This window comes from Saccopteryx leptura, chromosome 12 (assembly GCF_036850995.1).
Source record: "Saccopteryx leptura isolate mSacLep1 chromosome 12, mSacLep1_pri_phased_curated, whole genome shotgun sequence".
Classification (NCBI taxonomy): Eukaryota; Metazoa; Chordata; class Mammalia; order Chiroptera; family Emballonuridae; genus Saccopteryx; species Saccopteryx leptura.
In genome coordinates, this window is record NC_089514.1 from 30,190,564 (window position 1) to 30,262,652 (window position 72,089).

Genomic DNA, 72,089 nt, shown 5'->3' on the forward strand with positions numbered 1-72,089 from the left:
TGGATGTGGAAGTGAGATGCAGTGTGGACACCAAGGAGGGCTGAGTCCAGGACTCCTGAGTGCCTGCCGCTGTGTGTCCTGGGCCTGAGTCAACGCTGTTGTTGAGACCAACTCCACCTGCTTGTCACATCTTGTCCTCTAGGAACATGGCACAGTCAAGGTGCCATGGAATTTCTTGGCGGTGACAGCCACAGATACACACACACACACACACACACACACACACACACACACACACAAAACAAAAAAGCAGGACTCTATGTCTACTCGTCAACCCATTACATAGCTTTAGGGCAGATGGAGTTATTGGTTACTCCTGGGCTGTAATTTAGGGAAACCAAAAAAAACAAACAAACAAGAAAACCCCACCATTAGCAACACCTCCTCTGGCTCACATGTCTCTCCTAACTGCCTTTTTACATATATTGACCTTAGAGGAAGAGGAAGGAAGAGAGAAAGAGACTGATTTGTTGTTCCACTTATTTATGCATTCATTGGTTGATTCTTTTCTTCTTTTAACTTTGCCATTGATCTGAGAGAGGAAGGAGAGAGCAAAAGAAGCATCAACTTGTTATACTTAGTTGTTCCATTTAATTGTGTACACATTGATTGCTGCCTCTATGGGGATCGAACCTGTGGCCTCAAAACACGGGAATGACACTCCAGCCACCGAGTCACCTGGCCAGGGCCTGGTGGATTCTTGTTCTGTGCCCTGACCCGCGATCAAACCCACAGTCTTGGGTATGGGGACAACACTACCCCCTGAGCTACCTGACCAGAGCCTCTCCGAGCTGTCTTTTACGGCTTGTCAAAGATTCACTTATGTGGATTATAGCTCCTATAAATGTCTGTGGAGGAATGGTGGGGAGCTATAACTTTCCATTAGTACTTTAAGAGGAGGTGAATTTCCACTGTGCAAACTGAATGAGTCCTTGTGGAGGAGACACGGAACCAGTGGGTTTGATGGTGGTGGAGAAGGGAAGGACAGACAGGTTCTGGGTATTAAGAACTGCTCAGTGGGAGCTAGGCCAGGTGGGCAGAGCTGTAGTAATTCATTTCAGCAAAGGCATAGTGAGGACACAGGGGTACAGGAGTCACTGGCTAAGAGAAGAGGGACAGCAAAGGGAGGTCAGTGATGGAAGTGTCAGTGACATACTAAGACCTGCCTTGTTAATTACCCTAAACCTCTCAGGATCCCAACCATTGACTAGGTTCTTTTCAGTTGTTGAGCTTCATTTTGAAATGTTTTTCTCCACTAACGTTTTAAAAAGTATTTTAAATTCTTATTTTTTAAGTTCTAAGTTATCCCAACTTTCTCTGTGCACATTGGAGGTGGCAACATCGCATCGTTTGAGTAACTAGGACCGAAAATTTTTCTGTAAAATGTCCTTGCCAATTTTTTGAGAATACATACTTTTTAAAAAGCCTCAATGTCCTTTGGCAGTAATGGAGGAGAACTTTGCAGCAAAAAACTTCTTAAAGATGATATATTGTGGCGTCATTTCACTAATTGCTAGTTCAGCTTTGGACACCGTGCACAGGGAGCACGGGAAAATAGTTCCAGTGGTGGCAGTAAAACTCGGGGCATTTTTGCACGTAAGCATTAAACACAGAGTTGTAGATATTTAAGCAGAATATCAAATGGGACAGCCAGCTGTGCACACGAACAAGGACTGTTCAAGAAAACCAGCCGCGCTGCAGTCACCATCTGAGCTTTAGTAATGAGAACATTCAGTAAATGCCCGTGCTGGGAGAAATGTTTTATTAATGCCCTCTGACTGGTCGTTTTAAAAATGTCTTTTGAAAAATGGCTCCTTGAAGCATTTTATGAAATTGAGATGTACCGGAGACAAGTGCGAGTAGCCACAGCCAGGCTGGCAGAGGCCAGGCTGGAAGGAGGCCGCTGTGGAGTGGGGGTGCGGGCAGAGGGCAGGGACCAGGCCGGAAGGAGGCCGCTGTGGAGTGGGGGGTGCGGGCAGAGGGCAGAGGCCAGGCCGGAAGGAGGCCGCTGTGGAGTGGGGGTGCGGGCAGAGGGCAGAGGCCAGGCCGGAAGGAGGCCGCTGTGGAGTGGGGGTGCGGGCAGAGGGCAGAGGCCAGGCCGGAAGGAGGCCGCTGTGGAGTGGGGGTGCGGGCAGAGGGCAGAGGCCAGGCTGGCAGGAGGCCGCTGTGGAGTGGGGGTGCGGGCAGAGGGCAGGGACCGCGAGGGGGTGGTCTATTTTAGGTACTCCTTAAAAAAGAATTCTCAACCTTTAATTAAACTAATTATAAAATATTTCAGACATACACAAAAAGGTTTTAAGAGGCTAATGACCTCCTACATATGCATTGCTCAGTTTAAATACCACAATGGCCTGACCTGTGGTGGCACAGTGGATGAAAGCATTAACCTGGAATGCTGAGTTTGTGGGTTCAAAACCCTGGGCTTGCCTGGTCAAGGCACATATGGGAGTTGATGCTTCCTGCTCCTCCCCCCTTCTCTCTTTCTTTCTCACAAGTGAATAAATAAAATCCAAAAAAAAAAGAAATAATATGAGGTAGTTGACCATTGCACAAGGTGGGAACTAGGGGGTGGATGCCTTGAGCAGTAGAAAACCCACCTATAACAACCCCCTGCCCCTTCCCGGTGTAACTTCTGGTTCTGCAATCGGTCCTTCGGATCCTGGAGGGAACCTCCGTGGCTGAGAATCTGCAGTTGGGAAACCACAGTTTGGACTAGGAAAATACAACTTTTGATCTGCTGTTGGAATCTGCAGTTGGCAGTGTGAAATTACTGCTTTGAGTCTGCAGTTGGTTGAATTCCCGGATGTGAAACCTGCAGACCGGAAGGGTTCCCTGTATTTATTGAAAACAATATCTGCGTCTAAGTGGAGCCTGCAGTTCGAATCCGAGTTGTTCCGAGTCCACTGTACACATACCGCAGAGGCCCATCGCCGGAGGTGAGCCCTGTCCTGAATTTCCGTGTTCATCGTTGCTGCCAAGGCTGTCCTTTTTCTATGACCTATGCACGTGTTTATGCACAACACATTGTATTGTTTTTCATATTTTAAATTTGTAATAAAAGGATATGTACTTTCTCAACTTTTAAACATTTCTCAGTATTCTCTCCACATTGTGTTTTTGAGATTTAGCCATTTTAACTGTAGAGTATTCTGTAGAATAAATCTTTCACAATTCTTTATTCATCTTCCTGCTGATACCTATGCATGTGTATTTCTAGGGTAAATGCTTAAGAATGGGAATTTTAGACTGCATAATATGTGGGTCTAAAATGGTCCGAGGTAATTGTTGGGGGTGGGGCAGTCATTCTTATTAACTTTTAGGAGTTATTTATTTATTCTATACACTAATCCTTTATTAGGTATATGCTTACCAATCAGTGATTTATCTTTTATTTTTGTAATGTCTGTCAATAAACAGACATTTTTAATGTAGTTGAATTTATATTGTGTTTTTTTGTTGTTGTTATTTTTGCTTTTTACTTTGTGTAATAGATCCTTATATTTTTCAGGACATTCTTTTGAATTATCTTCTGGAGTTTTAAAGTTTTGATTTTCAAATGTTACCTTTGGTCCTCACTCAATCCATTTCAGATATATTTCTGTATATAATGTGAAGTACCAATCAACATTTATTCTTATTTTATTTTTTAAAAGATTTTATTTACTGACTTTACAGAGAGAAGAGAGGGGGCGGGGATCAATAATTATCTACTCATAGTTGCTTCACTCCAGTTGTTCACTGTTTGCCTGTCACATGTGCCTTGACCTGGCAAGACCAGAGCTTTGAACCAGCGACCTCAGTGTTCCAGGTCAACACTCTATGCACTGCGCCACCACAGGCCTGGCCGATGAATATTTTTTTATATGGATGAGTAATTGTTCCAACACAATTATTAAAAGATCCATTCTTTCCCCTCTAATTTTCAAAGGCAGCCTGTTTCTATATATGAGTAGGTATATCCCCAGAATCTCAGTTCTGTGCTATTAGTATATTTCTCTATCCCAATGCCAAAATTAAAATGTACTAACTACTATAGCTTTATAATAAATTTTGATATTGGAGATATTTTTGACCAGATTAGATTAAGCTAGGTTGGACAGTATTTAAAAATAAGTAAAGAAGGCACCAACTGATACATTGTATTTTCCTCCAAAAGTTCTTGTTTTATAAAGTTATCTTATTGTTATTATTAATTGCTTTTTACATTTCCATGTAAATTTGTGAGTTTTAAAATTCAAAGTCCTATTGTGAAGAGTTTGGCAAAGCTTATAGTCAGAATGTAATTACTTCTTCTGAAACAAAAATGTTTTGGGCTTAAAGCAACAATATAACACTATTCACCTATTAGAATGGTGAAAACTCAAAATACTGACAACATCAAATGCTGGTGAGGATGAAGAGCAACAGGAGCTCTCATTCACTGTTGATGGGAATACTAAGTAGTACAGCTGCTTTGGAAGACAGTTGATAATTTCTTATAAAGTTAAGTATACTCTTATCATATGTTCCAGCAGCAATGCTCCTTGGAATTAACCCAAATGAATTAAAAACTTATGTCCAAACGAAAACCTGCACACAGATGTTTATGGCAGCTTTATCTATAATTGCCAAAATTTGGAAGCAACCAAGATGTCCTTCCATAGGTGAATGGATAAACAAACTGTGGTATACCCAGACAATGGAATATTATTGAACAATAAAAAGAAATAGGTTATAAAGCCACAAAAAAGACACAGGGGAAACTGAAGTGCATATTGCTAAGTGGAAGAAACCAATCTGAGAAGGCTACATACCGTGTGGTTCTAACTATATGACATTCTGGAAAAAGCAAAACTCTGGAGACAATGAAAAGATCATGGTTTCCAGAGCTTCTGGGCGATGAGTGAATGAAGGAAAAACGCGTCACTGGAGAACTTTCAGAAGGAAGCAATGAGATTGGATTAAATTGAGTTGGATGTCTCTGTTACCTGCTTTTATAGCACCTTGTTCTCAATTCAGAATATGACATTTATCTCATTGTGTGGCTGTTGTCTGCTGCTTTCTATCAGGGTACAAGCTTCTTAAGGGGAATGCCCAGTTTTACTTACTGTTTTACTGTAAGTGGTAGCAGAGAAATTGACACTTGATTGGGGATCACTACCTTGCAGTGAAAATGAATCAGCTTCAGTATACACAACATGGATGATCTCAAAGCCATAAACTTGAGCAAAAGAAGCAAGTTATAGAAGACACGGTATTATTCTCTTATAAATGTTTAAACATAGAGATGCATACTTACCTGGCAGGGCAGATACCATCACCATGAACATAGGGATGCATAGGCTGTAAAAGCTGAAAGAAAATCTAGAGAATGACATTACAATTTCAGGGTAGTAGTTGCCACTGAGGGGTGGGGTGGGGGCAGGATTCAGTCAGGAAGGGCACAAAGTGGTTTCTAGGGATGGTAATATTCTAGTTCTTGAACTTCGCAGTGGGCAGATGAGTGTTTTATTCTTGCTCTTTAAACTGTACAGATGTTTTCTATATGCATTGCATATACATTATATTTTATAATTTTAACAAAAGGCACATCTATAGGTGGGGCAGTAACTCTCTCCAGATTTCAGGTCAGCTTAACTTAATCTTTTTTTTTTTTTTTTACAGAGACAGAGAGTCAGAGAGAGGGATAGACAGGGACAGACAGACAGGAATGGAGAGATGAGAAGCATCAATCATTAGTTTTTCTTTGCGCGTTGCAACACCTTAGTTGTTCATTGATTGCTTTCTCATATGTGCCTTGACCGCGGGCCTTCAGCAGACCGAGTAACCCCTTGCTCGAGCCAGCGACCTTGGGCTCAAGATGGTGAGCTTTTGCTCAAACCAGATGAGCCCTCGCTCAAGCTGGTGACCTCGGGGTCTCGAACCTGGGTCTTCCACATCCCAGTCCGATGCTCTATCCACTGCGCCACCACCCGGTCAGGCAGCTTAACTTAATCTTGATGCAGTTAATTTTGTTCTTTAATTTCAGCCCCCCCCCCCCCATTTCTACTCTGCAGGCTCCTGCTTCTTTACTGCTCTTTGCTGTTCTGTATTTTGCTCTGTCCCTTACTTTTTAGTACTCTGCTCCCATGCCACCGACCTGTGAATTTATTCCAATAGTGTCCCTCCTGGGTCCGGAAGAGTAGTAAAATGCAGAAAAGAAATACCTAGGCAGATATGTAACTTTAATGAATTGATTAATTATTTAAGTTCATTTTGATTAGCACTTTTGTGTGCTGAGCGGCTGCTATGTTTGGGCAGTCTAGCCTTTAGCCCAGGCGGAGGACCCACGGACTGTTTCCGTCTGGCAGGCGGTATCCCCTGGCGTGCCAGTGCGGACCAGCTGGTAGTGGCTGCTGCTGAAAGGGCTATTTTGGGAAGGATTTCTGTGTCTGCAGTTGGGGAAGAGGCAGTATTTTTGTAATCGATTTCCTGTCTTTGGTTCTAAAGCAGTGGTCCCCAACCCCCGGGCCGCGGACCGGTACCGGTCTGTGGGCCATTTGGTACCGGTCCGCAGAGAAAGAATAAATAACTTACATTATTTTCGTTTTATTTATATTTAAGTCTGAACGATGTTTTATTTTTAAAAAATGACCAGATTCCCTCTGTTACATCCGTCTAAGACTCACTCTTGACACTTGTCTAGTAAGTTCGACGATTATATTTAAAAATACCAGTTTTTACACCGGTCGCATAATTTTATTTTGTGCATTTATCCATCCCACCCTAAAGGCCAGTCCGTGAAAATATTTTCTGACATTAAACTAGTCTGTGGCCCAAAAAAGGTTGGGGACCACTGTTCTAAAGTCCAAGCACATGAAAGGAAGGTGAAGATGACCAGGATCACTTCTACAAATGTCTGAATACATCATCATATATTGTACATACATGTTAAAAATATAGCAGATACTTCAGTGCCACATGTAGGAAGAGAAAGTTTGCTCAACGAACCCTTGCAATGAGGTCTTTCTCCTGGGAGTTTTCATGGTGCTGTTTTATTTTATATTTATTTGGCATTAGTCATGAACTGCTCCTCTTTTCTTCTTGATATGTCTTTATTTTGTCTGTTCAATCCATGATTAGCTCTGCGAGGGACAGAGGACTGGCATTTGTATCTGGAAATTAATAGATGATCTTTCATTTTATATTGCTAAATAAGTATTTATTGATTGACTTGTCTAACATAGTTTAAGCACCAGAATTGTACCAAATATTTAGTACTATTTAACTATAACTGCTCATGCATGCTCTGGCCAGATGGCTCAGTGGATGAAGTGTTGTCCTGGTGCCCTGAGGTCGGTCACTGTTCCATCCCTGGTCACAGGGCATATAGGAGAAGCAATCAATGAGTGCACAACTAAATGGAGCAACTAACTGAAATAACGACTTGATGCTTCTCTCTCTCCCTCCCCTTCCCTCCACCTCTCAAATCAACGGAAAAATTTAAATAAGTAAATAAATATAACTGCTCACAGTGAACCGAATTCATCTTGCTGGCTTATTTTTATGAGGTGTGGCTTATATTTCTTGTAAATGAACAGTCTCAGACTCTGAGATTCTAACTTGTAAACTAATGATAAATTTAATAGCGTGTGGGAAACATGACAAGTACTTAGTATTTTGGTGGTTTTCTCCATAAAAAATCTTTTTTTAAAAGTATTAAAAATACTGTAACATTGTACATTGCACAAAGAGAAAAACATTTTTTATAGCATCCCACCTACATAGTATAATTTAAAAGAAGTGCTTTATAGCATATTTCAAATACAGGCTGTCATCTTAAATATATATCCTTTATTTTGTTGCTAGAAGTTGTTAGGAGTTTGTGTACTATGGAACAAACAACATAATAACATCTCTCTTCTGTTTCAAAAACATGTTCCTTGGAACAGAAATATGTGAACCGACTGGAAATAGGAACCAGCCTTGGTGAAAACATTTGAGAATAATATAGTTTAATTATATTATGCAACATTTCTGACTTTTCATGGAAGATGAAGTTGGGAAAGTCATGTATTTTAGAATCAAAGAGGCGGTGACAATAAAACTGTAAATAAAATAATATGTTTGGGAACTTGAACTACTGAAAATTTTAACCGAAGAAAAACGTGACTTATTTTCTGTGTTTAAAGAACAAGTTTGAATTCCAAAGGCCAAGTCTTTAAAAGGCTAGTCTCACAGGTTGCATGCGTTTTATCGTTATCATGCTTTACTAAACCTTTCCCCATCTGTTGGTTAATACTGTGAATGTCTATGACAGCGGACAAGCCCTTCATTCTACCTTTGGATTTGAGGTTTAACCCTTTGAGTAGTGAGGTTTTTTTTATACTCACTGACCCCTGGGAGTGAGGTTTTTTTTTTTTTTTTCCAAAAAATGAAATTAGTTCCAGTTCCAGTTTTATTAACTTAAAATCATGTTGTTTGATAACCAATTTATGGAAACAAAAAGAACATACATTTGCCTTTTTTTTAAATGTTGCCTTACACATGTACAATCGTACTCTGGATGGTCAGGAGGCACGAGGATGTACATGAACGTTCGCACTACTCAAAGGGTTAAAGTGGTTTCCCTGGGAGAACACAGTAATTTAAATGTAAACGAAGGCTTCCATTACCGATAACAGCTCCTTAATTAGAACAGGTTTGGTGGTAGACAAGGGAGGAGAATGTATAAAGGATTACATGGTAAGCATGAGAAGTCAAAACTGAAAACGTATGTTGTGATTTAATAAAATTCAAATGGCAGCTACTTCTTTTTCTTTAAATGTCAAGGTCATAAGTAAAAATTTTAGTGTGTGTGTGTGTGTGCATTAGTTTATCATGCCTGAAGTACTTAGGAAAGGCAGTTTTGTTTTTGACATCGGCTGTGTCCTTACCCCACGTTTGCTAGTGAATTGCTTATCACACAAATCCTGAGAATCGTGTTGGACACCCTGGAAGTGTTTAATAGACACTTTTTTTTTTTTTTTACAGAGACAGAGAGAGAGTCAGAGAGAGGGATAGACAGGAACAGACAGATAGGAACGGAGAGATGAGAAGCATCAATCATTAGTTTTTCATTGCGTGTTGCGACACCTTAGTTGTTCATTGATTGCTTTCTCATATGTGCCTTGACCGTGGGCCTTCAGCAGACCGAGTAACCCCTTGCTGGAGCCAGCGACCTTGGGCTCAAGATGGTGAGCTTTTGCTCAAACCAGATGAGCCCGTGCTCAGCTGGCGACCTCGGGGTCTCGAACCTGGTTCCTCTGCATCGCAGTCTGATGCTCTATCCACTGTGCCACTGCCTGGTCAGGCAATAGACACTCTTTGAAAGAGACAGGACACAGGTCTCCTCCTGCTGCAGAGGTAGAAATCTTCAGACAGCTGTGGTTTCTCTCTTGGAAGCCTGTTGAAGAGCAACTCAGTGTTGGCTATACCAATTTTATTATAATTGTGTATAAATATAGGAATTGGGATTGTATCATTTCCTCACTTTCGTATACTTATCATATAATTGGTATATAATATAGTTAATATATAATAAATGACAAATGGTTTAGTGTCTGTGTACATGGGCAGAGTTGGTATAAGAATGTTTCTTCCCTGGCCGGTTGGCTCAGTGGTAGAGTGTCGGCTTGGCGTGCAGAAGTCCTGGGTTCGATTCCTGGCCAGGGCACACAGGAGAAGCGCCCATCTGCTTCTCCACCCCTCCCCCTCTCCTTCCTCTCTGTCTCTCTCTTCCCCTCCTGCAGCCGATGCTCCATTGCAGCAAGGATGGCCTGGGCACTGGGGATGGCTCTGTGGCCTCTGCCTCAGGAGCTAGAGTGGCTCTGGTAGCAACAGAGTGACGCCCCGGAGGGGCAGAGCATCGCCCCCTGGTGGGCAGAGCGTCGCCCCCTGGTGGGCGTGCCGGGTGGATCCTGGTCGAGCGCATGCGGGAGTCTGTCTGACTCTCTCCCCGTTTCCAGCTTCAGAAAAATACAAAAAAAAAAAAAAAAAAAAAAAAGGTTTCTTAAACGCTGGATAAATACTGAGAATTTTGAAAATAAAACTTGAACTTTCTGTGGCAGACAGAAAAACAACCTAAACTTTGTCAAGCTTGTGGAAAGCCTGTCCTAGAATACAGGGTCCAGACGAAATCCATTTGTTGACTCGAATGCTGTTTAACTGCACTTTGTGATCAGACATTTTTCTTAGTTATATACTGTGTGTTTTGAGAGGAATTTCTCAAATATTATGTAAGCAATGGTTTGGCCACAGGAATAAAAGGAAATAGTATTGAATTTTCTGTTTAAATAGAATTAAAGTTGGACATTAATGACATCCTGAGGATTTGGAAAAGTACACGATTTAAAAACATCCTGACTACTAGGTTCGCTTGGAAGTCGCTACTCTATTCTAAGAACTAAAAAGCTGAACAGGCTGAAAAAAACAGACAACTGTTCTCTTTTCTTTTCTTTCTTTTTTTTTTTTTTTCCTTTTTCCTAAGTGAGAAGCGGGGAGGCTGAGAGACAGACTGCCGCATGTGCCCTGACCAGATTTACCCGGAATTCCCACTAGGGGGCGATGCTCTGCCCAGCGGAGGCTGTTGCTCCCTTTGCAACTGAGCTATTTTAGCACCTGAAGTGACGCTGTGGAGCCATCCTCAGAGCCTGGGCCAATTTGCTCCAACCGAGCTGTGGGAGGGGAAGAGAGAGATATAGAGAGAGAAGGGAAAGAGGAGGGGTGGAGAAGCAGATGGTCACTTCTCCTGTGTGCCCTGACCAGGAATCAAACCTGGGACTTCCATGAGCCCAGCCGACGCTCTACCACTGAGCCATTGGGACAGGGCCTTCCTTATTTTTCTTAAAAATAAAAAATAACAGTTATATTGTGATACCGTTTGTAACCATAAATCTCACCCTTTTAAAGTGTGCAATTCAGTGGTTTTGAGAATATTCACAGAATTGTACAACCATCATCACAATCAATTTTAGTACATTTTCATCCCCCCCCCAAAGAAACCTCTTACTTTTTAGCAGTCATTCCTTACTCCCCAACATCCTCAGTCTGGGAACCCATGACCTGCTTTCTGTCTCTATGGATTGGCCTATTGTTCTGAACATTGCATATTCTTGCATCAAGCAATATGTGATCTTTTTCTTTTTTTAATGCCAAGCAGTAAAATTTTATCTTTCTAAACATTTTTTATTAACTTTATTGGGGTGACACTACTTAATGACATTATATAGGTTTCAAGTGCACGATTCTATAATACATTGTGTGCCCACCACCCAAGTCAAGTCCCCTTCCATCACCACACACATTTGATCTCCTTTACTTTATACGACCTTCCTCCTCACCCTTTTTCCTCTGGTAGCCACCATATTGTTGTCTGTATCTTTGTTTGTTTGTCTTGTTCATTCATTTGTTGCTTTCAGTTTTGTATTTCAGATATGAGTGAAATCATATGGTTCTATACTTTTTCTGACTTATTTTGCTTAGTACGTTGTTCTCAAGGTCCATCCATGTTGTTGTAAATAGCAGTATTTCATCTTTTCTTATGGCTTAGTAATATTCCATTATATATATATGTACCATACCTTCTTTATCTAATCATCTATCAAAGGACATTTTAGTTGTTCACATGTCTTGGCCACTGTGAATAATGCTGCAGTGTACACAGGGGTGCATGTATCTTTACAAATAAAACAACTCTTCTTGATCTGAAAGAGAAGGGAAGAAACAGAGCAAACCATAGTCCCCAACACTGAAGAACCAGACCTGTGAATATGGGGAGTCCCAGCTTACCTGAGCAGAGAGGAAAAACCAGGGCAGGAACCAGGGCCGGGGTAGCAAAACCACAGCTGTAGTTGATGAGTTGCTGGAGGCTTAGTGAAGAGAACTCTGAGAGACAGATCTCCAGGGGGAACCCAGCCATGGTGGGGAAAGGGAGGGGACAATATTGTGGGATTTGTCTCTAGGAACTCAGCTACGTTCTTCCAGTGACATTGGTCAAAATCCTCTAGTGCTCCCAGCAAAAGGAGGTGAAAAAGAGCCATTTAAAAATACACCAAGCACTCTGTTCTTTTTAGCAAGGCCTGCCCTCAAGAGAAACTACAATACTTAACCAGAGCCTAACTTACTGGATGTTATCATCCTGTCTGGCCTGGGGAAGGGAGACACCCAACTACAGCCTACTCTAGCCTTCCTGTTCCACATCTAAGGGAGGAGAAAACAGCTGAGAAACTCTTGTGAAGTCCAGAGGCACAGGCTCCCTGAGAGACTCTGCCTAATCATAGAACGATAGGATGCTTCCACTCCCCTCCTACCTCACCAACTCATTACCAAAGGCCTATTTCCAGCATTTCTTTGACCCCGTGCATCATGTCTGGTAATCAAGAAAAAACTTACAAGGCATATCAATGGATACTAGGCTGGTAAGGGGCTAATGCATGGTCTAGGAGAAAGAGAAGATCTGAAATAGCGGTGTAGCCATGGAAAGGGACGGATGGGATGGCTCAAGCAGCATGCTATAGATTTCAGTCTGTATAATGAATGCATCTTTTACTGTGTTAGTTCAAAAAAGAGGCTCAGGATCAATCGTCGTAGATGGAGCGTTGTCTTCACAATATGCAAAGCCATCATTTGTCATTACTTTTATTTTTATGACGAAGGGGAGAATCAGAACACAGCTCTTTTGCAGGAAGAGCATAATTTTGAAGAGTTGATAGAGATAATCTCAAACCAGACGTTGAAAGTGTTTCTGTTTCCCTCAATAATTTTATGTTAGTTAGGTTGGGTACCTCCCTTTACGTAAGGCTATAAACCTCTAAATTTTTTTTTTTTGAAATTTGGCAGCTTAACAAGAACTTGTGTGGCTCATTGATATCCATGCCCACAATCAGTAGCATCACTCTCAGAAATGTGCTGAATTCTGACGCATCTTCTGTTCAGCTTGGTGTTCATCGCTGGACCAGGGCTGTGGCAGACACCTAAATTTGATGGGTTCTGTGGGAGGCAGAATTTTTTTTTTTTTTTTTGTATTTTTCTGAAGCTGGAAACAGGGAGGCAGTCAGACAGACTCCTGCATGCGCCCAACCGGGATCCACCCGGCATGCCCACCAGGGGGTGATGCTCTGCCCATCCGGGCCGTCACTCTGTCGTGACCAGAGCCACTCTAGCGCCTGGGGCAGAGGCCAAGGAGCCATCCCCAGTGCCCGGGCCATCTTTGCTCCAATGGAGCCTCGGCTGCAGGAGGGGAAGACAGAGACAGAGAGGAAGGAGAGGGGGAGGGGTGGAGAAGCAGATGGGCGCTTCTCCTGTGTGCCCTGGCCGGGAATTGAACCCAGGACTTCTGCACGCCAGGCTGACGCTCTACCACTGAGCCAACCGGCCAGGGCTGTGGGAGGCAGAATTTTAAGGTTATCTCCAACTCTTGAGTATGGCAGGGACCTATAAATATGGTAGGTTTTCACTCTCTTGACTAGGTTATGTTCCATGGCACAGTGGCTTTAGAAAGAGATTATTCTGGGTGACCTGACCTAATCAGGGGAGCCCTGAAAAGGGATGCGTCTCTTCCTGGAGAGAGGGATGGAGAGTCTGTGAAATTTGAAGCATGAGAGGGCTTGAACCTAAGAATGATCTCCATTGTTGGGTTTTTGTTTGTTTGTTTTTGCAGAGACAGAGAGAAAGTCAGAGAGAGGGATAGTCAGGGACAGACAGACAGGAACAGAGAGATGAGAAGCATCAATCATTAGTTTTTCGTTGTGTATTGCAACACCTTAGTTGTTCATTGATTGCTTTCTCATATGTGCCTTGACCGCGGGCCTTCAGCAGACCAAGTAACTCCTTGCTCGAGCCAGCGACCTTGGGCTCAAGCTGGTGAGCTTTTGTTCAAACCAGATGAGCCCGCGCTCAAGCTGGTGACCTCAGGATCTCGAACCTGGGTCCTCCTCATGCCAGTCCGATGCTCTATCCACTGCTTCACCGCCCGGTCAGGCCATTGTTGGTTTTGAACATTAGAGGACCACATGGCAAGGACCGTGGGCAGCTTCTAGGAGCTGAGAGCATCTCTCAGCTGACAGTTAGGAGATGGGACTTCAGCATTACTACCTCAAAGAACTGAATTCTGCCACAACCATGTTGACCTGGGAGCACAGCCCGCCAAGAGTTTGTTCAGCCCGGTGAGAACCTGAGCTGAGATCGCCTTCGTGCTGTGCCTGGCCTTCTGACCTACAGAGCTCTGAGCTAATAAATAGGGGTTGTTTTCAGCCACTAAATCTGTAGTTGTTTGTTATGTAGTGTGAAAACTGAGCTACTTTAAAATGGAGTCAGAACTGCCATTCCAGAGTAACTGCCTTGCATGTCTTTCCCTCCAAACCTTTGGAAGGTTAAAACTGGGTAAAATAACCTTTGGACTGGGCCAAAAGCCGCACTGTATCCCAAACCACTGTTTGCAAAGATAAGAAAGCAGACAGTGTGTCTACCCACTTAAAATTAAAGATGTTCTTTAGAATGAGCATCACTACGTTAATCTGGACCTATAGAAATTCTTTTCTTCTAGTCATGTAATTGTTTCTCTTCCCTTTCTTGTACCGCTTGCTTTTGCCTCCTAATCGGAGCACTCTTGGGTTTCTGCCTGAATCAGTGCTTCCCAAATAGCTATTCTTTTGGATCTCAAGTAAATGCTCGTTCCCTCTCGCTTTGGCCTTTTATTGTTAGGTTAATAGCAACAGAAACTAAAGCAGATTTTAAACTTGAAATTTACCTGGGTTTAGGAAAAGCCAATAGATCATATTTTCACAAGCGCAACCAGATAATGATCTCAGTAACTAAGAGGAAGAAGGCCCTCTCCTGACCGTGTCGCTGTCCCTGACTTCTCCAGAAGTCCGCTTCCTCCGCATGAGGGAAGCAGCTGGGTAAGATCCCATCTGGCTTCTCCAGCTTGAACATCCTGTAATCCTTTTCTGACCACTTCTATCTGTAACTGACACAATGCAAGCTATTGCTAACAGAGTCTTTCTGTCTTTCTGTCTCTACTTCTGGGCTGACTCAACTGTGCTGTCTCCTGAGAAAACTAGATCCGTCATTCTGAACAAACATGAAAACGCTTACAGATGTCTCAGCCCTGGTTGAAGGATTTATTAATATATCTTTTGAAAGATAAGTGTGGCTTGTTTCAGGTATACCTTCTCAAGCAGAATCATGCTTACATTGTTTTATTTAAAGCAAATGAAGCAAGGCCAAACTGTGCAAACAAGAGAACAAAACCAGTTCAGGTGATCCATTCCGAGTTGATTGTCTCTGCTGCATGGCAGACCGAACATTTCTCCATATTGCAGTTGGTTGATGTGCCTCTTAAGTCCCTTTTCACCTGTAAGTACTTCTCTCTGGTTGGGTTTTTTTTTTTTTAATTTTTCTTAAGCTGGAAACGGGGAGAGACAGTCAGACAGACTCCTGCATGCGCCCGACCGGGATCCACCCGGCCCACCCACCAGGGGGAGATACTCTGCCCCTCCAGGGTGTCGCTCTGTTGCGACCAGAGCCACTCCAGCGCCTGAGGCAGAGGCCAAGGAGCCATCCCCAGCGCCCGGGCCATCCTTGCTCCAATGGAGCATCGGCTGCGGGAGGGGAAGAGAGAGACAGAGAGGAAGGAGAGGGGGAGGGGTGGAGAAGCAGATGGGCGCTTCTCCTGTGTGCCCTGGCCGAGAATCGAACCCGGGACTTCTGCACACCAGGCCGACGCTCTACCACTGAGCCAACCGGCCAGGGCCGTTTTGCTTTTTTTAATCTTCAAATGTTTCTGTTGAGAAGCTTAATGTTTTTCTTTATCAACTCCAACTGTCTGGACAGTTGTGATTGTATCCCCATTGGTTTTGTCTATTCAGGTTATTATGATAGAATACCATAGACTGGGGTAGCTTAAACCAGTGGTCCCCAATCCCCGGGCCATGGACCGATACCAGTTCGTGGACCATTTGGTACCGGTCTGCAGAGAAAAAATAAATAACTTACATTATTTCCGTTTTATTTATATTTAAGTCTGAACGATGTTTTCTTTTTAAAAAATGACCAGATTCCCTCTGCTACATCCACCTAAGACTCACACTTGACGCTTGTCTCAGTCACATGATATATTTATCCATCCCACCATAAAGGCCGGTCTGTGAAAATATTTTCTGACATTAAACCGGTCCGTGGCCCAAAAAAGGTTGGGGACCACTGGATTAAACAACAATATTTTATTTCTCACAGTTCTAGAGGCTGGGAAAACCAATGTTCTGTGTGAATATGTCACACCTTCTTTATCATTTTATCTGTAAATCAATGGTTAGATTGTTTCCATATCTTGGCTGTTGTGAATAATGCTGCAGTGAACGTGGGTACACAGATATTGCCCATGATTCTGATTTCAAGATTCTGATTTCATTTTCTTTGGACATATACCTGAAGTGAGATTGCTGGATCATATGGTAGTTTATTTTTAACTTTTTGGGAGCCTCTGCACTAATTTTTATAACGGTTGTGCCAATTTACATTCCCAGCAAAAGTGCCCAGAGTTGCCTTTCCTCCACATCCTTGCAGCACCTGTGCTTTTGATGGCAGCTGTTATAACAGGTGTGAGGTGCTATCTCCTTGTGGGTTTAGTTGCATTTCCCTGAGGATTCTAGATGTTGAGCACCTTTTCCGATACCTGTTGGCCCTTTGAATATGCTGTTTGGAAAAAATGTCTATCCAGGTCCTCTGCCCATGTTTTAATCAGATTGTTTTTGTTTTGGCTGTTGAGTTGTATGAGTTCCTTATATATTTTTATAATATATTTTTATAAGAAAGCTGATTTTTGTATGTTGATTTTGTAATTGCAACTTTACTGAATTTATTTATTAGTTCCAATGGCTTTTTAGTGGAGTACTTAGGGTTAGGTTGGTCTCACAAATGAGTTGGGTATTTTCTTTCAGAGTTAGGCCAAACTCGTTACTTGTGTTGGGTAGTTAACCTGTCCTGTTTTCTTAATTTTGAAACAGTTTGTAAATGATAACAATTTTATGTCTTTATTTCTGGAGTATTAATTGATACTCTCTATTAAATGGCCTGGGCTACTGTCACTAGGGTGTCAGTGTGGGGGAAGGGATGTAGTTAATGAGTACAGCTATAGATTCTTTCATAGTTACTGGTTTGTTTCAACTAATTCCAATATTTATAATTTTTAATATCCAACATCTATTTTTTGAGTGATATTTTCAAATTCATTGCTTAGAATTTTATATAGTATTTTCTTAAAATTTTCCAAACTCCTGTGTATCTAAACCTATTTTCTTGTCAATATCAAGTTTTACCTTCTGTCTCTTCTTTCAAAAAAATTATTTATTACATTTCATGGCATTTACATTTTTTAATTTATTTTTTTAATTTATTCTTTTTATAAGAGAACCAATTTTAAGTTTTTATTCTTTTTTTTTTAAAGATTTTATTTATTGAGGAGAAAGAGAGAAACAGTATAGGAGCAGAAAGCATCAACTCGTTAATAGTTGCTTTTTCTATGTGCCTTGACTGGGCAAGCCAGGGGTTTCAAACCAGCGACCTCAGTGTTCCAGGTTGAGACTTTCTCCACTGTACCACCACAGGTCAGGCCAAAAAAAAAAAATAATTTATTTTAAAATCGATCATGTTGACATGGTTTCCTGTCTCTTTTTTCTAATAGATTTCCAAAGTTTTATCTTTTAACCCTTTGAGTAGTGAGTTTTTTTCATGCTCGCTGACCCTCAGGAGTTTTTTTTTCAAAAAATAAAATTAGTTCCAGTTCCAGTTTTATTAACTTAAAATAGTGTTTGTTTAATAACCAATTTATGGAAACAAGAAGAACATACATTTGCCTTTTTTTAATGTTACCTTACACATTTTTTTTTTTTTTGTATTTTTCTGAAGCTGGAAACGGGGAGAGACAGTCAGACAGACTCCCGCATGCTCCCGACCAGGATCCATCTGGCACGCCCACCAGGGGCGAGGCTCTGCCCACCAGGGGGCGATGCTCTGCCCCTCCGGGGCGTCGCTCTGCCGCGACCAGAGCCACTCTAGCACCTGGGGCAGCGGCCAAGGAGCCATCCCCAGCGCCCGGGCCATCTTTGCTCCAATGGAGCCTTGGCTGCGGGAGGGGAAGAGAGAGACAGAGAGGAAGGAGGGGAGGGGGTGGAGAAGCAAATGGGCGCTTCTCCTATGTGCCCTGGCCGGGAATCAAACCCGGGTCCCCCGCATGCCAGGCCGACACTCTACTGCTGAGCCAACCGGCCAGGGCCCACATTTTTAAAATAAAAATATTTGTTATTTGGGTGGTCAGGAGGCACAAGGGACATACGTGAATGTTTGCATTACTCAAAGGGTTAAAAGTTATTTATTTTGAAGAACTAGGGTTTATGTTATTGATCAAGTCTATTTTTGTGTGATTATTTTTATAGGTTTTGTGTTATTAATATCTGACTTATATCTTAACTCCTTTCTTCTTTTTTTATTAGACTTACCATTCTTTTTTCAGTGTCTTTTGGTGAAACCTTGTTTATTAAATTACAAGCCTTTTTATTTTGTGGGGAATTCATTTATGGCTACACATTTTCCTCAGAGCACTGCTCTGGCTGTATACCTAGGTATCGGTATACAGGTCTTATGTGTTCTACGAACACCAGTGTACACGGCACGCCTGAGACTGCTGTCCTTAAAGACCTACTTGCAAGTTTGGCCTTTGGCTGGTATTTTGGGACCTTCACTTACATAAAACTTTCCCATAAGGGTAGCTCACTACACCTAAACTGTTTGTACCAACAAGATGCTTTTTGCTAAACATCTGTTCTTCTTTTGGGAGTCTAGAATTTTGGACCAGGCTGGGCAAAGAGTGCCTATGTGACCAGCCCCCAGTGAAAATCTTGCATGCTAAGACTCTAATGGGCTTCCCTGGGCAAAAACGTCCCCATTTATTGCAGAATGTGCTCTGTGTGACCCCTTAATGGAGAGCGAGGGCATAGGAAGGCTGCACGTGAGTTCCTACAGACTGTCTTTTCTCCTAGTGACTTGTCTGTGTACCCTTCCTAGAGAGCTCTAGAAACCTCAGCTATAGACACAGTGATGTGCTGAGTCCCGTGAGTTCCTACAGACTATCTTTTCTCCTAGTGACTTGTCTGTGTACCCTTCCTAGAGAGCTCTAGAAACCTCAGCTATCGGCACAGTGATGTGCTGAGTCCCGTGAGTTCCTACAGACTATCTTTTCTCCTAGTGACTTGTCTGTGTACCCTTCCTAGAGAGCTCTAGAAACCTCAGCTATAGGCACAGTGATGTGCTGAGTCCCGTGAGTTCCAGCCCGTTTCCAAACGTGGGGATCTTGGAGATTCCCCGACTGATGTGGTTATTTATTTTGAAGTATTTTTTAACTGTTTCTTTCTTTCTTTCTTTTTTTCCTAAGAATTACTTGGGAGTCTGCCCAAACTTTCCTGACACATGAATTCTCTGGCCACATGTTTGATTTTTGATTCTCTTGCAATATCATATGTGATTATGGTTTACATGAGATGAAGTTTTGGTTTGGAAAATTTATAAAAAGTTCAGTTATGTCTGGTTGCTCAATTCTCTGAATGTTTCACATACATATTTTAAAAATATGTCTGTTTTATGAATATTCATGATTATATATGTCTTCTCTTAATTCTCTGTATGTCTATTTGATAAGGATTCTTAGTTATATATTTTTACTTGTCTAAATTCTCTGTATTCTATTTGATGAAAATTCTTAATTATGTCATTCAACTCCTCTTACCCTTGCTTGCTTTTTGACAGATCTGATGTTTACCAAAAGAATGTGATGTCCCTCACAATCACTAAAGATGTGTAGATTTTAATACTTTTCAATATTGCTATTGGCTTACACTTTATATAATTTGAACGTATCTTATATTCTTTTTTTTTTTTTTGTACTTTTCTGAAGCTGGAAACGGGAGAGACAGACAGACTCCTGCATGCACCCGACTGGGATCCACCTGGCACACCCACCAGGGGGCGATGCTCTGCCTCTCCGGGGCGTCACTCTGCCGCGACCAGAGCCACTCTAGCGCTTGGGGCAGAGGCCAAGGAACCATCCCCAGCGCCCGGGCCACCTTTGCTCCAATGGAGCCTCGCTGCGGGAGGGGAAGAGAGAGACAGAGAGGAAGGAGAGGGGGAGGGGTGGAGAAGCAGATGGGCGCCTCTTCTGTGTGCCCTGGCCGGGAATCGAACCGGGGACTTCTGCACGCCAGGCTGATGCTCTACCACTGAGCCAACCGGCCAGGGCCTGAACGTATTTTATATTCTTGAAGGTCATTACTGTTGCATCTTCCCAGTGGATTACTGCTGACCCACGGCTGTATCTTCTCCAGACACCAGCAGTTTCCCTCCAGGTTCGTGGCTCACTGGGGGGCTTCCCACGTGCTTTCTTATTTAGGATTTAGGATCCACAGAATTTCTGATCCACCAAGAGTCTTTACTATGTGTTGTTTTTTTTTAAAAAAAAAATCTCAATGTACTTATTAATTTCTTTAAAAATATAACTTAAAAATAATATATAATGATTTGGTGTTAAAAGGGGGAGATTCTTAGCATGTTCTCAAATAATTCTTTGTTTTTTGGCCAGGTCCATATCAAACTATCACCCTGGGGAATAGCATTGGGGGTCCAGAGAGGACTCTTATTTTTCTTTTCTGCATTGCTTTATTTGAAATTTTGCTCATGAGTTGTTGTTGTTGTTTTATTCAAATACAGTCGAGTACACGGTGTCTTAGACATCTTCCTTTTGCACCTCTGAGTTTACTGATCAGCTTTCTGCACCTGCTCTGGTGTCCTGTCCGTGCTGCTGACCTGTATGGACAGCGTGAAGGGCTCCGAGCTCTGTGTTTTCTCGTCAGCTCTGCCCAGTGGGAGGCACCAACACGACCAGACAGCACAGGAGAGCAAGGTGGGATATTCATCCTGTGGCTTCCCCCACACGTACCTGATCACCCCGTGTTGGTCTGGCCCCCTACTGAAGACAACAGCTCCAGGTGGCCCTTTGCACACGGAGACCCTAACTTCATTTAAAAACAATTATTGTTCAATTACAGTTGGTGTACAGTATTGTATTAATTTGTAATTGGTCCCTTTTTAAAATTCTCCTCAAACGACTCACTTTGAATATCATTTGTATTTTCCCTGGATGGACCTTGACCAAAAAACCAAACCCCCAAACAAGCAAAAAGCCCGAAGCAATATTCAGGTCACTTAATTAAACAGATTGTTCTGTTTGCTGTTTCATAACAGAATAAAATATTGAAGGAGACTGTAGGTGAAGAAAAGTTATTCTAGTTGAAGGAAATGTGCCACAGAGGGAGAGTAATAGTAAACATTTCATGAGGACAGATTTTACGCTCAAGTTCCTTCCTGCTTCCATGCTCATGCTGTTGCTGGTTTCGGGCCCCGAGGGAAAGGCGCGAGTGAGGTCTCCCTGGGGCAGGTCCTTGTGCGTCGCTGAGGGACCCTGCTGCAGAGATTGTAGAACTGCAGAGGGAAAGGGTGGTGGGGTCTGTCCAGTGCACAGACGAACGGTACAAAGTGTTGCCTGATTTGTAATAAAGTACCAGGTTGAATTCGTGTGGCAATGACTTAAAAACCACCCCTCTGCTGCTTCTTTTTCTTTGTGCCTATCTATATAAAACATTGTAGTGGTGAAAATATAGCCCTAACTTTCTTGCTGGCATTTTGGAGAATAGCGAACCATGGCAGCAGGTACCACTCACTTGAACACTTGCTGGTGCCAGAGGTGTCTGTGTTCAAAGCTTTCGAGACATCATGTCTCACACCCGCCTGCTGAGCTCCACAGTGGATATTAGCAGTGTGTGAGAGTAGGGGGTACTGTAACAAAAATAAAGCAGAGCCTGACCAGGGGGTGGCGCAGTGGATAGAGCGTCGGACTGGGATGCAGAGGACCCAGGTTCGAGACCCCGAGGTCGCCAGCTTGAGCGCAGGCTCATATGGTTTGAGCAAAGCTCACCAGCTTGGATCCAAGGTCGCTGGCTTGACCAAGGGGTTACTTGGTCTGCTGAAGGCCCGCGGTTAAGGCACATATGAGAAAGCAATCAATGAACAACTAAGGTGTTGCAACGAAAAACTAATGAATGATGCTTCTCCTCTCTCTCCGTTCCTGTCTGTCTGTCCCTATCTATCCCTCTCTCTGACTCTCTGTAAAAAAAATAAAAATAAAAAAATAAAATAAAGCAGAAAGAAGTTAGAGATTCGCCCATCACCAAGCCCTTAAGTGACAGAGCTGGGATTCAAACCTGAGCAGTTTGACTCTGAACCCCATTCTCTCATACATGATATTACTCTTTCTTCTTATAATATCTATGCAGAAATATAGATGCCTATATAATGCAGAAATATTGCTTTGTGCCTGGCAACATACCACATATTTTGTTTCATGTCACTAAATACACCATGTCATTTTAAATGATGGCATGATATTTAGTTGTGTCACTGTACCAGTTTGCTTAATCTCATTTGTTAGATATTAATTTGCTTTGCTTTATCCCCTTAATTTTTTTCTAATCTTGACTCCTCTCGTAATCTCTAACCCCAATATTTTCTTGAGCTTCATATCCTCATCTGTAAAATGATGATGATGATAATAATACTTCCCTCATTAGTGATTAAATACGTACAATCATGTGCCACTTAATGATGGGTTTTATTCTGAGAAATGCACCATTAGGAGATTTCATTGTTGCTCAAACATCGTAGAGTGCAGTTACAAACACCTAGTAGGTATAGCCCACTGTGGTAGAGCATATTGCTCCTAGCCTACGAGCCTAAACAGCATGTCACCATGCAAAGCAGCATGAGATGTTTTTATTTTTTATTTTTGTATTTTTCTGAAGCTGGAAACGGGGAGAGACAGTCAGACAGACTCCCGCATGCGCCCGACCGGGATCCACCTGGCACGCCCACCAGGGGGCGACGCTCTGCCCACCAGGGGGCGATGCTCTGCCCCTCCGGGGCGTCGCTCTGCTGCGACCAGAGCCACTCTAGCGCCTGGGGCAGAGGCCAAGGAGCCATCCCCAGCGCCCGGGCCATCTTTTGCTCCAGTGGAGCCTCGGCTGCGGGAGGGGAAGAGAGAGACAGAGAGGAAGGAGAGGGGGAGGGGTAGAGAAGCAGATGGGCGCTTCTCCTGTGTGCCCTGGCCGGGAATCGAACCCGGGACCTCTGCACGCCAGGCCGACGCTCTACCACTGAGCCAACTGGCCAGGGCCGGAAAGCAGCATGAGATTAAATCAAGCACAAGAGAAAACGATGCAGTCAACAGACACAGTAAACACAAGATGTATGTGACTGCTGCTGGTGTGATACAGCATACTGTTTTACAGCAATCTCTCTTTTTTTTTGCGAGGGGGTAGTCCCAACAGGCAGAAAAAGAGAGAGATGAGAAGCATCGATTCTTCGCTGTGGCTCCTTAGTTGTTCATTGATTGCTTTCTCATATGTGCCTTGACTGGGGGGCTCCAGCAGAGTAAGTGACCATTTACTTAAGCCAGTGACCTTGGACTTAAGCCAGTGACCTTGGCCTCAATCCAGCTACCATGGGGTCATGTCTATGATCCCACATTCAAGCCGATGACCCTGCACTCAAGCTGGTGAGCCCGCACTCAAGACAGATGAACCCTCGCTCAAGCCAGCAACCTCAGGGTTTTAAACCTGGGTCCTAGGCATCCCAGGTGGATGCTCTGTCCGCTGTGCCACTGCCTGGTCAGGCAAGGGTCTTTTTTTTATAAGTAGAAAGATTATACTCTAAAATAAGAATAAAAAGTATAGTTTAGTAGATACATAAACTAGTAACATAGTTGTTTCTTATCATTATGAAGATCATATACTGTATAATTGTAGGTGCTATACTTTTATACAACTGACAGTGCAGTAGGTTGGTTTACACCAGCACCACTACAAACATCTGAATAATGCAGTGCAGATGGTGTTGTAACAACTATGATGTCATTAGCTGATATTTTTTAGCTCCATTGTAAATTTATGGGACCACCATGGTTTACACAGTCCATTGTTGACCAATACATCATTATGCAGTGCATGACTATATGATGATAGCTACTATTATTATGATTATTATATATTACAATTATTATGTTGTTAGATAGAACATTTACAAATACTATTGGGGAATGGGGCTCTAGATGATTCTGGTTTTTTCCATTTTGTTTATCATAATATAATTTATAGTACTTAAGTGGACCCTGGCCAATTGGCTTAGTGGTAGAGTGTTGGCCCGGCATGTGGATGTCCCAGGTTCCATTCTTGGTCAGGGCACACAGGAGAAGTGACTATCTGCTTCTCCACTGCTCCCCCCCCCCCTTCCTGCAGCCATGGCTAGATTGGTTTGAGCAAGTTAGCCTTGGGTGCTGAGAATGGCTTCATGGCCTCTGCCTCAGGCACTAAAAAATGGCTCCAGTTGCTGAGCAACAGAGCAAGGCCCCAGATGGACAGAGCATCTTCCCTAGTAGGCTTGCCGGGTGGATCCCATTCAGGGTACATGTGGGAGTCTGTCTCTCTGTCTCCCTTCCTATCACTAAAAAAAAATAATAATAATTAAATGTATTACGTAATAAGGAAAACGAGCATGTTGGAGTTTTTCTAAAAACAAGTTATTTGTTTAAAGATAGAAAGCTTAAAATATACTTTAGCTTTCCTGTCTCACAAATGGTTTTGACATTGACCAACAAAATCACCAATTCAGGCTAAACTCACAGTTTTATTTCACTCGAACAATGCTTGTCTTGAGTTGTTTTTACCACTAGTATTTCACACTCTCTATGCAATCAGAAAATGGTCCCAAGGACACTTATCAATCCTTCCCCTTAAATAAATACACAAGAGCCTCCCTCCGATTGTTCTCTATTTACTCCTGACATACGTGTTTGTTCTGGAGAGTGTTATGGGTATGGGCAACTCACCAGTGCGCCTTAGAAATGCTGGAAAGGGGCTCTTGTCTTTGTTATGGGGGTGATGTCATGTTACCAGCCCCCCATCTCTCTGTATCATCTTCTGGTGACGTTTGTGAAAATTTCATTTGGTGTCTTAATTGTCGTGAGATTTATACACTGGTGTACTTTAATCTGGGATCAAGCAGGGTTGAAATGGTAGTTTGTGCTGATGTTTTACCCAACAAGGAGATAATTAGTGAAATGCTTCTTTAAAATAGATTATCATCCTATTTGTAAAATCGTAGGCCTGTGTAAACAGAACTTAGCCTTTACTCTCTGGATACCAAAATATCATTGTTTTCTCTATTAATGATCTCATGACAAATGACTGAGCCATTAAAAAGTGTGTGTGTGTGTGTGTGTGTGTGTGTGTGAGAGAGAGAGAGAGAGAGAGAGAGAGAAACTGAGATTAGACCTCAGTAATTTTAAAATGATTAATTTAGTACCTTTATGTTTCATTATTTGTCAAACAGCTTTGAACTACAAGAAAGGTTGATTTGACCTAAATGTTAACAAAAGAGTAAGACCCAATTCTCAAGATATTTTTTCTTTTATTTAAAATGTCAACTATCACGACACATTATACAATGGAATGAAGACCTTGGAATCATATTAAAACTTTTTAAAACATCTCTATATAGTCACAAAACATAAAACATGCTTCAGGGATACAAATATAATTTGATACCAAATCTTAGTACATTTTCACCATAAAAACAAATGGAGAAGCACAGGCCTGTGGATGAGCTTCCTTCTCTCCGGCAGGAGCTGGCATAACGTCAGGCAACAACAAGGATTTCTTTCTTTGGAGGCCATATTAGTGACAGGTTTTTACAATTTCACTATGCACTGCTTTTTTGAGAAATTACCACTGATTTCTATTTCTATAGGTGTCATTATATTAGAATTACAACACATTTTACTGGTACAATATGAAAAATAAATACTTTTTGAGTTTTTAACTCAAAACAATGATTATTATTAAATAAATAGTCATAGTGCATTTCTCATTTTTTTTTTTACCTTTTATTGGCCATGGACACAAAGAAGCTCAGTAAATAACACGTTAGGTAGCTTATTTACGTCTTCTTTCATAATTCTGCATTGCACTCCTTTCATAAGCTGCTGAGAACAAAGAGAAGAGAAGGGCTCTTTAAGAGGATTCACTGAGGGAATGAAAATTCAAGGCATACATAACAACTTTTTAAAAATGCATAATGACTTTTTCCCTCCATTGAAATATTTCCAAGAGCTTTATTTGCATATCTTCCTGTCTTGCCTCAGTTTCTATGCTGAATGGAAGTGACCTAACCACAGAATTCTTGGTAACTTTGGTCGTCCATTTTCTGGACTTGGTACCCCAAAAGCACAGTTCCACCATATGCTGCAATGTTGATTCTCAGCAGCATTCTCAAGCAGTGGCAGAAACCCTTGGTGATTTACAGAGGACTGTGTCTCAATGAACCGGGTATAGTCATAGCATAAAATCGAAATGTGCAATTTGTGTTCCAGGACAGAGTCACAAAACTATATAGGCTGTGGGCCAAATCCAGCCTACTACCTTTTCTTGTAAATAATGTTTTACTGGCACATGGCTCTACCCATTCATTTATGTATTGTCTGTGGCTACTTAGTATCATATTAAAACGGCAGATTTGAGTAGTTGGTACAGAGATTGCATGGCTCACAAAGCCTAAATCATTTATTGGCTCTGTATAGAGAGAGTTTGTTGATTTCTATTACAGGGGTAACTTGTGGTGTGAGGGTCTCTTCCTGTCTTGTGGATGCCTCCCAATGTCCTTGAGACTAACAACAGCCTTATAGCCTGTAGGTAGGGCATGAGTGCCATCTAAATACAACACGATTGAACTTACCTCATAGCATCCTAATATCCTATGAGAGGTTAATCACTGCTTCTAAACGTACTAACAAATACCTACCTAGCAAGAGGTTTAAGTACACTGACTATATAGACTAAAAAAAAAAAGCCAAAATATTATATATTATATATTATATTATATTATATTATATTATATTATATTATATTATATTATATTATATTATATTATATTATATTATATTATATTATATACAAATTCAAAGGGGCTGTTAAAGATCAGACTGATGTGATCAAATTATTTAAGTATATTTTTCATCATTTTAACTAACACTTTCTATACTCAGATTAACATAGTGAACTGCTATGCTTTTAAAAATTCAGCACGCCCTGTATAAAATACTGAACGTAAATAGAAATAGCAGGAAGAACTGTGAAAGCTGCGTAGAAACCACGAGCGCCCTCGCAGACACCTTTGCTAGCAGGAAGGCCTTGCTGGGAGAGAAGGGAGGTCAGGTGCCAGTGCCCCATTTCCCCTTCCACACTGAGCAGACGAGCTTCAGCAGCCACAGTCCCCTTAGCACGCTGAGTGCTTTACGTCAATCACGTACGTGTTTCTGGGGTAGAACCGTTTGAGCCCCACACTGGGCAGTTCTGGAGGAAGGAAACAGTTCATTTCTCACCCTGGTTTGTTCCCATAAGGAGGAGGATAACTAACACAAGGTCACATCCTGACCAGTTGTAGGTGACATGATTCTGTTCCTCAGAGAAGTGAGATGAATACTAATGTAAACTAACCCAAAATGATCAGAGATGTAGCTGGAATATAGTGTCCTCTCAGTTCAGAGCAGTTTCTTAGGAGGTCCTTGAACCCTCTGAAGCCCTATGTAAACTTCTGTGTGTGAGTGAGGTGGGTTTCTCTGGGAAAGGTGCCTCTAGATTTTTCTAAATTGTCAAGGGGTTTGTGACCACAGAAGGGTAAGGATCAGATAGTAATAGGAGATGGAAATGAACTTTGCCTCAATGGAGTGTATGAAAAGATCTCTGACCGAGTATGGGTTCTATTTTTGCCCATTTTTTTCTTTTATGTTTCTTAACTAAAATGGAGAAAGAAAGATTTAGTCATAAATTCGGATTCATTACAGTGATTCAATTGGTTACTTATAAAGCATTTTTACTTTAAGTACATTTAATAGCATTTAATCTGTTCCAAATGATACAGTATCTGTATTATTTGTAAAGCTAAGCATATTCTGAAACTTCTATCAGTTGTAGAAAGGGAGAGTTGAAGACTAATATAATTATCAAGAAAACCACAGCTGAGGACCTGTCCGGTTAGCTCAGCGTTGTTCTGATTTGATCCCTGGTCAGGACACATATAGGAAGTGACCAATAAAAGCACAACTAAATGGAACAACAAATTATGTAATGCTTCCCTTTCTCAATCTCTTTCTCTCTCTCTCTCTCTCTCTCTTCCTTCCTCTGTCTCTCCAAAATTAATCAATAAATTAAAAAGACACAAACAGATGTCCACAGCTATATAAGGGCTAGTGCACAATTATGATATAAATAAAGCCTGTATGGTTTAAATTTATATTCCATTTCCAAAAACCAGGAGTAATGTATGTTAATAACTCAATTTTAAATATTTTGTTAGGCAGGCTAGCTAAATGTCTTTAAAATTTAAACTTTGAGCAGCCTCTAAATTATTGATGAAGAAATACAAACATAGTAGTCTAAATTTTGAATGTTGAGAACCAGTATAAATACTAGCAGACATTTTTGCATGACTTTAGGGATAATTAAGAATTAAACCAACACATCTTATGTACAGATTTTTTTTCTAGAAATTTGAAATATTCTAGATGGATAAGACAGCTGCTAATTACTTCAATTTATTACATGATTAGTATTTTAATTCTGTTTTTACTGAACATAAAATGAAGAAAATTTGAATAGTTTCCACAAGGAACCTTAAACAAGGACTATAAGGCCTGAATGTGCTTAACAAAAAATTGTCTCTATGAAAATTATATGGGCGTTATTTAACCTTGAAAATGCTGTGATCAATGAGTTTTCAGATATAAGTATGTGGCATTTACATAAAAAATAGAAACAAAAAAGAAACATACAGCCTTTATATCAAGTGAAAGAGTTATTCAGAATTAAAATGGGTTATTAGGAGAATTGAGGCATCCCTTCTCTCTAAGGGTTTTGTAGCTAGGACTAATTATATAGATCTCTAGGATGATTGCATTATGTCCCTTTCTGAAGACACTGGAATGGACTATATTTCAAACATCCATCAAGATGTTTTAGAGTTTGAGCTTCTATAATGTCATGAAAAGCAAGTAATTTGTATAAATGAATTAATTTTGTTTATTTCTTTATGTGTTGGAAAACTGCCAGATGTAATGTCTTGCAAGACTTTCAGATTACCTTGGTAACAAGTAAGAGTTGGTCTTATTTCCTGCATCTCCCACAGCCCTAGTTCAGTAAGATTAAATGTGATTTATGTGACAGATACAGGGAAAGAGTATTAAACTAACCCAATGATTCCGGTTAGGTAATGATTACATGGGGCCAACATTGGTAAGGCTGGTGGTTTGAGAGAGATTGATATTAGTTTAATCAGCTAAAAATCCATTCTTGGATTTACTTATTACAATTAGATATTTTTTCACCATAAACACTAATTTTATTATTCCTTTTTAATACTTTCAAAACTGTGCCTTAGAAAGAAAATAATACTAGTAGATTTAAGATACTGTCTATTTTCAGTCATAGTTTTATACATACCAGGATTTAAAGTTCTTTTGCCCATTAGTCCAACAAAGGAATCTGTTCTATGCCCTGGAAAAATACATTTAGGGGTATTTTAATATATGTATCTTTGAGGAAATGAAATGTTATAACTAGTATCCCCCAAAAAAGCAAGCTTTCAAATATATGCCCATATAATAAATATATATCTTATTTCAAGTTTTGGTGACTCAGAAGAAATGAGGATTCCTAATAAGTCTTATAAATGGCAAACAATACAATGAAAGCATTTCTCTCAATTCTATATCTGAATACTAGCAAGTACCTTTTATTCATATTATGTTTTGTCTGTTTAGATATGAAGTTTTAAGTATTGTTTTAAATATTGTTCTATTGAAGCTAGCTTAGATTTTAAGGAAGTCAGTTTCACATTTGTGTGACAGAGAACTATCTAAGCCTATTTCCTCGTGTTACTGAATATGTTGAATTTCTCAGGAACCTTAGCTATGTCAGAGCCCTCTACCTGACAATTATAAACTTCTAAAAGGTCACTATTTCTATTTTATTGGATTATAAATAATATAATACTTCTTTTGGAAAGTGTGTCAGTTTTGACATTGAGTGCATTTATTTTTATTAGCTAAAATTTTGCTAGATATAATTCCCTTGAAAGTCAACTGCTTAAGAAGTAAATATGAATGATTTATTTAGTTTCAAAGATGAGGCCTCTGGAAAAGATCACTCTAATTCTGGTGGGAGAAGGTCTCTTGCTTTTACACGGTATTGGTTGAAAACAGGGCTGCTCTTCGTGTGGCCTACTGTGCCACCCAGTGAACTGAAATCCAGTCGGGGTCAGTGAGCACACAGTCCAATTAAGATGGACCCCTGGGACTGCCTGTCAATCTGGTCCCATTAACTGGGAAACTGGGATCTAAGGACCGTCAAGTGCCACAATTTTGCCATCTTCGCTGCCCTGAGAAATGTTTCACTGTGCTTTGATATATTGAGGTCTCCCATCCAGTTAGAGAATATAATAAAACTGCATTTCTATCTTTACCTTTAGTAAGGATTACCTACTCAGACATTATTGGAGCCTCTTCACTGCTGATTTACTAATAAGTGATATTATTACGGCATCCAGCATAATCAAATAAGTTGGAAGGTACATGTAAATATTTTTGTTTTGCAGCAGAAGTCATGGTTTTAGGGTGCTGAGGGAGAATGTGTGATGGATTGAAATTCTTATCTAAACTAACAATTTATAGGAGTTAAAGGGCTTTAAAAATTTTTTGTAGCAGCTTAAGACAACAAAATATATTTACTATCTCACAGTTTCTGTGGATCATAAATTCAGCAGCAGTTTAGCTGGGAGTTAAAGGATTTTTAACATAATATATCATTTTGGAAAGTTCAATGTGTCTAAATAGAATTTTAAAGAATCATGTTCTGGATATAAATATACTAGAGCCTTCTCTGTTCTTATAATGTCTTAATTAAACATATTGAGCCCTAAGTTATAGCAGAATAAAGTGGAATTCAATTTTTAACGTATGTATTTGATAAATGTCAAAATAATTTTGAACTTACTTTTATGAGAGATTGGTCCATGTCCTAGAAGAAAGATAAAATGAGTAAATGAAATAGATTTGTTTTAAAGATGCTACCTTGAATCTTTTAAGGAAAAGTGGAAAATACATTGATTTTTAAAATATGTAATATTTTCCATTCATATACTATCCTGAGGAATATAGCAAAACCATAAATGCTAATCAAATTATTGATAATAAAAACAAAATATGTTAACAAACAAAAATGTTTGTATTTGACAAAGCAGCCCATTATTTTGGGATGAAGATTAATACTGCTTGTGGCCCCCCAAAGTGCCCGTGCTGCCTTTGACAAAAATGTTTGTAAGTGCGTCCTATGGGTCACACATTCAGATCCAGGACGGAGACTTCTGAGTCCTGTAATAACTGTTAGGCAACCCCACCTCTGTTTTCCTATAAAAAGCACATATTCAAAGAGGGTCACCCATTTGATGCTTAGGAGAGAAAGAGCTGCAAATCCATCTCTTTATTAAACAGCTATAATCAAGAATCTGTATTTCAGCCCATAAAAGACTTGTTTTTACTTTCTTATATGTGCATTCTCAGAAGTAAAATAAAGATGTATAGAAATATTTACCATAAAGAGCCTTTAACAGGGCCACTTGTTTTTCAGTTGAAGGATCTGACAAGAAACAATTGACATGATCTATTTACAGGTTCCACTGATGGTACGATGAATTCAAAGAATCTGACTATTTCTATCAGGCGACAGGGACAGCTAAGTCTATTCTCAGTGGTTTATAATTCACTTCCACATGCACTTAGAACGTTCCGAGTGCTGCTCCCTGGAGGTTCCGTGCCTTCTTCTGCTTTGTCAGTTTGGATGTTTTAGTCACGGGAGCGAAGGCTGATTCCCGTTCTCGGTGGTTTGGGTCTAACACTGAGGCGTGCGAATCGGATGCCTCCCTCTCCCCAGGTGTGTTAGTGAGGTGCGGGCTAGAGCCGCCCTGGGGGGGGCATACCACCCCATTTAGGCTGGAAATCTCTACTTAGCAAGAGAAACTAACTCTGGGCGCTCTGCTAACAAGCGAGCCGACCGACCAGGCGGGTTGCCCGGAGAGACAGAGGGAGGGATCATCGCGCAACTCACCAATATCCCGTTTGCCCATTAAGCCGAAGAACTGCTGAGCCTTGGGTCTGCGGACGACTCTCTGATTAGCAGAGATAAAGGGCTGGAGACGTTTCAACTGTGAAACAGATTGATGGTCAGACCCAGGTGTAGCCACCAGCGCGAGGCGCCCGGGAACTCGAGTCGTCCGGGGGGCGCGCTCCAGCCCTGGGCGAACCGGGGCTGCCCGCGGTGGGACCCCACGGGGCCGGGGTTGGAGGGCCCGCTCCACAGGGAGGCGAGAGGAGGCCAGGCTTCCACGCAGGGGCCGAGTGCGGTCCACGGCGGGGCGCTCCCGGCTTCCACCCCTCCCCGCGGAGCCCGTGGGCAGCGCCGCCGCCTCCCCCAAGCCCCTGCCGGGTAGCAGGAGGCTCCGTCTCCCGGCTCTGCACTCTGCGCCCAGCCTGGGGACCCTCACGCGTCTGTCCCTTAGCCACCTGCCTTTATCTCGACTCCGGCGCCCGCTTTGAAGACGCCTCACCACCCTGAATGCACACAGGTGTGTGTCAGGGTGGGGAAAGGTGACAACACTTTACAAGCTACCTGCATGGCGCGACACTTCACTGTGCCCGCGAGGCGCGCTCCTTCGCAGCAAGAGCCTGCGACCCATGTAAGGAAAACTTGCGGCTACGTTCTAGGCTCCGAGAAATAAATGTCGAGGCAGGGAATTAGCTTCTTCCTTTTCCTCTAAGCCCTGCACGGCTCGCCCCTTGCGCCCCCCTCCCCTTCTGCCGGCGTCCGGCGCTCCCCCGTAGCCCCTGCCCAGTGTATCCAAACGCCCGGTCCTCGCAGCTGGACTGGGGTCCCCGAAATCCCCGTTCCCTGGAGATGAGACCCTGTGAGGTTTCCAGCCTTGTGAAGAAGACCCCGGGCTTATTAGGGAGGGTATTATTGTTCCCGTGAGTTCCCGAGGCCCGCACGTGCAGCCCTCAGAAGGAAACTTGGATGGTGGGCATGAAATCTCGTGCGGGACCCCAGGGGTGGCGGCACCTGACACCCCCAGCACGCCTCCACCGGCACCGGCCCGGCCAGGCTAACCAGGATGCTATCGCGGAGGAAACACACAGCTCCGGAAAGAACGGCGAGGGACGGGCTGGAACCCGGACTCACCCTGATCTGGTCGCTGTCGGACCAGTCGGACCAATCAGACCAATAATTCAGATCATCGTCGGCTCCAATTTCTTCTGCAAACAGTTGAGTGGAGATGAGCAAAAAGACTGCCAAGGCCATGAAGATCTTCATGCTGGAATCCTGGGAAGAGTAAAAAGAAGAGATCTAGGAGGGAAAATTACATACTTTGGAGGTGGCTGTCCAAGAGTTGGGGCAGTAACATGATCGGTCCCACAACGCAACTAAGGGCTGATTGAACCACGATAAAAGCCCAAGGGCTGCAGTCCCACCTGGACCCTCTGGAAAAGAGAATCATGCCCCAAAGATCCTCCCATTCCCTTGGCTGGATTCCAACCTCGCCAGTCCCCAACCCACCAACCAATCCGCACTTTCATGCCAGGAAGCTCTGCAGGTTGATGACAAGGGGACATTGGCAGTTGGGTTACCCGTCTCCCCGCTACCCCCCCCCCCCCACTGTCCCTCGCCCCAGCGATCCCACGGAGCGTGGCCAGCCGCCACCCCGGCGGCGCTCTGCCCGGCGCGGAAGGCCCCCTGGCGGGGCGCGGGCACTCACTGCGGCGGACAGGCGGGCAGGGCTCCTCCGGCTGGTCTGAGCGCACGCGGGGCGCTCCGCGCTCTCGGTGGCCGCGGCGGTGGAGAAGGAGGTGGCAGCGCGCTTTCTGCCTGCTCGGTGCCGCGCGGTATTTATCTCAAGCTCGACGAGCCTCGAGATCCACGTGACACGCTCCCCACGCAACTTTCTGCTCAATATTTAATTAGCCGCCTCCTCTCCTTTCGCTTGCGTCTGATTGAGAGTTTCCGAGACGGTAACCCGTCGGTGCCCATAATATCTGGACCCAATTGGGTTCGAAATGACGCAGTTTTAGGAAAATGAAGATCTCGCCATGCAAGCCCCAGAGGCCATTCTTCTTCCGTTCGAAGGTCTGACGCCCCCTCCCCTCTCCTTGAGAACAGGGTTCCATGACACCTTAGGTTGCTCATCAAAATTGAGCAAAGTGACTCACTCATTCCTCGGACTTCGGCTACTTTTCTGTCTCTTGACACGTCAGAATCAGTTGCACTTTTAAGGATGTCCAGATAACGTCATGCGTCAAGATACTGTTGTCAGAAATCATACTAAGAAAGGAGCACTTCAGATGGGGGTGGGGTCGGGGGCGTTGTTTTCCTTCTCTTTCCATCTGCAGACTGTCTTAAGTGTTTCTGAGATACAACATCCTTCCATGAGCAGAACATCTTACCCCCACCATCAGCTAGAATACCAGCAGTTCTTCCGCATTATGACTGGAGTTTTAGTCCCACAGTATGTCAGACGATGGAAGCAGATTTACTTTACATTTTGGAGAAAGGCGAATTTAAACGTGACATTGCATATAAAACTTTTATGTCAGTGCCATTCTAGGCTGTCTTTTGTTCCGAGATAGCTAAGCCTCCTTGACACAGCCAGGAGCAGGAGTTGGAAGAGGATGTATTCGCACTTCTCTCCTACCCTTTCTTACTCAGACTAAGAAAGCGTCAAGACCGTACCAGTAAAGGACTTTAAGATCATTTGTAGATTTCTTCTGCATATGAAAATAAGTGTAGTAAAGATGCTAATTGGGTGGTCATTAACAATATGAAACTATTAGCCTAATAACATCTGTACAGAAGTCGCAGCTTTCCGTGAGCCCATGGTTTGCGTTGCAGACACATCTCTTTCATCTCTACATGAGTTAACTGATGTTTCTTGGGTGGGATTATTTTCTCCTCTTTATATACCATTATATTTTTCAATTAATTCTGATGTTTTCTGCATAAAAGACATAATTTTTGCAACTTATATAAGCCAATATTTTATTCTCTAATTCTTGTTGTTCTTTTTAAAATAACCCTATTTTGAAATTCCCATGCATGTATCTATCTCGGGTTTTTTTAGGCCTAGCTTCACAACCAGAGGCATTCTAATCTTTGTTTTAATAACTTTTATATGTGGAAAATTATAAACATACAAAAGTAGAGAGCACCATTCACTTGAAACAGTTTGCAAGTTTCACCTGCAAATTCTTCATATTTTCCCTCCATTCAGATTATTTCAAAGAAAATCCCAGACATCATTTCAACTGTAAATATTTCAGCATGTCTATATAAGTGAGAAGGATTTCTTTAACAAATAAAAATAGAACCATGTCATTTTTCTACCTAAAGCAACACGAAATAATCCTACAACATTAAATATTCAGTCAATGTTCAAATATTTCTTATTGTTTCATAAATCACTACCCATATGCTGAGACCACCTCGGCAATGGGTGTGCACGAGAGGAAGGCGCTGCAGGACTTAAGAAAAAACACACAAGACACAACATAAAGAAAAGATGGGTACAGGGGACGCCCAGCCTCTAGGACTGACAGCCCAGGACTCTGCAAGCTTGTCGTTTATTCGTTTCTTGAGTCATAAAGCAAATTAGCAGAGCATGGGTTCAGGTGCAGAGAAGGATGGTTAACTGAAACCTTTCAGGTATGCAGAAAATGGCTCTAGGGATCAGTTGCTTCCTCAGTGCTGGCTGGGGCAGTGTTCTGCCCCCTCAGGACTGGGCATTCCCATCTCCGGCCATTTTCCTACGCCATACCGTTTACTAGTTGATATCAAAACTGTAATGAAGTCCATACTCTGTACTTGGTTTATGTGACTCTAAAATTTCACCTAATACGTAGTTCTTTTCCGTCCCACCATCCAACCCTACCCCCACCCTTTGCAGTTTATGGGTAAAACTAATCAGTAAAATGGACTACATTCTGGAGTTTGCCGATTGCCTTCTAATTAAGGTGACCAACTTTTTGACAACGAAAAGAGGACAAAAATAAATTGAAGAAAACAATATCTGGCCCTGGCCGGTTGGCTCAGCGGTAGAGCGTCGGCCTGGCGTGCGGGGGGGCCCGGGTTCGATTCCCGGCCAAGGCACATAGGAGAAGCGCCCATTTGCTTCTCCACCCCCCCCCCTTCCTCTCTGTCTCTCTCTTCCCCTCCCGCAGCCAAGGCTCCATTGGAGCAAAGATGGCCCGGGCACTGGGGATGGCTCCTTGGCCTCTGCCCCAGGCGCTAGAGTGGCTCTGGTCGCAAAAGAGCGACGCCCCGGAGGGGCAGAGCATCGCCCCCTGGTGGGCAGAGCGTCGCCCCTGGTGGGCGTGCCGGGTGGATCCCGGTTGGGCGCATGCAGGAGTCTGTCTGACTGTCTCTCCTCGTTTCCAGCTTCATATAAAAAAAAAAAGAAAGAAAAAAAAAAACAATATCGTAAATAAAAGAAACATTCTATTCACTGTAACAATAATACACTATAATATAAGTGCATAATAAAACATTTGTAATATTTTATATTGTAATTATGCTTACATTCCTCAATTTTTAATCATAATTGTAAGAAAAAAGCACTCATTTAGATATAGATATGTCACATCACACGAAATGGATCGACTCTGCATCAATCAAATACAGACATTTACAGATTAGTCTTCCAATATCAAAAAGGAGGACATGGCCTGACCAGGTGGTGGCGCAGTGGATAGAGCGTCGGACTGGGATGCGGAAGGACCCAGGTTCGAGACCCCAAGGTCACCAGCTTGAGCGCGGGCTCATCTGGTTTGAGCAAAAAACTCACCAGCTTGGACCCAAGGTCGCTGGCTCCAGCAAGGGGTTACTCGGTCTGCTGTAGTCCCGTGGTCAAGGCACAAATGAGAAAGCAATCAATGAACAACTAAGAAGTCGCAACGCGCAACGAAAAACTGATGATCGATGCTTCTCATCTCTCTCCATTCCTGTCTGTCTGTCCCTGTCTATTTCTGCCTATGTTAAAAAAAAAAAAAAAAGGAGGACATGTAGGAGGACACTTTTCAAGGGAGGACGGAACTTACAAAAGAAGGACTGTCCTCCCTAAAGGAGGACGATTGGTCACCTTACTTCTAATGGTTTCTTTTAACTTGATTCTCTTTCTTTTTTCCTATTAATTGGTGGTTGTATGTGGTGATGGTTTTTAACCTTTTTATATTTGGAGACCCATGAAAATTGAAGAATTATTTTGGGAACCACTAAGACAGAAATCACCCTGAGCATAAGTGAATTTAACTAAGATCATTGTGTCTATAATCTTCACACAACATCAGGCTGGTTAACTCTTTCGCAGACTGGTATGAAATTTCTGGCGGACTGGCCTGCAGACCGGTGGTTGAAAAACACTGATATATGGAACATGGGAGGCTTCATTCCGTTTTAAGTTCAGTTTTTCTGACAAGGCTACTTTACATGTGTTGTTAGGAAACATATGCTTTCTGGTTGTTTCTCCTTTTGAGATGTTAGCAGCCATTGATGATCATTTTCTATATCCATTAATTAATTCATTAGTACTTCCAAAGTAGTGTTATTCTGATTTTATCATTCATTTTTTATGTGTTAGCTGGACTATTTCTTCCATAGAAAGAGAAACATTTTTCTCAAGAACTATTTAATGACTTTAAAACATGATGAATATATGAAAGATGAGTTCATAAGTGCTTGATTACTTCCTTTTGCCAATTTGAAAAATGAGCTGGTAATTTAACACATTCAAATATGTTTTGCCTCCCAGAATTTTAGGATTATTGTGACCTCATGAATTTAAACACATTTGAAATATTTCATTTCTTCAGAGAAAGGTAGAAGCAGGTCTTCTTCTAACTGATGCTTAAATTGCTCAAATTATCCCATTTCTTAGCCAGTAAGTAACATTTCAGATTGTCTCCTGAAACTTTGATATGCCTTAAATCAGCTTTAATGGTTTGTTTTTTGGTAGGACAAGATACTGCAGGTTTAAGCTGTGTATTTACCATCTCAGACCTGCAGTCTGCATGGGAAATGATAGTTAGAGATTATTATGTGGGCATGTGGGTGCACATTGCTACTGAGTTCTTTATTGTTTCAAGACCAATGAATACAGTGGAAAATGTGTGTATGTGGAAGTATGTGTGTGTGTGTGTGAATGTAAATTTATGAATTCATACTGAGACTATCTATTCAAATCTGGACACTAAGGTTTTTCCTTGACCTCTTCTGTTTTGCATCTTTTCTAACATGCCCCTCCCTCCAAAAAAAAATCCCAGTTTCCAGTGACATTAACATTCACGTTTTATCCTAATACATACTATCAAGATGATCAATGATATGATTGTTAGAAACAGATTAAGAGTTTTTATTTGCAATTTTAAAAAAATCTTTCAGCTATATTGCACTAGGTATGGTGAGTTAATTTACTATGTATTAAAGTCACTTTAAAAGTTCTTCTTTGCATGGTTATGCTACCAACTCTTATACTCATAGGTTTATTTGGTTATTTTGTTCTTGAATTTTAGGGATTGCTTTTTAAATTTTATTTCATCTTAGAATTATCTAAAATACATGGTTTCAAGCTCAAGTATTCAAAATATAATGCATTCAAAGAAATATGGCTTTACTCTCTGTCCTTAAGAGCTCTTCCCTCTAGTAATCACTTCTGTTTTGGTTTTTAGTGTATCCTTCTATTCTCATTGTTATTGTTGTTCTTATTTTAATATAAGCAGATATGTATTTATATTCCTCTGTGTTCTGCAAAACCCCACATCTAAAGTGGGGCGTTTTAGATTATTATTTTTGTTTCTCAGTTGCTGATGTGGCCTATGATGTAACAATAAGATAGCTATTTTATAATTTCTTTCCTGTTAGCTCAATATAACCAGGTGTATAACTCTTTCAAATGCCATATATTGGAAATATACCACAGTACATAAAACAAAGGCTACATAGGCTTAAGTAATAAATAATGAGATAAAATTGATTAAAAAATATTTCTCATGTCACCTGATCACTGGTGTTTTTGAGTCAAAAGATTAGGAGTTTGGTGATTTTCTGAACTACTTACAGATAGTCAAGATAACAGTTTTAAAAAATATTTTATTAACTGTGCATTTCTCCCATTGCTTCTGTGTGCCATTAAGGAATTCACATGGTATATATTTGCCAAAACACTGAAGGTAATCTCCTTATTCGACATGACTCTGCAGTCCTAAAACAATAAGCCAAACTAATAATCTACTGAAAATACTTCTAATCAGATATCAGTTTGGCTAAACTGGATCCTTAAAGGTCAAAAACTCAATTAAAATTAAGTACAGTCAATCCAATTGTCTAAGCAAAATGCCAAGTTTATAACACGTCATAGGAACACTGGTTAAAATCAGGAAATAAATAATTTAGATTTATTATCATTATAATAATGATGAGATTGTTCATATTTAGATTCATCTGGCATCCCAAACTAGGGAAGTATAGATTTCAAAGTCGAACTGAGAAACCCAGTTGTGGAGCCATATCTTATTCATTTCTTGCTCTAGGCAGTAGTTTAATAGATAATGTATCAAGCAATTGACTTTGAACTCTTTGCCAGCTGAAAGTACAGTCTACACTGGACCCTTTCCTTCCTGATTACCCCAGGCCTGCCTGTGAACACTGCCATTTGGCATCAACAGCCCCTTGGTTAGCACTGCTTTCATTAATGTCTCTAGTAAATGGATTTTGAACTCAGACTCCGATTCCAGAGTCTATGCCACTAGCTCTTACCCACCATGTTGTCTGTATGGCTGTAGAAAGTTGATGTCATTAATGTGCTGAGTGCTTGGGGAGGAGATGTCTAAGGGAACTAATCTTCTATTCCTATTTTCTAAGCTTTATTATGGAATCAAATCAAATCATTGTAAAACTCATTATTTGGATTTTGTTGCTCTTACTTTCTGTAAAAAATACCATCACAAGTGTACAGTATAATGTCTTCAATTTTAATTGGGAGTTTGGATATAAGAGGAGTTTTTGATATAAGACATTACTTATGAGATTATATGTATTTTTGTTCTCAAATAGCTATTATGGTATATAGTTTATTCTGGCCTTAGTGTTCCTTATATAAAATACTGTAAAATTTATATTTTTTATAATTCATTGTATCTTCCTTGGAACAAGGATATATCTCCTTATATCATATGTGAGCTATATAGTACAACATTTTCATTTCTTTCCCTAGTTTTTATTTTATTTTATCTTTGCTATCAAAGATCTCAGAGCTAATTTTTAGATTCTATTGTACTAACTTTCTTGTCTAGTCTAGTTGTTCAACATTTTCCTTCAAATTTGGCTCTTCTAATGTTTAAAGTTATTTTGTATTATTTATATGGTTTATTTATTGTAAACAGCCTCAAATTGTATGGATGTATATCTTTCTCTAACCAAAAGACCTATTGAGTTTACATTTCTTAGCATTTCTAATATGAATAGCCCTGGACCAAGTCTTTATGATATCTTTCTGTATGATTTTGATAATTTATTAACAATTTCCCCTGACTCTTTATCTCTCTCTCTCTCTAACTTATCCTATGCAACACAATTTAGAACACAACTCTTGTTACAGTATATTGTTCTTTACAACTCTTCAGTAATTTCCTATTTTTCATTAAAACAAATACAGTCTCCTTAGCTCATTACTTATTAAATGTGCTTTCCTTCCCTTGCGTCTGTGTGCCATTAAGGAACTTACATTGTACATAGTTGCCAAAAGACTGAAGGTAATCGCCTTATTCAACATGACTCTGCAGTCTTAAAACTATAAGCCAGACTAATATTAATTCTCTAAAATGGACTCAACTTTTTAGGCTTTCTCCATCTAGTCTTCGACTTTGAAATTTATAATTTAGCCTGACTTGACTACCTACGATCCATCTACATTCTCTGGCCAGAAACCTGAGTTAAAGTGAATTTTCTCCTCTCTTTCATCATTGTGGCACCATTCATTCAATGCATCAGTTAGGATCCAGATTTAAATGTATCTTAAGTATGTCTACTTCCCATTTTCACTGTCATCATTTGACTCCAGGCCATGACGATATCTCCAGAATTATTTTAGTAGTCTTCCAATCCATTCTCCTTGTAGGAATTATAATGAGCTTCTAAACACAAAGAGAACCATGTTACTACTCTGCTTATAACAATAAGCGGCTTCAACGAAATCCAAAGTCTTTACCCTGGCCTTCAAAGCTTTGTGTGATCGGCCCCACTTGCCTCTTCAAGCTCATTTTATTCCCCTCTCCTCCTACTTACTCTACTTGAGCCATATCAATGTCTTTTTCATTTCCTTGACCACAGCAGTCCCTGTCCTGTCTTTGCCCAGATCATATGTCTGCCTAGAGCAGGAACGGTCAAACTATAGATCATAGGCCAAATCTGGCCCACTGCCTGTTTTTTATTAATTTAATTAATTGTGTTTACATAGATTCTAGGGTCACCCCAAATGCATCCCCCTCCCCCTATTCCCCTCAACATCTCCTTTGCTCCCCTCCCCCCTATTCTCCTCAACATCTCCCTTGTCCCCTCCCTAAAGGACCCTCCCCCCTTCCATTCAGGTTTATCCCTTCCCATCATCCCCTTTCCCTCTGTCCTCTTTTCCTCTGGTCCCTTTGATCCCTCCTCTGTCTCAATTCCATTCCTCAGTTCTCATTATTCCTTGGATTCCTCAAATGAGTAAAGTCATATGATATTTTTCTTTCTCTGCCTGGCTAATTTCACTAAACATAATAGTTTCCAGGTCCCTCCATATTGTTGCAAAAGGTAAGATTTCCTTCTTTTTCATGGCCCCATAGTATTCCATTGTGTATATGTACCACTGCTTTTTAGTCCACTTGTCCACTGATGGACACTTGGGCTGTTTCCAGATCTTTGCTATTGTGAACAATGCTGCCATAAACATGGGGGTGCATTTCTTTTTTTCAGTTGGTGATATGCTGTTCTTGGGGTATATTCCTATAAGTGGATGGCTAGGTCAAAGGGCAGTTCATTTCTAATTTTTTGAGGAATCTCCATACTGTTTCCACAGTGGCTGCACCAGTCTGCATTCCCACCAGCAGTGCAGGAGGGTTCCCTTTTCTCCACATCCTCGCCAGCACCTATTCTGTGTTGTTTTGTCAATGAGCACCATTCTGACTGGTGTGAGGTGATATCTCATTGTGGTTTTAATTTGCATTTCTCTAATGATTAGTGATGTTGAACATTTTTTCATTTGTCGATAGGCCATCTGTATGTCCTCTTTGGAGAAGTGTCTACTCATTTCTTGTGTCCATATTTTTATTGAATTGTTTGTCTTCCTGGTGTTGAGATTTACAAGTTCTTTATAAATTTTGGTTATTAATCCCTTATCAGATGTATTGTCGTATATGTTCTCCCATTGTGTGGTTTGTCTTTTTATTCTGTTCATATTGTCTTTAGCTGTGCAAAAGCTTTTTTTTTTTCTTTTTTTTTTTTCTCATTTTTCTGAAGCTGGAAATGGGGAGAGACAGTCAGACAGACTCCCGCATGCGCCCGACCGGGATCCACCCGGCACGCCCACCATGGGGCGACGCTCTGCCCACCAGGGGGCGATGCTCTGCCCATCCTGGGCGTCGCCATGTTGCGACCAGAGCCACTCTAGCGCCTGAGGCAGAGGCCACAGAGCCATCCCCAGCGCCCGGGCCATCTTTGCTCCAATGGAGCCCTGGCTGCGGGAGGGGAAGAGAGAGACAGAGAGGAAAGCACGGCGGAGGGGTGGAGAAGCAAATGGGCGCTTCTCCTGTGTGCCCTGGCCGGGAATCGAACCCAGGTCCTCCGCACGCCAGGCCGACGCTCTACCGCTGAGCCAACCGGCCAGGGCTGTGCAAAAGCTTTTTAGTCTGATATAGTCCCATTTGTTTATCCTGTCTTTTATTTCATTTGCCTGTGGAGATAATTCAGCAAAGATATTGCTGCGATAGATGTCGGTGAGCTTACTGCCTAAGTTTTCTTCTAGGATACTTATGGTTTCACGATTTATATTTAAGTCCTTTATCCATTTTGAATTTATTTTTTGTGCATGGTGTAAGTTGGTGGTCTAGTTTTATTTTTTTGCAGGTAGCTGTCCAGTTTTCCCAACACCATTTATTAAAGAGACTGTCTTTACTTCACTGTATGCTCTTACCTCCTTTATCAAATATCAATTGTCCATAAAGATGAGGGTTTATTTCTGGGTTCTCTGTTCTGTTCCATTGATCTATATGCCTGTTCTTATGCCAGTACCAGGCTGTTTTGAGTACAATGGCCTTTTAGTATAACTTGATATCAGGAAGTGTGATACCTCCCACTTTATTCTTCTTTTTCAAGATTGCTGAGGCTATTCATGTTCTTTTTTGGTTCCATATAAATTTTTGGAATATGTGTTCTATATCTTTGAAGTATGTCATTGGTATTTTAATTGGTATTGCATTGAACTTATAAATTGCTTTGGGTAATATAGACATTTTAATGATGTTTATTCTTTCTAACCATGAGCACAGTATATGCTTCAATTTGTTTGTGTCTTCTTTGATTTCTTTTATCAATGTTTTATAATTTTCTGTTTTTCCTTTTCCTTGGCTTAGATCTCCATGCCACAGCCTGGTTCGGCCGTTTGTGCCGCGGCCTGGATCTATTCACCCCCTTTGCCCGCCTTAGTTTCTATATTCTCAGTTTCCAGTGAAAATCGCCCTGTTTAGGTTAGTGAGGAAGGCGGAGCATTTCTTACTCCCTATTTCCTTTGGGGTTTGGTTATATATTTAGCCAATTTTTCGCTCTATCATAACTTTGGGTGTATTGCGAAACATCTGGAGGCTCCAAGGATAGGTTTTTCTGTTTCTGGTTGAAGATCTTGTTGAGGTTTGGGGGAGATTTATCGGTATCGCTTCCTACTCCGCCATTACTCTGACGTCATCCCTATAATTTTCTGAATACAAATATTTAACCTCATTGGTTAGATTTACTCCGAGGTACTTTATTTTTTTGTTACAATAGTGAAGGGGATTGTTTCTTTAATTTCTCTTTCTGACAGTTCATTGTTGGTGTATAAAAATGCCTCTGATTTCTGTGTATTAATTTTATATCCTGTCACCTTGCTGAATTTGTTTATTAGGTCCAGTAGGTTTTTGACTGAGACATTTGGGTTTTCTATATACAGTATCATATCATCTGTAAATAATGATAGTTTTACTTCTTCTGTTCCAATTTGGATGCCTTTTATTTCTTCTTCTTGTCTGTTTGCTGTATCTAGGACTTCCAGTACTATGTTGAATAAGAGTGGTGAAAGGGGGCACCCCTGCCTTGTTCCTGATTTTAGGGGAATTGCTTTTAATTTTTGTTCATTAATTATAATGTCGGCTGTGGGTTTGTCATAGATGGCCTTTATCATGTTCAGGTATGTTCCCTGTATTCCCACTTTGCTGAGAGTTTTGATCATGAATGTGTGCTGGATTTTATCAAATGCTTTTTCTGCATCTATTGGTATTATCATGTGTTTTTTCTCCTTCCTTTTATTTATGTGGTGAATCACATTAATTGATTTATGAATGTTGTACCATCCTTGCCTCCCCAGAATAAATCCCACTTGATCATGATGTATGATTTTTTTCATGTATTGCTGGATCCGGTTTGCTAATATTTTGTTGAGGATTTTAGCATCTAAATTCATCAGGGATATTTGCCTATAATTTTCTTTCTTTGTGTTGTCTTTGCCTGGTTTTGGAATCAGAATTATGCTCACTTCATAAAAGGAACTTGGAAGTATCCCTTCCTCCTGAATTTTTTGAAATAGCTTGAGAAGGATATGAGTTAGTTCTTCTTTAAATATTTGGTAGAATTCACCAGTGAAGCCATTGGGCCCAGGAATTTTGTTTTTTTGGGAGCTTTTTGATAACTGTTTGATCTCTTTTGTTGTAATCAGTCTGTTTAGGTTTTCTGTTTCTTCTAGATTGAGTTTTGGAAGATTATGTTTCAAGGAATTTGTCCATTTTACCTATGTTGTTTAATTTTTTGGCATACAGTTCTTCATCATAGTATTTTCTTACAATATTTTGTATTTCTGTTGTGTCGGTTGTTATTTCTCCACTCTCATTTCTAATTTTATTTATTTGAGTCCTCTCTCTTCTTTTCTTGGTGAGTCTTATTAAAAGTTTATCGATCTTGTTTACACTTTCAAAGAACCAGCTCTTTGTTTCATTGATCCTCCATATTGTTTCATTAGCTTCCATGTCATTTATTTCTGCTCTGATCTTTATTATTTCCTTCCTTCTACTACCTCTGTGGCTTACTTGCTGTTCTTTTTCTAGTTCTTTTAGATGAAGGGTTAGGTTGTTTAATTGAGCTTTTTCAAGCTTCCTAAGGAATGCCTGTAGTGCTATGAACTTCCTTCTCAGGACTGCTTTTGCTGTGTCCCATAAATTTTGAGTTGTTGTTTGCTCATTATCATTTGTTTCCAGGAATTTTTTTATTTCTTCTTTGATCTCATTGTTAACCAATTCATTATTTAATAACATGCTATTTAGTTTCCATGTGTTTGAGTATTTTTCAGTTTTTCTGTTGTGGTTTATTGCTAGTTTCATGCCATTGTGATCAGAGAAAATGCATGATTTCAATCTTCTTAAATTTGTTGAGACTGCTTTTGTGTCCTAACATGTGGTCTATCTTAGAGAATGTACCATGAGCACTTGTAAAGAATGTATATTCTGCTGCCTTAGGGTGAAAAGTTCTAAAGATATCCATTAACTCGAGTTGATTTAGTGTGTCCTTTAAGTCTGCATTTTTTTGTTAATTTTATTTCTTGAGGATCTATCTAGTGATGTTAGTGGGGTATTGAAATCTCCTACTATTATAGTATTGCTATTGATCTTGCCCTTTATATCCATCAAAGTCTGCTTTATATACTTAGGTGCTCCTATATTAGGTGCGTAGATATTTATGATGGTTATATCTTCCTGTTGGATTGCTCCCTTTATCATTATGTAGTGACCTTCTTTATCTCTTACTATAGTCTTTGTATTAAAGTCCATTTTGTCTGATATAAGTATTGCTACCGCAGCTTTTTCATTTGCATGAAATATTTTTTTCCATCCTTTTACCTTCAATCTATGAGCATCTTTTGTTTTAAGGTGTGTCTCTTATAGACAGCATATGTACGGGTCCTGTTTTCTTATCCATGCAGCTACCCTATGTCTTTTGACTTGATCATTTAATCCATTTACATTTAAGGTTATTATTGAAATGTAGTTGTTTATTGCCATTTTATTCTTTAAAGCTGTATTACTCTTTTGGTATATTCTTTTCCCACTTTGATCTGTTTACAACAGGCCCCTTAACATTTCTTGCAGCATTTGTTTGGTTGTAATGAATTCCTTGAGCTTTTTTTGTCTGGGAAGCTTTTAATTTCTCCTTCCATTTTAAATGATAGCCTTGCTGGATAAAGTAGTCTTGGTTGTAGGCTTTTGTTCTGCATTACTTTGAATATTTCTTGCTATTCCCTTCTGGCCTCAAGTGTTTCTGTTGAGAAGTCTGATGTCATCCTTATGAGGGCTCCTCTGTAGGTAATAGCCTTCTTTTCGCTAGCAGTTTAATATTTTCTCTTTATTGCTTAGCTTTGGTATTTTAATTATGATGTGTCATGGTGTAGATCTTTTTGGGTTTCTCTTTTGAGTTGTTGTTTGCTCATTATCATTTGTTTCCAGGAATTTTTTTATTTCTTCTTTGATCTCATTGTTAACCAATTCATTATTTAATAACATGCTATTTAGTTTCCATGTGTTTGAGTATTTTTCAGTTTTTCTGTTGTGGTTTATTGAACATCTGTGCTTCTTGAACTTGTGTGACTTTTTCCTACATTAATTTAGGGAAGTTTTCGGCTATGATTTGATTGAATAAAGTTTCTATCCCTTGTTCTTTCTCTTGTTTTTCAGGAACCCCTATGATGTGGATGTTATTTCTCTTCATGTTGTCCCAGAGCTCTCTCAGAGTTTTCTCAGACTTTTTGAGTATCTTTTCTTTTTTCTGCTCTGCTTCTGTGCCTTTGTTTATCTTGTCCTCCAACTTTCTGATTTGATCCTCAGCTTCATCCATCCTGCTTTTAATTCCTTTCATTGTGGTCTTCATTTCTGATATTGTATTTGTCACCTGTGACTAATTCTTTTTTAATATTTCAATGTCTTTTTTTATACTTGCTATCTCTTTATTTAGGTGTTTGTAATGACCATCCATTGTTGTTCTAAGATCCCTAAGCATCCTAACAAATCATCATTCTAAACTTATCCAGCAGTTTGGTTATTTCCATATCACTCAGTTCCTTTTCTGGAGATTTCTCTTGTGGTTTCATTTGGATTGCACTTCTCTGTCTTCTCATTATGTTTCTGTGTTTGGGTGTGTTATTTGTAGGGCTGGTTGAGTCTAGGTTTGGTGTTGTCTGCCTCCAATTTTCAGTTGTGTTATTTCTAGGTCTTCTTGGGTTGGCAACAGCTGTTATTTTCCCCACTGCCTGTTTTTGTTAATACAGTTTTATTGAAGCACAGCCATTCCCATTTCTTTAGGTCTTGCCAGTGGCTGCCTTAATACTCCACTGAGACTGTCGAATAGTTGCTGCAGAGAACAAATGGCCCACTAAACAGGAAACATTTATCTTTGTCCCATTATAGAATCTTTGTTGACCTTTAAGCTTGTGTATTTATCTATCCTCTTGCTCTTTTCTTATCATACAGTTCTCAAGTTAAATGTCCCTGCTTCAGAAAGATTTTCCCAATCACTGTATCTAAGCAGGTTACCACCTAAATTTTCTATCATTGTACCAATTTGTTGATTCTCTTACAGAGAGAATCACAACACAAGTTGTGCTTAAGTATTGCTTATGTATGACTGTATCTTTTTTTCTTTTTCTTTCTTTTTTTTTTTTTTGTATTTTTACGAAGCTGGAAACGGGGAGAGACAGTCAGACAGACTCCCGCATGCGCCCAACTGGGATCCACCCGGCACGCCCACCAGGGGGCGATGCTCTGCCCACCATGGGGCGATGCTCTGCCCCTCCGGGATGTCGCTCTATTGCAACCAGAGCCACTCTAGCACCTGGGGCAGAGGCCAAGGAGCCATCCCCAGTGCCCAGGCCATCTTTGCTCCAATGGAGCCTCGCTGTGGGAGGAGAAGAGAGAGACAGAGAGGAAGGAGAGGGGGAGGGGTGGAGAAGCAGATGGGTGCTTCTCCTGTGTGCCCTGGCTGGGAATAGAACCCGGGACCCCTTGCACGCCAGGCCAACACTCTACCACTGAGCCAACCAGCCAGGGCCTTTTTCTTTTATTTGAATATAAATTTATTAAGGGAACATGTCAGTTTTGTTCTTCACTTTCTATTCAGTTCATTAAATAATGCCTGATTATTATAGGTAATAAATGTTAACTGAGTAAATTAATGAAGATGTTCTATTTTTTTTTTTCATCTCCATTTTTAAAAAATCATTTCCTTTTTGCCTGGTGAATATATTGAGAGATTTTTTTTCCAAGTGGAATATCTTTCCTGTGGAACTACTTCCCTTGTGGGACCCTCTTTATCATTTAATCTAGTCTCATGAGTAGAATTACACAATAGTCCTTGAGTCTTTATTTTTGTCTTGAGTTATGACGGTGCCTTTATCAGAGGAGAATAAAGTGGAGGTGCAGAGAAACATTCCTTTATAGAATCGTTATATCAAAATTAAAATAGAGTAACTGATAAGAAAAGAAAAACTTTGAAGACTCTTTAATCAAAGCCATGCAATAAAATCAAACCATCAAACCATATTTGCTCAGAGATAATGTTTTAATTAAGAAGTACAGAAACTTAAGAACAATAAGAAATACATGTGTAAATAAATTTCCCATCATATATGTAATTCCCTAATATTGTGTATCTTTAGTAATGAAGATCATTATCAATGCTTCTTGAACTTTTACTCTGATCTTCACATTAAGATAGTAGAGGAAACCAACTTAACCACTAAGGATTGCAGACTTGGTCAGAAGAATTTCACAGGAAGATTCCAAAAGTGCTTAATTGTTCTATAATCTTATGTCTATATTTATACTGATAATTTTGATGTGTTGAAAACTATGTATAAGGATGATTAATTAATTGATGGGTTGTGAAGTCTTGGAGTCAAGCTCTGTGAAGTATTTAGTACATTTGTCTGAAAGGAACAATAAGCAAGGAGTACATGATGGAAAGTATTTCCCGATACCCTGGTAAAGTTACTGGTGTAAACTTCAGTAGAAAGGGGACTCAAGAGAGAGGGAGGCATGGTTAAAGTTGTTAGTGGGAAGGGGTTTGGCCCAAGACCTTGGATATGAGGGGGTCTGGTTTATAAGCCAGAGATAGCCTGGGAGACTTTATGAGACTTTGATGATGATTTCCATAGCCTGTAACAGAATTTAAAAGCCATCATAGCCTGACCAGGTGGTGGCACAGTGGATAGAGCCTCAGACTGGGACGTGGAGAACCCAGGTTCGAAACCCCGAGGTTGCCAGCTTGAGCACGGGCTCATCTTGCTTGACTAGGGGCTCACCAGCTTGAGCATGAGGTTACTGGCTTGAGCGTGGGATCATAGACATGACCCCATGGTTGCTGGTTTGAGCTCAAAGGTTGCTGGCTTGAGCCCAAGGTCACTGGCTTGAGCAAGGGGTTACTCACTCTGCTGTAGCCCCCTGGTCAAGGCACATATGAGAAAGCAATCAATGAATAACTAAGGAGACTAAGGAGCTGCAACAAATAATTTATGCTTCTCATCTCTCTCCCTTCCTGCCTGTTTGTCCCTATCTGTCCCTCTCTCTGTCTCTGTCACACACAAAAAAAAGCCATCATAAATTCTCGCCTTGGGAAATACAGTATCTAGCACTATGTGTTTGTGATCATCTTCAAAGTTTAAGGAAGAGCTGAGGCCATGAATGCATAAACCATGGAGAAGTCTGATATTTTAGTCTTGATGTGTTCTCTTTAAAGAGAAAGTGAACACACCCCCAGTCTTCCACTCTGCGTGTTTTGTATAGGCCATGAATCACTGTTAGTGATGTATAAAGATCAGTCTTAAAGCTATCGCAGTCATAGGGTTATCCTGGATGCAATGACCCGGAGTAACAAGTATATATAAAATAATAAGTTATTCTACATCTGTGTTTGCCACAAGAAGACTCAGTAGAATGATGGGTAAATGGATATTTCATTATAAGGCAGTAATTTACATAGAGGTCCAACTGAATTCAAGAGATCTGGAATTGATTCTTCCAAAATTGGCAAATAGCATTACCAGTAACCAGGAATTCAGAGACATTTAAAACTTTATTGCCAGTCTTGTTTCCATTTACTTCATTTTGGATTCTTCTGACATCTTTCAAGGGTAACACTTAGAAGAAGACTTCTGGGAAGGAAGTCCAGTTATTTCTGGTTTTTACAATTTGTTCCAGTGACAGAGTCACTTCACTTTGTTCTACCAACATCTCTTAAGTATGTGCTAAGCATTCAGAAGAAAAAAATCACATCAATTACTCTATCAGTTCTAGCTTAATGGGATATTGCTACCGTAAGCCATATAATGCATAAGCATTTTAAAACCTGGGGATTCATGGGTAACTAATATATATTATATATGTATTTAGATTCGAGTACAGGCTATAATGTAGATAATGGAATGAAACATATTTCAGTACCATGGACCTGGTTTATAGACTTTTTTATTTATCATGTACTAGCTCTTTGACCTTGGGCATATAACCTAACATCTGATTCTCTGTGTGCTTGTGTGTGTGCACGCATGCCCTTAATATGCATACATTGTAAGGTTTTGTGATTATGATGTAAAATCATATTGTAAAACACACGGTACAGAGTTGGGAAACGATAGTAAATAGCAATCATAATCACATCATTATTATTACTCTAAATTTAGTGTTTAGGTGTTTTAGGGGAAATATAATACTTCACTGAGAGACATACCTTGGTAAGGAGAATATTTCTAGGGAACAGTTAGCTCCGCATACATACATGAAATTAGCTTACTCAAAACTCATTTTTTTTTTTTTTTTGTATTTTTCTGAAGCCGGAAACGGGGAGAGACAGTCAGACAGACTCCCGCATGCGCCCGACCGGGATCCACCCGGCACGCCCACCAGGGGCGATGCTCTGCCCACCAGGGGCGACGCTCTGCCCCTCCGGAGCATCGCTCTGCCGTGACCAGAGCCACTCTAGCGCCTGGGGCAGAGGCCAAGGAGCCATCCCCAGCGCCCGGGCCATCTTTGCTCCAATGGAGCCTTGGCTGCGGGAGGGGAAGAGAGAGACAGAGAGGAAGGGGGGGGGATGGAGAAGCAATGGGCGCTTCTCCTATGTGCCCTGGCCGGGAATCGAACCCGGGTCCCCCGCACGCCAGGCCGACGCTCTACCGCTGAGCCAACCAGCCAGGGCCTCATTTTTTGTAAACCATATTCAATGTATCTTTACTTTTATTATCATCTATATAAGTTTGAGGCACTGGCCTGTATTCTATGAATACAGCCCTCATAAGTTTAGAGAAATAATTAAGGTGTAGCTCACTTTAAACAAACTGGGATTCAAGAAGTAACAGCAACTGCCCAAAGAGACTGGACCATATAAAAATATAAAGGATACATAGTGATGATAATGATAGTTATATATTTTTAAATGAGTGCTTATCAATCCCTGGATTTATGCTAAGTGTCTTATTTAATTTAATTATCGCAGTACCCCATAATAATATGAATATCACTATCTATGTCTTATTGACAAGGCAACTGAAGCTTTGCGAGATTAGTATGATTTGAGCTCACAAAGAGACTACGTGGAGGAGATAGGATCTCTTCAGGGTCATTTTATGCTCTGCAAAGACCACCTTCTCAGATGCTGGAATGGCAGCAAAACTGTACTGTTACATTATCGGTCATAATTTATGGTTGCATCGACATCAGTTCTTGTCTCTGAGAACGCGGAAGTGGGAAGTAGTGATGCATGGATGTGAAGTGGGGTCCTTTGACTTTTTTATTTAGCACGTTTAAAACTTTTTATTTGCATATTTTAAAAAAAGTGTGCATTCCAAGACTAAAACCATTTGAACAACAACAAATAAAACAGGACTTGGATGAAACTGCGTTTTCCCGCCTGCAGGATACCTTGGACCAGCCGGATTTTGCTTGAAGTTCACTGTGGCCCCAGCCAGCTGCTTCCTCACCAGTGTCCAAGTCCCTTTCCTTGTCAGATGTGCCAGGGAGGGACAGGTGTCCCTGGGAAGGACAGGTCTTCAGCATCAGTAGTTCTCGATTCTTTGACGTGAAATGGAGCAGTGCAGTCATTTAAAGCTGATCCAATCTCTTTGCATTTTAACAAGGTTAGACAAGGTTAGACAGCTAGAAGAGGTCCAATCAGAAGGTACTGCTTGTGCAATGGATGGATGTTCAGTGACTATTGGGCCCCACATCTCATTAGGGTTTGCCTGTTGCTCTCCATTTCAGTCATTTCTTTGGAAGGCTGCAGATTTTTCTCTTGCATTGCTGCCCTTTCCAGTTTTGGTTTATGGAATTTCTCAATCTCAGTTAAATCAAAACTGGTTTGATTAGGTTTGTCTGATGTGCTTGCAGAGAACGTGGAGTGAGGCAGGCGCGTGAACAGAGTCCAGTGTGCGAGTCTCATTCGACTGTTAAGCACTTGCTGGACAGCTGAAAAATTTGAGAGAATAGAAATAAACAATCTTGAGCAGTTTAAAACAATGTGTTATATTTACTACCATCATTACCAGTAAATAGTGACTCTACATGGTAAAGCATGTATGTGTAATTATAAAATTACCTCATTGTTTTTAAATTTATATATTTGGAGAGAGAGAGGAATGGGGGGAGACACATGGATTTGCTGTTCCACCTATCCATGCATTCATTGGTATGTGCCCTGACCAGGATTGAACACGCAGCCCTGGTGCATCAGGAGATGCTCCAACCAACTGAGCTACCCGGCCAGGGTTCATTTTTTTTTTCTTAACAATTTCACATCTCTTCATTTTCAGATTTCTGGTTAGTGTTTTAACCCATCTTCTTGGCCACAAAATCAAGAGTGCATACTCTTGTTCTCATCATAGAGCACGACTAATGGAAACACAGTCAACGGGTCTTTCTTATGACCAAACCCTGGCAATCCACTTGATTTGCTCCCAGTTGGATAGACACAAGAAATAGAGGAAAGATGACTATGGTGGCATTAAATTCTAACCTTCTGGGGTTCAGTGATGGTTAAAAAGCAACACCCATAGAAAGGAAGTTGTTATGCTCTACACCTGAAACTTATGCAGAACTGGATGCCCATTGTCTCTCAATATTGTTGAAAGAAAAAATAGCAGAAAAAGAAACCAATACCTCTTTGTCAAAGCTTTACAATTTAGTAACTTTTATAACCAAATAAATTTGGGAATAGTCCTTCCTGTGGAAAAAAAAATAATCCTCAAGTTTATTCAAAATCTCACATACAAAGGAAGATAATTTTCTTAAAAGAGTAAGCAATTAAGGCAATTAGACTCTAGAATAAACCCAAAAAGAACAAGAAATGTTATCTTAGGTCTTACATTGGAAAATATATTTGTAGTTGAAATAATGTATTCTTTTTTAATGTCTAAGACACTAAGTTGACAGAACACAGAAGCCTGGATGATGATTAGAAACAGCGGACACATTCCATCAATCTTGACAGCATAAAATTAGAATAAGGATGGTGGAAGAGGCGACAGTGGGGTGAAGGAGAGCTGGGAGCTTATGAGGAAAGTCAAAAGCTTCACATACTAAATAGCAAATAAAAAATGCTGTCTAGGCCCTGGCCAGCTGGCTCAGTGGTAGAGTGTCAGCCCGGTGTGTGGATGTCCCAGGTTCGATTCCTGGCCAGGGCACAAAGGAGAAGCACTCATCTGCTCCTCCACCCTTCCCCCTCTCCTTTCCCTCTCTCTCTCTCTCTCTCTCTCTCTCTCTCTCTCTTCCCCTCCTGCAGCTAAGGCTCTATTGGAGCTAAGTTGGCCCAGGCACTGAGACAGCTCCATGGCCTCCACCTCAGGCACTAGAATGGCTCCAAACGAGCAACGCCCCAGATGGGGCAGAGCATCTTCCCTGGTGGGCATGCCGGGTGGATCCTGGTCAGGTGCATGCAAGAGTCTGTCTCTCTGCCTCCCTGCTTCTCACTTCAGAAAAATACAAAAAAAAAAAATGCTGCCTATAGTGCATGGAACAAGGTAGCATCTAGTAGCCAATGAAGAAAAGAGAAAGCCATACAAATCAGGACCGTGAGAAAAGGGGAGGTGGGTGATTGTAAAGTGACATAAATCTTTATCATAGCAGGAAAGTAGTAGAACATATCGGGAATTGATAAACCAAAGAGCTCACAAAGTGTATTGTTTTAAAGAGCTACCAGGAGACCAGGAACAAACAGGGGCTGAGTGTGGTGGCAGAAAGAAATGGGGTTGGGGACTGTCACCTGCAACTAGCATGACACTTATCACTTTGATAAGCAAATATTCAAAGTTAGTATTGAAAAAGAACTGTTATAGAAAATAGTGTCTTGTTAGGGTCCTTTAAGTCCCTCTGACACTATGTGTGTGTGCGTGTGTATATGTGTGTGTGTGTGTGTGTGTGTAAGTAAAAATGCATTGGGTTATTCAGCTTCTTACACGTTTATATGGGTTTGGAAAGGGGGTGTATTTTAAGTGGTCATAAAAAGAGAAGCTCCTCACTTTTTAATTGTGATAAAAAAAAAAAACCCAGGAAAATGCCACTCTGACTCTAGATAGGCAGAAGGGACCAGAGACAACCGCAAGGGCCACCATAGCTTGAGGTGTTGGGAGGAGGACTAGCAGCAGCTGGGAGCTCAGCCAGGCCAGGGTGAGCGGCACCAGGAGCCGGTGCAGGCGAGGGGAGATACTCCTCAGACAAACCGTGAGGTGAGGGCCGGGGACAGTGGGAGGCACCTTTTGCATAGATGTAACACCAGGACGCAATTCTTTCCTGATGGGGGAGGTAGAGGACCCCGAACTGATTGAGAAAACCTGGAATCAATTAAATATCTGCTTTTGTATCAGGTGGAATGAGGAATTGAAATAGAGATGAAGTCGAGTTCGAGAAAATCACTTTTCTTACTCATTCTTGTGAGGCCGGTCAGTTGCAGAGACGGAGCTGGGGCCAGGCGGTGTGTCTTCAGGGTCCTTTCTTCGCCAGACACCGTTCCGCTGCCCGGGGAGGTCTGTGGCTGGTGGTTTCAAGATCATCAACGTGGGTGGCAGGAAGAGGTAAGTACCAGAAAACAGAGGGAGAAGAGTTTGAGGAATTTTAAGGAAAGTATTGTGGATGACTTAGAACTGTGGGGCTGGGCAATTTATCCAGAAGGGATACTGGTTGAGTTTGGCCTTGAGAAAGGGTAGGATGTAAACCTATTCTAGGTTTATTTTACACAGGTCATGTAAGGACAGAAGTCCCGCTGATGTGTGCTTATGTATCCCATTACTGGGATTAAATAGAGGAAATTCTAAATTTAAGGACAAGTAAGAAGTCTTAGTTGTTTTTAGATACCACACATCTCTTCCAAAGAAATTACAGGCATACCTTAGAAACATTACAGGTTCCGGTCCAGACCACTACAATAAAGTGAGTCATAATATTTTGCTGGCAGAGGGTCTTACCTTCAGTTTGTAAAAAACACACCACCTGTGGAACACAATAAAGTGAACTGCAATCAAATGAGGCATGTCTGTGTTAAGATTCCCTTTACCAGACATATTTACAACTGGAAAGTGAGAAATGTTCACAGATCACGTACATTGGGAGCTTTTGTTACTGATGGCAAATCAGATAACACATTAAAAAGTCTTTGAAGGTTCTATAGTCAAAGCGACAAAATGGAAGTTTCTTTTGACTTCAAAGAATTCTTAAAATTCACGTTTCATGTTTTTGTTTGTGCGTGTTGTAAAATCCATGTTTGTTGAAACCGTCTATTTTTTAAAGAGAGAAGAAGAAATTACTATTTCTTTTCATTTTGGGGGAGAAGAGTTGCTTTCATCCTACTGTTGAAACAAAGATAAACATGCTATGTCAACGTTCCATTCGGTGTGCTATCTTCTGATTCACAGAAGAGAGAAATGGGAAAGTTAATGGGTGCTAAAGAGAACAGGGTTTTCTATATATGCTTCCTTCTGGGCTGCCTCTGCCTTGAAGTCCCTGAGCAATTTGAACTAATCTAGCAAAACTATGGACTCCGGAAGCCTTTCTGTTGTTAGCTGTCATCATGGCCTGTTGTCTTGCTTGGTGTATCTAAAAGTGAGCTTTCCTCCGAGGGTGAAGAGAGGCTGGGTTTATCTGATACTAAAATTACCAGGTAAAAAGTGGCAACTAACCAAACTAGTATGCCCTTCATCTTCCCAACCTCGCTCTTTATTTGGATAAATTTAACTTTTTAGAGAGCTGCGCAAACAGATTTGGATAGTAGATGCAGCTGTGATTTTTGCATGGTTAGTAATTTCTTTTCATTCAAGAGATATTTTGAGCTCTTGTAATGTGCTAGGGCTAGGCACTAGGGTTATTGCAAGTGGACAGGAGACATTGCCTTTACCTTGATGAAGTTTATATTTTAGTGGGGAAACAGAACAAACAAACAAAAAATTAATAGATAAACTAACGAAACAAAAAATGATTGCTGATTGTGATAAGTACTCTTTAGGAAGTAAAAAGTGTGATGGTTCTGTGCTTAAGGAAGGTTTCTGTTTGTTTGTTTGTTTGTTTTCAGATATTTTAACTCACCTATGATAGATCCAAAGCAGACTGTCAGGTAGAGTGAGTGAGGAATGTTCTAGAAGGAGAGGACAGCAGGTGTACATCCTCTCAGTGGGATCAAGCAGAAGCTACAATCTTTAGGACTTCTCCTGAGATCTCACATTCTTGACTCCCTCCCCGTCTCTGCTCCCCCAATCTTTTATAGGTTCCACCTGGGAACATGTCCCTAATAAACCACCTCTATATGAATCCTGGCATCAGGGTCTGCTTCTAAAAAATTCAGCCTTTGACAGTCACTCTGCTGTTATTTTGAGGTTGGATTGTACAGGGAGGGTTGAAATTCCACCTTAGCCTCTTATGAGTTGTGTATCCTTGGACAAATTTCTTAACGTCTCTGTAACTCAGTTTCTTCCATATAATCATTCAATACAATCACTTAGTGACTATTTACTGAATACCTGCTGTATTTCAGGCATTGTTTGTTCTAATCCTAGGAATTCAAGTGAACAAAACACAGAAACCCTGGTCTTGGTGGAGCTTGTGTTCTAGAGTTGGGGGGAGGGAGGGGAAACAAGAAATAAAACCTGATCAAGAAACAAGTCCACAAACAAAAAATAATATGGTATCTAAGACGACAACCGTTAGAGAAAATAGAGAAGCATAAAAGGAATAGGGAATACGGTGGGGAAAGGCATGAGTGTTTCAATTTTCAAAATGATGATCTCTTTGAGAAGATGTCATTGGGGCATATGAAATAAGCTAGTGCAAGGACTCGGGGGTGAGGTGGGGTGCCTGCTGTGATAGAAAAACAGCAAGAAGACGAGGATGGTTGGAGAGGGGAGCAGGGAAGGAAAGAGTAGCAGGAAGTCAAGTCAGAGAGAGATCAGAAGATCCTGAAGGAGCATTGTAAAGACTTTGGCTTTTACTCAGAGACTGGGCACCACTGAGAGTTTTTGAACAGAGCTGCGACATAATCTGACTTAGGGCATTAAAAAGTCACTCTGCTGCTGTGTTGTGAATAGACTGAGGTTGTGTGGAACAAGGGCAGATAGGCATTAAGGGTAGGATCTGCATTAAATCGTTGAGAGGGCCTGTTGTGGCACAGTGGGTAAAGCGTCGACCTGGGATGCTGAGGTCGCTGGTTCAAAACCCCGGGCTTGCCTAGTCAAGGCACATATGGGAGTTGATGCTTTCTGCTTCTCTCTCTCTCCTCTTTCTAAAATGAATAAATAAAATCTAAAAAAAAAGTTGATAAAAAATAAAATAAAAATAAATGGTCGAGAGGATTAGATAAGCTAAGATATGCACATCTTCAAATAGTCTTAGCTCATATTGTTCCTCAATGCTATTTCCCATAGCAAATAGTGACTTTACTGAAAATTCTTTCAATAATGTCACTCTAGTGGGGAGCTGACATTTACTCATTGTTTTCCAAAAAAAACCCAAACAAACCCCAAAACAAAAAAACGTTACTAATTAACTTGAGGCCTGGTGAAGAGTAGGGACTCTTCCCTGATCCTGGGCTCGAGACAACGTTCAGTAGAGTAGGTTTGTTTACCTAATCCTGACAGCAGATATTTGTTCTACTCTGAGGTTGCTGGGGAGAAAGAGTGACTCAGAGTCTAGGTTAAGAAAGAAAGATGAAATGGTGGGATCTTGATAACATGATACGAAGTGAAATAAGTAAATCAGAAAAAACCAGGAACTGCATTTTTCCATACATAGGTGGGACTTAAAAGTGAAACTAAGAGACATTGATAAGAGTGTGGTGGTTACGGGGGGGAGGGGGAAGAGGGAGAGGGAAAGGGGGAGGGGGAGGGGCACAAAGAAAACTAGATAGAAGGTGACAGAGGACAATCTGACTTTGGGTGATGGGTATACAACATAAGTGAACGACAAGATAACCTGGAGTTGTTATCTTTGAATATATGTATCCTGATTTATTGATGTCGCCCCATTAAAAATAAAATTATTAAAAAAAAAAAGAAAGATGAGATGCACTTTGAGATAAACTTTGCTTATTTCATAATTTCCTAGGGTAAGGTTAGTTTGAATAATTCAGTGACTAAGTTAGATCATACTTGGAACAAGGACAAGTTACTTGGAACAAGGAAGGACAGAGGATCCTTTACCTTTTAGGTCAGTGTTTCCTGTTGTGTTCTGGAGGCAGGTTTTTTAAAGGGAGATGGTGGAGAAAAGTCAGATATTTATTGGAAATATGAGAACTTTTTTGCTTTTTTTCTTAGAACCAAAATGTAAGTGTTGGGTCAAGTATTTCTATGCTCTAATCTTTTGTTAATTGATTGAAACAGTTTATCCTCTTCAAAGAACAGAGGCTATCAATAGTTGGCCAAGCATCCAGGAGCAGAGTACAAATACAAATGCTAAAGGAATTCAGAGATAATACAGGGATCATTGTTAATCCAGTAAAGCCCCAGATGTTGGATTTGTGGGCAGTAGTATTTGAGTTAGACCTTGAAGGAAGAAATGGGTGTGTGTGTAGGGGTTAAAGGGTTCAGTAGAAATAATTCTTAGCAAGAATAAATAGCCTGTCTTATGAACAATATAATCTTTGCTTTATGTCCTTCCAAGGAACGTAGGGAGTTGTTTTTCAAGTGTGTATCCGAGGAGGCAAGATGCCAGTACCCTGGAGACCACGTTAAAGAACATCTGAAAGGCCATCGCTCATGTCAAGCAAGTGTCCAGGAGGGCATTCCTGCAAACTGGACTCCCACCTCCCGCATGCTGCTCTGTGACTAACTGCGTGCTCCATGATAAATCACTCACCTCCCCAAAGATAGATAAACTAGCCGGTCAGCCGAGACTGTTAAGGCAGTTTTTCCAACTTGCGTCCTCTGCCTTCTCGAGTTACTGGCAATTTGAAATTAAAGACAACCTCATACCCACTCAGTCCCTGGCTCTCGTCCATTGACTATAAGGGAGGCAGGCAACATGTGGGGAGAGGGATAGGTCACTCTCAATGCTGGGAGGAACACAGGACAAAATGGAGAGGTAGGAGGAAGGGAAGCCTGTGTAAGGGATGGCAAGGCACCACGTTAGGACTGTGAAAAGTGCGGTTGGGTCAGAGGACCGGAATGCAACTTCAACCAGGAGGGAGGGTGTTTACAGAGATACCACGTTTGTTTCCCCTGCTAGAATTTCAGATTAAAGATGCACCAATGAGCACTTTCTAGCTTTCGGTTTTAAGCCTCGCTTAGTAGATAGACATGTTCTAAGAGTTAAATACACTGAATTTTATGACAATACATTCTTAATGAAATGATAAGAGCTAAGTGAGGCTTGGAATCGGATTAAGAAGCAGTGTAGCTGGAATGTGCTATGTTAAGGGTGTCATGACAACCTGAATGTTTGTTGAACATATTCTTGTTTTTGCTTACTTATGATTTTTAAGTTTCTCGGGTTTCTACTTATTTTGAAACTCAGCATTTAAAATGTAAACTCCTTAGAGCCAAAGAACAAAGTTTGGCAATTCTTTGTTACTGTTGACATTCATGTGAGTGATGTCCTTGAGACTGAATAGGAATTGAATCTCTTTATGTATCAGTTTAAAAATTTTTTTCTAAAATTCTGTTTCTTTTTTTTTTTCCTTTTCAGCTAAAGAATGTTTTCTGAAATATTTATAAGGGAGGCCAGTTTATAATCTATGGCAGTATACTCTGTTACAACATCAATTTATTTTATTCCTAGTGACACCAAGTCCAGTTAACATCCCCGAAGGGTTCTTAAAGTGTCTGCTACACTTTGTCATTCATTAAATGGCAAGACCAAAATATATTATTTCTGCATAATGTCTCTTGGGGCAAAGCAAAACTGCACTATCCAATGAAAAATGTGTCCCACGAGACTGTGCTTGCTCCATTCATACAGCATTTCTAGGACTTGGCATGGAAAGTTTTCAGCAAGGACTTGTTGAATAGAATGCATGGATGAATGGATAAATTAATAAGAGGACTAATGAATAAATCCTCCAATAATTGGCTCTCCTCCACCTCTAGGTAGATTGTTTATTTAGAACGTCAAGTTGTATTTATTGCCTTTGGAGCACAGAGCTTTCCTAACATCTTTCTTTACACGTTCTCTTTCCAAGTTTTCTGGAATGCTAGCTTCCTAAGGGCAGAGTGATACCTATTCAGGGTTTCGTCGATGCGCGTAGGAGCCAAGTCGGAAAGCTGACCACCTCTTCAGCATTTTCAAAGCAGGAGGTTTACCTTCAATACAGGTACAGATGACATTATAAAAGTTTGTAGTGTTTTCTAGGAAGAATTAAGTCAGTTCAAAATAATTATTAATGTGACAGTGTGTGTCTAAGACATAAGAATTCTTGCTCCTAGAAATATTTTAAATACTTAAAGATTCTCTAGTGTTTTTCTTCCCTCCTCTCCCTTTTTCTCCTTTCCTTTCTCTTTTCTTTTTCTTTTCTCCCTACCTCTCATTTTCTTCTTCTTTGTCCACTTGGCTACCTATATCTTGCCACCAGATCTGGCAACTTTAATTTTAGAATGGGAATATTTCCTTCAAAGATACTTGTCTGAATGGAAAGAAACATGTGTCTTAATAATGAGATTTTCTGAAATTGAATCAGCATCCCATCTTGTTTCTGCAGCTCCTTCTGCATATTAACATGATACAATTTGCCGTGCCGTTAGAATCTTGTGAACTTTATTTTCCCAAGTTACGTGGCTGAGCAGCTCTGTGGGAGTCATTTCTTGCCACATTATTTCATACAACCAGGAAGATCATGACTCAGTAGCCTCTTAGACATGGTCTTGCTAAACAACCTGAGTGGTAAGGAATGACTTGGTACTTTTTTTTTTTTTTTACAGAGAGAGAGTCAGAGAGAGGGATAGATAGGGACAGACAGACTGGAACAGGGATAGATAGGGACAGGCAGACAGGAACAGAGGGAGATGAGAAGCATCAATCATTAGTTTTTCTTTGTGACACCTTAGTTGTTCATTGATTGTTTTCTCATATGTGCCTTGACCGTGGGGCTACAGCAGAGCGAGTGACCCCTTCCTCAAGCCAGTGACCTTGGGCTCAAGCTGGTAAGCCTTGCTCAAACCAGATGAGCCTGCACTCAAGCTGGCAACCTCAGGGTATCGAACATGGGTCCTCTGTATCCCAGTCTGACGCTCTATCCACTGTGCCACTGCCTGGTCAGGTGATTTGGTACTTTTGATAGCACTTGTTTTTCCACTTTATGTAATTTTCCTGAAACCTTGTCTTGTGATGATCTTCCTGCATCCTGCATATCTCACTGTTTTCCTCCAGGTCGCCTGACACTGAATAGCCTGCTTGCTGGATGAAGAAGAGAAGCCTCACATCCACAAATGTAAACACTGCTAGTGGGGGAAAGAAGGAGGTCAGGGAGTCCAGCTGTCGCTTCCACACACTGCCTGAACCCACAATGGGTTTTATGCAAAGCTAGAATAGGAGGCATCCTGTGTAGTTTGACCTGAGGTGCTTGGGAAAACCTGCTTCCTTCATCAGACTTTAGTCATAGGGTTGGTACAATACAGCAGTGTCAATCCTGGATGTTTTGAGGATATGAAATCTGTTGTGACTGTCCTCTTGTATCTTAGGATCTAAGAGTGGAGGTTAACATGCTCGCAAATTGTAGAAAATGTCGTACATTTAAATATTATAATAGAGACAATAGATGAAGAGTCCACCCAGGGGACTCGGGGAAGACCATGTGGAGATTCAGGCATTCTCTTTTAGGATGTAGCTATCCTAGAGGAGCAGTTTGCCAGAGCATTATCTGCCACTAACTAGTTATTTCTCATTAGTGTATTAGTTACTTGACTGTTCTAGCAGCACAGAGTGTAACCTCCTTAGGGCACAGTTTTAAAGACAGAAAACTTTTAATGGCGGAGGTGGGGTAAGGGAAGAGTGTTGCTGGAGGAATTGACAAGGGAGCAGGTGACTCAGGATTTTAGGTGGCACTGTGGAGGAAGGGCAAGGGGTATTATGTGGGATGCAGTCAAGGAGGAGAAGGAAGGTGGGAAATGGAAGAGAAAAGTGAGGAGCAGGTTGTGGAAAGAACGGCTGGGACCAGCTGGTTCGCTGAGGTCATCATTTCTATACAAGTGTGTGACTGAGTGATAAAGAGCTGTGTGTAAAGCTGTTGCTTCTAGGAGAAAAGCAAATGAATGTAGCTCTAGCTTCTTTATATAACCTTTTGAGATTATTTAGGCTGCTCCGCCCTCCATCTCGCAGGAAGTAGGCTGCCATCACAGTGATCAAGAAGACATTTTCAGGTTAGTCAATTGTTGTTTCTCCAGAGTCGCATAATGCTCTCAGTGACTTTGGGGTCATTTTTGAATGTCTTGATAATCTCTTGATTTTTAAGTTAACTAATGGTATTTGAGTAGATGTGAAAAGATTTTCCTGTAGATAATATTTTATCTGCTTTTTAATGTAAGATCTATAAAATTCAGTGGTCTGGTGAATTGACCATGTCATAGAGGGAACTATTACTACTCTTGTTGAGACAGAATACCAAGTTGGTGGACTTCTGGTCTGATTCAGTAACACGCTCCATGAAGCCTTACAATAAAATGTGCATTTCCCTATTTTTTATGATTTTGGTCTCTCTTTCTCTAGTTATTGTATATATATTATATTGGGTGTGTATCACTAACACCCAATATTTTAGTTATTCTGTCGTTTCTGATGGAGTATGGTTTTTCTTTAATACTTGAGTCACCAGTTGGGAAGATGTGTTAAAAAACAACAACTTATCATTGTTTTCTATGTTTATTAACCTTACTTTGGGCCAGTTCTTATTAATATAGATTTGAGGAGAGTATGAACATGTCCTAATATCTTGGAATGTGATATGGCGTGCCCCGAGAAGTCAGTTAAACCTAAATATAGACCAACATTTTGAAAAGTGTGGAGGAGAGGGAATCACCCGTGGAGGAGAGAGAACCTTTTTTTTTTCTTTTTCAAGAGCATGTGGGTTGATGTATTTTTATATCTGTTTAAAGTCTATAATAGTATTATAGGCTTGTGAATATTAATGAAAGAAACAACACAGCATATATTCCTGTGTGTTAGTAAAATTATGGACAGAAGAGCCATTTTATGATGTTAGCATAAAATAAATTTAGATTTATTACAATAAGACCTAGACATATATGAGCACACATCCTGTTTACTATAATTACTATCAGTCATTGTTACTGCTAATATTTCATGTGTATCTGTACATATGTGCAAGACAGTGCTGTGTGACTATCTAGAAAGCATTTCCATTCTTTCCAAACATTTGTGCTCTCCTCACGTTTTGTGCATTGCAACTCTAATGAGGTCTACCTTCCACTATAAAAATATGAATCTCTGTCTCATCTAGTGTTTGGTTAGGGTGCAAGGATTTGACTGTCTGACTTAGGCTGGCCTGGCAGTAGAGATAGCTGTCACTGTGATGTCCCGAGGAAGTGCTGGCGGAGGTTTCAGTGGTAACACCCAGAACCTAGTCTTTGTGCTGTCGCTGCCTGTGCCTGCTGGGGGTGGAAGTATGACTTCACACTAAAGGGGAAGCATGATGTGGTGGTTAAAAACGTTAGACTTTGGAACTAAATGACTTCCTGGGATTGAATCCCAGTTGACCACTGACTAGCTGTATTGATCTTGGGCCAGTTACTTAGCTTCTCTGTGCCTCAGTTTTGTCATCTGTAAAGTGGGAATGATAATAGTAGCTACTACCTTGAATTCTGAAGATTAAATCAGTTAATCTTTGTGACATGTTTAGAACAGGGTGTGAATCATAACGAACACTTCAGCAACAGGAGAAATTTCTCTAATGGAGTAAATTTCAGAGTCAGGGAAAGAAAATAAGATTTGTTCAAAACTACAATGAGATACCACCTCACCCCTGTTAGATTAGCTAAGATCAACAAGATGGGTAATAGCAAATGTTGGAGAGGCTGTGGAGAAAAAGGAACCTTCATTCACTGTTGGTGGGACTGTAAAGTAGTACAACCATTATGGAGGAAAGTATGGTGGTTCCTCAAAAAACTGCAAATAGAACTACCTTATGACCCAGCAATCCCTCTACTGGGTATATACCCCAAAACCTCAGAAACATTGATACGTGAAGACACATGTAGCCCCATGTTCATTGCAGCACTGTTCACAGTGGCCAAGACATGGAAACAACCAAAAAGCCCTTCAATAGAAGACTGGATAAAGAAGATGTGGCACATATACACTATGGAATACTACTCAGCCATAAGAAACGATGACATCAGATCATTTACAGCGAAATGGTGGGATCTTGATAACATTATAAGGAGTGAAATAAGTAAATCAGAAAAAAACAAGAAATACATGATTCCATACATTGGTGGAACATAAAAATGAGACTAAGAGACATGGACAAGTGTGTGGTGGTTACCAGGGGTGGGGGGAGGGAGGACAGGGGGAGAGTTAGGGGGAGGGGGAGGGGCACAGAGAACTAGATAGAGGGTGGCGAAGGACAATCTGACTTTGGGCGAGGGGTATGCAACATAATTTAATGAGAAAATAACCTAGACATGTTTTCTTTGAATATATGTACCCTGATTTATTAATGTCATCCCATTACCATTAATAAAAATTTATTTAAAAAAAAAAATAAAAAATAAAAAAAATAAAAAGAAAATAAGATTTGTGTTTATACTCCTGAGACTAGCCTGTTCTATGTTCTAGTTTTATCCTAGTTCCCAAACTGTGTGCCAAGCATCCTGAGTCCCAGGGGTGTGACAGGATATTTTACATTTTTGAGGGAAACACATCAATACTGAACATCTGTTAGATATCATGAGAACTATTAGCTCAAAGTCTTTAAATCTTTCATATATTGTGATGTTATATCTTTGCAAAGCTGTATTTTTGGCAGTTCCTGTGATGAAAAGCTACTACTATGTGAAAAGTTAATGTTGAATAGGAAGTAAGTGGCATTTTTCTCATCTTATTCCAAGACTTGAAAAGTTGTGCAGTGTCCTAGAAATGCGTATAATCCATTAGCAAATTGTTTTTGTCTATTCAAGAATAAGAAAAAAAATGTTTTTTTCAATAGCATATGCTGTTTTTTCAAACAGCCGCTGCTTTGTTAGGATTTTAAATCACTTAACCTTAACTACTTAAGAATACTGTGTCAAAATTTCCAAGACAACAAGGATACTGTACCCCGAGAAAGCTGGGAAACTTCTGAGTTACACTGTCAGTGACAAGCAGAATTCTCCAATTGACACTGTGGTCAATGGAGTAAGTAGAGTATTTGGAGCCAAGTGGAAATCACTGAAGTCCCCCTATCCTACAGAAATAGAGACCCGAGAGCAATGGCACATCCCTAGGGAGAATTGCAGAAGTTGTCACTGCCATAGAGACTTGAAAGATAGAGGGCCAGTGATGCTCCAAGTATCTCCATTTATCTCACTTGTATGGCCAGAATGGGGGGGCTGAGGGTCATGAAGAATTATAGCTTGAGTTTGGAGATGATTCGTGTCTGCTTCTATCGATTTTTGTGCCCAATACCACCTCAAGATTACATTAAATCAATGTTCCGGCTAGAAAATTGCACCAACACAAGTAGTGTAAATTCAGACAAAGGTCCCTATGAGGCTGGGCTCGAGGTGATGAATTCTGCCAGCGCCACTGCTGAGACAGGGTGGTTTTCTTGCTGAACTGGATTAGTTGTCAACAGCTTGACACCACTATCACCACTCCCTTCTAAGTTCTGGGTTACAGTTTACCAAGGAAAATGATGTAGAAAAGTTTGGGACGGGGAGATGAAGGTTGTGAGATGGTGAGAGGCTGCAGCCTGGTCCTTGTGGGGGTTTCCACTGCCACTGCTGCTTCCCTGCTGCTCTGCACAAATTGCAGTTGTGGGGACGTCCCCGTGTCTGAGGACTTCACGGGCCACTTCATAAATCCCCACCTTGCAATTCCTTTTGGGTCTGGGTGCATGAGCCTTCGCAGATGTCCTTCCCTCCCCCTTCCTCGTCTTTGACTTTTCCTTCCACACCAGTACTTCCAGCTGAAGTGATTAGTGACTTTCTCTCATCCTTTAAATTGCCCCTTCCAGTACTTTATTTTCTGAGCACTTCCTGTAATCCATAATTCCTTCTTTAAAACCATTATTCCAACAAGGCTAATTGTGGCTCTGCTTCCCTGACAAACAGAATCTCATGGGAATCTGGAATTGATTCTCTGATCTGAGTGGATTTAAAGGCATCAATGACCCCATGGACAGCAATAAATGGGGGTCTGGTAGTCCATGACATGCAGTGGCCAAATAGATATATGATCAACCTGTGGACACCTGGAGCCAAATGTTGGTGGAAGACTAGAGTGACGAGTAGTTGTTGCAGTAGAAACTGTTATTGGGAATAAAGAATGTAAGATTTGTAGATGAATGTTTCTGCTCCTTACTAGAGAACTTAGACAAAATGATGCGGTCAAGGCTTACTTAGGTAAAGGTGGTCCAGAAAGCTTTCATGCCTTGAAATAAATGTTTATTTCATGTGTCTAGATTTTGTAGGTGGCTGAATTACAACATAATTTAATTCAGTCTCATAAGATGTTGAGAATCCCCTATTGAAAGCTGGAGCATTAACTGGGAAAACATGGGACCCTGAAGCTTGAGATGGGGGCATCTGGACTTATTTTAAATTCTTCTGAGTCTTCCTTTCCAGTAGAAACATCCTTCTTTTGTCCAAAGAAGTTAGCTTTTCCTTACCCGAAGAATCTGTAATAAATTCTCCTGAGTTCTTACAGGGAAAGGCTGATCCTGCCCAACTTAACTTCCCTGAGGCTTGTAGTTTCCAGACAGGACTTGAATACAAACAGGCTCTAAGGTAACAGCCTCAAAAGATGATCTGGGAGAAGCACTAGAGGCATCAATAATTGCAAGATTTTGCCAATTTGTATTGGCAGAAACACAGAGAATATATTTAGAAAAGTTTTGGATGAGGAGATGAAGGGTGGAAGTATGGAAATGAATCCTAGCTGTGTAAGACCAGAGTGCAAAGAATCATATGTTAGGTTAGACTGAATTTATTGATGTGAATGTGTCAACCAGAGATTCTGGCTCTAACAATTTGCTTGGTTGTTTGACTGAGATCGGTACTCACCAATTTCATACGTTAAATGCAGATGAAATGCCAGCACATCCTTGGTGGACTGTAGAGAGGTATAGAAAAGCATAGGGAGATGAGATTTGTTATGTGTGAACTGCTTAGCTATTTCTTAGCTATCGCTCCCAGGTTGGATTAGGGACTACACCAGGGGTCCCCAAGCTTTTTACACAGGGGGCCAGTTCACTGTCCCTCAGACTGTTGGAGGGCCGGACTATAAAAAAATCTACGAACAAATCCCTATGCACACTGCACATATCTTATTTTAAAGTAAAAAAACAAAACGGGAACAAATACAATATTTAAAATAAAAAACAAGTAATTTTTTTTTTTTTAAACATTCCTAGATTTTATAACTCTGACATCGCAGACCCAAACACATCACTTAACAGAAAATTTGAGTGAATTGCTTATATACGTATCATTTGTTATTGGTATTGTTGTTGTTTTTTTTTTTAAATGAATTTTTATTAATGGTAATGGGATGACATTAATAAATCAGGGTACATATATTCAAAGAAAACATGTCTAGGTTATTTTGTCATTAGATTATGTTGCATACCCCTCGCCCAAAGTCAGATTGTCCTTCGCCATCCTCTATCTAGTTCTCTGTGCCCCTCCCCCTCCCCCTAACTTTCCCCCTGTCCTCCCTCCCCCCACCCCTGGTAACCACCACACTCTTGTCCATGTCTCTTAGTCTCATTTTTATGTTCCACCAATGTATGGAATCATGTAGTTCTTGTTTTTTTCTGATTTACTTATTTCACTCCTTATAATGTTATCAAGATCCCACCATTTTGCTGTAAATGATCTGATGTCATCATTTCTTATGGCTGAGTAGTATTCCATAGTGTATATGTGCCACATCTTCTTTATCCAGTCTTCTATTGAAGGGCTTTTTGGTTGAAAAACAAGTAAATTTAAATCAAGAAACTGACCAGTATTTCAATGGGAACTATGGGCCTGCTTTTGGCTAATGAGATGGTCAATGTGCTCCTTTCATTGACCACCAATGAAAGAGGTGCCCCTTCCAGAAGTGCAGCGGGGGCCGGATAAATGGCCTCAGGGGGCCGCATGTGGCCCGCGGGCCGTAGTTTGGGGACCCCTGGACTACACCCTTCATCAAAGCTTTCAAAATACATCAATTTTCAAACTGGGTGGGGAACCAGGTGTTTTGAAAGGCTTTGTAGCGGCTGTTCTCCACCATTGTGGTTCAGCAGTCAGGATGGAGGCTTATGGAAGTCAGCTGATTGGTGAAGTGTTGGCTCAGGTCCATTGCACAGTGGGTGCAATGAGTCTGTAAACCTGCCTCTTCGTTGATCTCCAGAGTTGGGATAGATACAGCCAACAATTAGCAGAATTCTCTTATTAGTTTATTGACCTGGGGAGTGAGAGCTATTATTGTAGGAAAGGCCAAGTGGAAGTTTCTAGCACTGGCTCTCCATACCACAATGGCAAACAACAGTAAGTTCACATTTCTGGAAGGACTGCAGAGATGAGCACCCTCACTAACAACTCAGTTAATAAAGTGATTCTTTCACTACATCCCCATTCAGTTCACCCCTTTGGTCTATACAGATGACAGATGGTTTTTAAGACTTTGAGTAGACTATAACCTAATCATATATGTACTCCTGTGGCAGCTACAGATCCAGATGTGGTTTCTTGGAGAAAACCAACAGCTCCTAGCTTTTCCTGCTAGTGGACTGCCAGGCAAACTATATGTTATATTTGAGTAAGGGGAATTGGTTTGGATTCTCTAAGGGGGGTGGGGTTGCTATTATTGAGTGAAGACAGAGAGGAAAGGACAGAATATAGGTGTAACCCAAGGGTCGTCTGGAGTGCCTTGAAGTACTCCCATGCACAGTGGTAGATGTCAGTGGAAGTCTAAAGCTGCCTCATTCAGGCAGGACTGCAACAGAAGTAGATCCCTCAGGAATAAGTTTGGTCTTTCCTACAATGATAGCCCTCCCTCCACAGGTCAATAAACCAAAAGGGGATTCTGCTAATTACTGAATGCACTATGGCGTCACCTCATCAGGTGAAGACAACAACCTGCTGTGTTGCAGGTTTAAAACATACACTGTAAAAGAAAAACCACAAAAAATTAACTATAGCTTTGTGATCTGAAGAAAAATGGACTGTGACAAATATATATACATAAATATACATATTTTCCTCTTGTCATCCTCTCCTTGTTCCCTATTCTTTTATATAAAATACAGTGATGGTGGGTTTTGTGATCCACAGGTTACATGTTGTTCAAGAGGGGGTTGTGAAGTGGAGGAGGAATAGAGTTACCCCGGAGATCCTGGACTTAAAGCTAGACACAATAACGGATGTATCAGCTTGACCGTTTATATAAGAAGAGAAGTGTATGAGGAAGTTGAGATGCCAAAGGGGAGTGGATTATTATGGATGTTTTCCATTCCTTTTGACTTATCCTTTTTAAATCCCTTTTAAAGTTAAGGTAATTTCCATCCAATGAGTAGCCCTCTCACTGTGGAAACCAGAAACCCATTTCTCTTACTTCACTGTAGCCTTGTACAAATATGCAATCCAAGATCCTCCAGTTGCTTTAAAGCTGACTCTCTGCTAGAAAAGGGAGCTGTACAAAGTCTATTCTGGTTTGGCTGACAGGTGATACATCCAGTTTCCCAGAGGTAGTAATAGCAGAGGTTTTAATGGCAGCATTCTGTGCTCAGAGATCTGATGTTGTCCATGCAAACCCCTGTGTCCTTGCTCAGTGGGAATGGCAACGCTATCTCCAAATGCTGTGTCCAGCTGTTCTGCAGTCTGATTTAGACCTCTGGTTCTGGCCAGGTAGCTTCTATGTTTATTGCTCTAGTCCTCCTGTAGCTTGAATAGTTACTTAAAGACATTTCATATATTATTTGTATGCTCAAACTAGAGTTTTTTTCTCTCTCTCATCTCTAATCTTTATAACTACTGCGTGAGGTAGACTTTATTTTCCCTATTTTATAGGTGATTAAACAGAAATGAAATAACTTCCTCCAGATCACAATGCTTGTTAATAAGACTAAGGATTTGGCCTGACCAGGCGGTGGCGCAGTAGATAGAGCGTCCGACTGGGATGCAGAAGGACCCAGGTTTGAGACCCCGAGGTCGCCAGCTTGAGTGCAGGCTCATCTGGCTTGAGCAAAAAGCTCACCAGCCTGGACTCAAGGTTGCTGGCTCGAGCAAGGGGTTACTCAGTCTGCTGATGACCCGCAGTCAAGGCACACATGAGAAAGCAATCAATGAACAACTAAGGTGTCACAATGAAAAACTGATGATTGATGCTTCTCATCTCTCTTTGTTCCTGTCTGTCTGTCCCTATCTATCCCTCTATCTCAGTGGTCCCCAACCCCTGGGCTGCGAGCCGGTACTGGTCTGTGGGCCATTGGGTAGTGGTCCACAGAGAAAGAATAAATAACTCACATTATTTTTGTTTTATTTATATCTAAGTCTGAACAATGTTTTATTTTTAAAAAATGACCAGATTCCCTCTGTTACATCCGTCTAAGACTCACTCTTGATGCTTGTCTTGGTCACATGATACATTTATCCATCCCACCCTAAAGGCTGGTCCGTGAAAATATTTTCTGACATTAAACCGGTCCGTGGCCCAAAAAAGGTTGGGGACCACTGCTCTATCTGACACACTCTCTCTGTCCCTGTAAAAAAAAAAAAGACTAAGGATTTGTACTCATGTTTAGTTTATATACTTTATATTTATTAATTTTCACTGATAATTGACTTTTGAAATATTATATGGATATATAGAGTTGTTCAACTATAAACAAGAGTGATAATGTCAGTATCTTAATAGCATTTACATCTTGACT

General features: G+C 40.9%; 1 protein-coding gene across 7 annotated transcripts; it reads right to left on the reverse strand.

The window, feature by feature from the left end:
- Positions 1–25,551: 25,551 nt before the first annotated feature.
- Positions 25,552–34,121, reverse strand: TAC1 (tachykinin precursor 1). 7 transcript variants are annotated; one of them, XM_066353897.1, is made up of 7 exons: positions 34,012–34,121; positions 33,438–33,578; positions 32,310–32,406; positions 31,797–31,841; positions 31,200–31,223; positions 29,649–29,702; positions 25,552–26,134 (listed from the first exon to the last, which is right to left on the reverse strand). In XM_066353897.1, exons 2-7 carry the CDS (start codon positions 33,567–33,569, stop codon positions 26,088–26,090), a joined length of 399 nt encoding a protein of 132 aa, XP_066209994.1. In that variant the 5' UTR covers positions 33,570–33,578; positions 34,012–34,121; the 3' UTR covers positions 25,552–26,087. The 7 variants fall into 7 exon arrangements, with proteins under 7 accessions (XP_066209994.1, XP_066209993.1, XP_066209996.1 ...); XM_066353896.1 differs by having other exon boundaries at positions 25,552–26,137; XM_066353899.1 differs by lacking the exon at positions 31,797–31,841.
- Between the last annotated feature and the right edge of the window lie 37,968 nt (positions 34,122–72,089).

What these genes read in the sequence shown, in the direction of transcription:
- TAC1 (XM_066353896.1), bottom strand. Translation starts at nt 33,569, where the DNA reads ATGAAGATCTTCATGGCCTTGGCAGTCTTTTTGCTCATCTCCACTCAA. An exon ending in AATGGGCAAACGGGATATTG is followed by an intron (nt 31,842 to 32,309) that starts GTGAGTTGCGCG and finishes GTTTCTTGTCAG; the next exon opens with ATCCTTCAACTGAAAAACAA. An exon ending in CAAAAGAACTTTAAATCCTG is followed by an intron (nt 26,138 to 29,648) that starts GTATGTATAAAA and finishes CTTTGTTCTCAG; the next exon opens with CAGCTTATGAAAGGAGTGCA.